Source organism: Equus caballus, chromosome 27, assembly GCF_041296265.1.
Source record: "Equus caballus isolate H_3958 breed thoroughbred chromosome 27, TB-T2T, whole genome shotgun sequence".
Lineage (NCBI taxonomy): Eukaryota > Metazoa > Chordata > Mammalia > Perissodactyla > Equidae > Equus > Equus caballus.
The window spans coordinates 22,623,020-22,695,108 of record NC_091710.1 but is presented as its reverse complement, the minus strand read 5'-3'; the positions used below and the strand labels follow the sequence as shown (position 1 = coordinate 22,695,108).

General features: G+C 39.7%; 1 protein-coding gene and 1 long non-coding RNA gene across 2 annotated transcripts; one reads left to right on the top strand and one right to left on the bottom strand.

Annotated features, from left to right (window-relative positions):
* The first annotated feature begins 29,227 nt into the window (after nt 1-29,227).
* On the top strand, nt 29,228-29,748 carry TCIM (transcriptional and immune response regulator). Its single transcript, XM_005606288.4, has one exon. The coding sequence runs from the start codon at nt 29,289-29,291 to the stop codon at nt 29,607-29,609; it is 321 nt and encodes a 106-aa protein (XP_005606345.1). The 5' UTR covers nt 29,228-29,288; the 3' UTR covers nt 29,610-29,748.
* A 2,050-nt stretch (nt 29,749-31,798) lies between these two features.
* Nucleotides 31,799-49,119, bottom strand: LOC106782662 (uncharacterized). The gene is made up of 4 exons (XR_002804325.2): nt 48,922-49,119; nt 48,400-48,513; nt 37,147-37,392; nt 31,799-34,598 (listed from the first exon to the last, which is right to left on the bottom strand). It is a non-coding gene; the product is annotated as an uncharacterized lncRNA (long non-coding RNA).
* Nucleotides 49,120-72,089: the final 22,970 nt, after the last annotated feature.

Sequence of the window (72,089 nt, the reverse complement as noted above, 5' to 3'; positions counted from 1 at the left end):
GTGTGGAATAGCATGGGGACAGGACCCATGGGCAGTCAGAGCTTCTGCTGCTGCCCGCTTCTGCTGCCCCGCTGGCATGGGGACAGGACCCATGGGCAGGCAGAGCTGGTGCGTGGGGACAAGACCCACGGGCAGTCAGAGCTCCTGCTGCTGCCCCGAGTTGAGGGTTAGGGCTAATTTTATAAGGCATGGGTACGTGACTTATTTTTACTGGAGAAAAGAAAAGATGATGTAAAAAGTCATTAAATGATTTCAGTGCAGATGGGGTCTGGTTATTGTGCAGTCATATAACTTTAGATACAAATCTGGTCATATAGATCGGCATGTAGGTGAGGATGCCCTGGGCTTCTCTCCCTGGGGCGGTCCTAATTCATACCATAAAAAAAGTCCACTGGGTCGTATAGTTTGGCATGTAGGCCAGGTCACCTTGGGCTTCCCTAGCTGGGGCAGCCTTAATCCACATCACTACCAGTTTCATTATTCTGTCATCTGGACATAGCATCTTAATTCTCCATAAATAGATTCTTTAATGTAAGTAAACAGCTTATCCTTTTAAGTAATTTTCAACATCCCTACATTAAATTTTAATATTTATTTTCTTTGTAAGCATTATATTAATAATTAATGAACACTTGCCAAATGTTCTTGAACGTCGTTTCACCATGTTCCTTAGCATCTCTAAAGGCTCTCTGTTTCCTGGTGGATCTAGCTCACTGTCCACATCGTAGGGTCGCCTAAACAATTTAAAATGCTGCTACTTCTCTTTGTAAATCCTCTTCTTTTCAGACAGCATTTTAATTTACTCTTTTCTGACAACATGTATTCAATCTTGATTCCAAATGTTTGTACACTCCGATTCTCACTGGAATTGCTTCCCCCTCCCCTTCTGTTTTGGAACCTACATAAACTTTAACCCCTCAAGTCATATATCACCTTCTTAGCGGATTCCTCCCTGACTACAGCTTCTCCTTGAATCCTTATGGTTTTCAGTTGCACTTGTATGAGGAAGTGGTTTGTTCTAAGCCATACCATTCTCAAGGTGTCTTATTCTTTTTGTCTATTTAAGGCAGACATTGTGTCTTAAACTTTTTTTGTTTCACCCCTGTAAATTGAGGAGAGTACTGTTGGGCTCGTGATATTAGAAATGATTGACAATTTATACAGTATTTCCTTAATATGATAAAATAAATAACTGAAAATTGACATAGAGATTTCCTAATATGATGAAAAAGCTGAGATTAACTCTTCCTGAGAATGACAGGTGAACATGGGAGGGTATTCCCATGAAGATCTAGCTGAATCGTCCCAGGTGAGTGGAAAGATGTACACATGCATGTAAACACAATGCTACCCAGTGTCAAATCAACAGAAGAGGAAAATGTCGCCAAGTTCCAATGACATGATTTATGGAAGTGACCTGAAACTTGGCACAATTGTGTCTGGAATAGTGGCACCAAGGCTCCAGTAGAACAATAAAGCGCCTGCCTCTCTTAAGCAAGATTAAACTGAAAGCCCCAGAGAGGGAAATACAGGATTTCCCTTCGCCATCAGGACAGTGAGTCAGTGTCGCCTGCACTAAACAATAGATGGATACACAGCCACTCGGGGACCTTTCATCTTTACCCTTTTTTAGCAAAGCTTGTGCATATTTTCATAGGTAAGATCACTGACGCCTCACCCTCTGCCCCTCTTCGCTATCATTTGTTAAACAGGAAATCTGCAACATTCTTTTCAGTAGTTGGGAGGAGGCTGCTGTCATCCAAAATTAAGGCAAAGGGGCAAAATGTTTTGACTCAGGCTGGTCTTTCAGAAACCGGGTAGAATTCATGGGGATATGTAAAGCAATTCCTGGAAGAACTGGCGATCAACTCCGGAGAATAACTCATCCTTCTAAGTGAATTAAACTTTATCAGGAGCCCATGCCCTGGATTGCTTAAACATCTGTTTACAAAGGACATGTTAGATAAGATTATCCAGAATCACATATCTGACCCTAAAACCTGGAAACTCATTTTTCTAAAAGATATATGTGTGCCATAGTTTTCAGCAGGAATCGTTCTATGTTCAACCCAAGATACAAAAGAAGAAACTGTTTCTTAAACTCATATTTTCATTGACTCGATGCCGTTATCTATTACCACCCAGCAATGATCATGTAAACGCACATATCAGAGCAGTGGAAAGACCCGCAACCTATTGTTTTTATTTCCTAAGAAGATCAAAAGTCCTGAGTATGTTCCACACAGGGACCTACTAGATACTCCTGGGCTCCAGTCAGGGCTATCATCTTTGGGTCTGTCTGTCAATTAGGAATTGAATTGGCTGCTAGTAACAGAAACCCCAAACTCAATGGCTTAAAGAACTAACGATTTATTTCTTTTTCTCACTGGAGGTAGGAAGTCCAGTGTTGGCATGGAGGCTTGACAATTTCAGCAGGTAGTCAGTCTCCTTTGAGCTTTGGGCTCCTCCATTCTTAGGGTCTCACACTCTCAAGATGTCCTCAAGTGCCATCATATAAGCGAAAAGGGAAGGAAAACAGTATGCCAACCGTGTTAGTTCCCTTTAAAGAGCTTTCCCAGAAGTCCCACTCAGTGACTTCCAGTTATACCTAACTCCCCAGAGCTCAGTCACATGACCACATTTTACCACAAGCAAAGCTTGGAGTGTCCTGTTTTAGTCATACTCTGTTAGAAAGGAAAGGAGGGAGATTAGGTTTTTCACAAGTAACAGTCTCTGCTACAATGGAGAAGTCCACTGCAAGGCGTTTTCTGGGTCAGAAGCCCACATAAATGAAGTAGTCTCAAAAGGTCCTCCATTTCCACATAGATTATTGTTTGGCTCACAACTGGGGTGAAAATATTAGTAATTGCCATATATTAAACATTATCTACCACTTTATGTGTCTTATTCTTAATTTTTGCAATAATCCATTTATACGACACCTTTAACATCCCTTAAAACAGCAAAATCCTTTTAGTATCAAACGGGTATAAAAATATCTCATTATTTTTCTACCTTGCCTTATGTTCATTGTTTTCTACTGCATTGTTTAGCATTTTCAGCAACATTTGGTTACAAACTGCTTGGCCTAGCTAACATGAGCTCTTTCAAATAAAGTTCTGTGCTAAAATTTATTTACTTGGACTCTTCAAGACATTAATTTGGGGACAGTTCTATTTCTTTGGATATTTTTGGCCTTACCTAAAAGCAAGGTCCAGATTCCCTGTAGTTCTGCCCATTTTCTTTTTCAGAAATGGTGTCTGATGGTTCACACCAGCCCAGGGACACTTCAAACATCACTAAAATAGCATTGGGCATAACTTTCCTCAAGAGACATCATTGATGGTTTCACTTGTCAGCTCACCATTTAATACTCTCCAGTCATGCCATTGGGTTTTAATTCATAGGCATTTTTTCAGAATTCTCTTTGCTATGTCAAGTGGGTAAGCCTCTCACTCAGCACACATTTAATGAGAAAATACATCTACTAGGAAATGTGTCCTAGGAACCATTCGGTTCTGCTTACTCTTGAACCCATGTTGATGCATAAGAGGCTTAATTATAAATGTAGAACACTGGTTAGGATTCATTTTAAGGGGTCTCTATATGCCCACTAATGTGTACAGTCATGTGCCATATAATGATGTTTTGGTCAATGATGAACAAGATATACAACAGCAGTCCCATAAGATTAGTACCATATATAGCCTAGGTGTGGAGGAGGCTGCACCATCTAAGTTTGTGTAAGTACACTCTCTGTTCCAATAATGACGAAATCGCCTAACGATGCATTTCTCAGAATGTATCCCCATCGTTAAGAGATGCACGTCTGTGTACAGTTAGTCCTCATTATTCTTGGATTCCCTATTTGTGAATTCACCGACTCACTGAAGTTCATCTGTAATCCCAAAATCAATATTTATGGCACTTTCATGGTCTTTTGTAGACATATGCAAGAGGCAAAAAACGTGTGTGGCCTGACACACGTGTCCCCAGCTGACGTGGAGCAAGAGGACACTGCCTTTTTGTTCCAGCTCTCATACTGTAGACAAGTGTCATTTTTGTTGATGATTTTTCTGCTTTAAACGGGCCCCAGATGTAGCGCTAAGTGCCTCTCAGTGTGGTCTCCCTGAGGGAGACGAGCCTCGTCCAGGCGTGAGTTATAGTGTTGCTGGCTGTGGGGTCAACTTTAGTGAATCAACAATGCGTGTTAAAGAAGATGTCTTTAAGCAGAAAGACACGTAAAACACGGTATGTGTTGATCGATTGATGAAATGTTGTGACCAGAGGCTCTCAGGAACCTACCAGTACATTCCCCACAGAGCGACGCTTCGATATTCACTAATTCAGTGTTCACAGTAACTATGCAGAACATAACTACCACGAACAATGAGAATCAATCATATTCTGTTCCAATCAGCTCTTACAGTGGCTCTTTCTCTCCACAGTCACACCAGAGTGTTTAGACTCTTATTGTTCTTGATTTTCTGCCTCCATGATCTACCTACCTATGCTGTTGAACCCTGAAAGTCATTACTGTTTGCTATCGAAAAAGAGCTGAGGGGAAAAAAAACAAAGATTTTCCAATCTCTCTATTATGAATAAGAAGAAAAAGGAGTGAGAGCGTGTAATTTCGCGCTCTATTGTTGGGTCTATCTTTTTACCACTTCAGTTTTTCAGCCATTATCTATTCGGAGCTGATTTTCAGAGAAAAACCAAGTTGCTCTCTAATAGCAAGCATACATACACTCTGGTGGCCAAGGGCCTCCAGCAGTTCTAGCTGGTGGTATCACTTGAAGCAGACAATACCAAATTTTCTCCTCTCTCCCTTTCTATTAAATACTCACACACACACACAGGAACGCACACACAGAGAGAGAAACACACAAAGGGTTCTGCCCATTTAAGACAATTTATATTCAACTTCATTAATTCATTTAATGAACGTTTATCTATCTGTTGTGAACTATGTAATTCATTGTGGGAGATAAAAAGATGCCTGTGATCCAGATGAGGTCCTCAGGGAACTTCAGGTCTAATGGAGCAGTAACTAAGAGAAATTGGGGAATACTAAAGAAAAGAAATAAATAAAAACAGTGGTTTGTGCTTATGCCTGGCCCCCTTTACATTACTGCTTCTTGGCTAGATGAAACTAGATGCCTGTAAGCAGAAATGCCTGCAAAATGGCAAAGGAGGGGTGGGGGAAGTTTGCGTGTGTCCCTGTGTATATGTATCCTCAGCTCCTCTGTGACCTGAGGGGGACCTGTACAAAAATGTTCTAGGCAAGGAGACGACTTAAAAAGAACATGAAGTAAGACCTGTGTGTAGGCTCCTGGTTGCCATTTTCTTCAGCTTTGATTGGAAGTTCTTTCATATTACCTTGTGAACACTTTTAAAATGTCACACATTTCAGCTTTGCTTCTAAGATCAGTAAAACTCTGTAATTTACTTAAAAGCCGCTGGCAATTTATCTTGTCACGTACTGCACTATTAGGAAATCAAGAGATGGCACTGAATTTATTGGAGATATCAGACTATTAATTCTCAGTAAGAATCTAAAATTCATCATATTCTTTTCTTCCTGATTTTGCATAATGCGGTTAACTTTCACTTGTAGAACATTAGGAAAAGCTGAAGACTGGTTGGCAGAACCGAAGCCTCTGGTTCATGGAATTCGCTGGAAGAGTTATGCTTCTTCTGGGGTTTCTACTGTCTTCCTCCTTGTATGTAAAACTCTGTTAAATGAAATGAGCCCTTAGACCTTGCCCCCTTGAAAAATCATCTGAGCCCATCTGGACTTGATGCAAGATGTCCTTCTCAATTCTAAGAACTCAGATTTGCACACAAGAGAGAACAAAAAATACAGAGACAAAGGAAAACAGAGAAGAGTCCATCAGACAGCGTTAGGGAGAGAGAGAGAGAAAAGCGTGGGTCGCAGCTGTACAACTGCCACAGTAACACATTGTGTGTACACTCAACCTACTTCCAGAAGTCATTTGAGACGACCTACAAAGTTAAACATTAAATAATTAAAATAGCGATCAAAATTTGAAAAAATTAATAATAAAGGGGAAGAAGTTATTAAAGCCGGAAAACACTGACCAAGGATAATTGTGAAAACGGAACGTCACAATTTAACTGAGCTTTCTGCGGCCAAAGCAAAAGTTGGAAATCCATAAAACACAAATCTTTTGTTAGCCTGTTAGTGCAGAAAAAACTATTACATTTGGAGATTTCTCTTCCTCTTAGAGTTTGGTCCCATAATAAGAAGTGCACTGTATGAAGCGTGATTACAGCAGTCATGTTAAATCAAGTGTCCTCCCACTGCCTTCAGCCGTGTGAACAGAGCACAGTCACTGTCCATCGAAGCACTTTTTATTGGACGGTGGAAGTGACACAGTGGGTATTACACTCTGAAGGTGCAGGTGCCAGGTACCACGGCACCTCAGCACTCGTGATCTCTGTCTCCCGACTTACCCTGTGGGCCTGGGGCAGCAGCTGGTCTGCAGCTTCTCCAGCTTCCACTGGATCTTGTTTTTCAGCTTCTTTGCATCCTAAATCAGGCGTGCGTGTGTGTGTAGTTCTATGGCAAAGGACACGAGTTTCGATTGCAGGTCACCAGTGCGGTCAGAGTCAGAGGTGGTGAGAGATATGGGTTGTAATTTATTCTTGTGGATTCCGATTTGTTCCTGTAAGTTTCAGTTTGTCTACATTCTTCCCCACTTTGCTTCTAGTTTTTCTTCCTGACAGTTGGTTTGACCTGGAGGAACTTTATTCCCACCACCAGAGTCAGAGTAAACAGTCTTCTATAAACTTCTTCACCAGCTCCTATAAATGTATAAGGGCTAATTCTTATAATAAATCCCTTACTTAATGTCATTCTTAGTTCTTCTTGCTTGATCAAACCCTACCTGATACCTAAGCTGGTGCCTGGAATTGGGATACTGTCAAAATTAAAACATGTGGCATTCTGTCTCACATTAGCTAATGTGGAGGGGGTTAGCTAATGTATTTACAGATTTACAGATTTAGAGAAAATGTCCTTGAGTTACTGCATAAAGAAGCCACTTCTATACCTGTACTTGATTTGGATGAAGACATCCTGGATTTCATGATGATCCTGTAATGATATGGTCCCTCTCAGAATCATGACATTTTAAAAATAGTTTTAATGAATTGCCATTTAAAATCTTATGGATTTGTGTGTGTGTGTGTGTGTGTGTGTGTGTGTGTTGTGCGTGTAAGAGAGGAGATTTGAGGAAATGTTCCAAAGATCACCTGAAAGAAAAAAAAGAAATAGGATTGGCCAAAAAATTTTTGAAAAAATTAAGCATAATGATGGAGGAATTTATGAGAATTGAAACATATGTTAAAGCTGCAGTAATTAATATGGTGATACTAGCACAGGTCAATAAGGCACAAGAGAGAAACAAACCAAGAGAGAGGAGACTTCATCTTTCACTTGAAGATGGAGTAAAAATTAATCACAATAAATAGATTATTTTCAAATAACTATAAATTTAGCTAACTAAAACCTTAAAAAAAAGTCTATGGCTGCAACCCTAGACTAATCTACCATAGTCTCTCACTTCACATATCTCACATATCTTTCATATCACTTTCAGGCTTAAAACTCTCCACAAGATTCTGTTTTTTATTTTGAAATCCAAACTCCTCGTGATGAGCCATAAAGCACCATGGGATGTGATCCTGTTATCCCTCTGACATCACTTCCTGTATCATCTGACATGTTTGAGTCACACTGGCCTTCCCATCATGGGACACACCAAGCTTGTTCTCATTTCGAAGTCCTTTCATGTGCGGTTATTCTCTCTACCTGCCTCGAGGCTTCCCTAGACGTGCCTGGGGCTGTCTCTGTCTCATCATTTGGCTGCATTTCCAGTATTCTCTCCTCAAGTCTTCCCTTGTCACTGAGTTTAAACATGCACTCCGTCACATGAACAGGCACACAATTTTCAATTGTCCTATTATATTTTCTTCATGAACTTATCACTATCTGAAAACAATTTAGTTAGTTAACTGTTTACGTTGTTTATTGTGAATCTAGCACCACCAGATTGTAAACTCAGTGAGGGTAGGGACTTCGTCTCTATCATTTTTACAACCCCAGGACCTAGAACACGGTCTGCCGCATAGTAGGTGTTCAATAGAAATTTCCTGAATCCTTTCATGATAAGGATAGTCTTTCCAACTTACAAACTGAAGAGAATTTAATCAAAACGATTGAGAAACTTGATTGTAACCTTTTTTTAAATTAAGATTTTACTTTTTTTCGAGTAGTTTTAGATTCACAGCAAAATTGAGGGGAAGGTACAGAGATTTCTTCTATACCATACCCTCACACATGCACAGCCTCCCCCATTATCAACATCCCCCACCAGAGTGGTACATTTTTTACAATTGATGAGCCCACGTTGGCAAATCATAATCACCCAAAGTCCATAGTTTATATTACAGCTCACTCTTGGTGTTATACATTCTATGGGTTTGGACAAATGTATGATGACATGTATCCTTCATTATGATACTGTATCATATAGGGTATTTTCACTATCTGTTTATCCTAGAAATAAAATGTATATGTATATATTGTATATATAGAGACATTAAAAATACTTCTGGAAGGAATGGTAAATTGCTACAAAAGCCTTAAAAGTGTTCATATACTTTGACCCTACAATTCCACCTGTATGAATTCACCTCAAGGAAATAATCAATGATGTACCAAAGGTTTATAGACAAAAATATTTACTGAAACATCATTTATAAATTAGCAATAGATTAAATTTTCAACAATACACTGCTTGTTAATTTATAGTGCATTTAAGTATTTAAATGTTGGGCAGACATTTAAAGTCATATTCACAGAAAATTCACAAAGAATGTAAATAAAAGAAACCAATTTTATATAGCTCCAAAGGAAAGCAGGATACAAAACTGTATATTGTATTTCATATGTTCTTAATTTTGTGAGAAACACATCTGTATTTCCACGCATGTATTTTTCATGAATATGTGCACACAAAACTAACTGGAAGGAAGTAAACTAAAGTGTTGACAGTCATTGTCTGAGGCTGGTAAGACTGTGACTAATTTATATTTTTGGCATTATATTTTTTGTATTTTATAAATTGTTAATAAACCCCTATTACTTTTATGATAATTTTTAAAAGAAAACAAATAATGTGATAAACTATCTGTCCTGCTAAAAACATTAGAGTTATTCACCCATGATTACACGGTGCATCATGACAGAAATCAGAGAGTTTTGATTCTTGAAGCCTGAGCTTTAGCCACTGGAACAAACTTGACTTTTCTGCATTAGGACTCATCTATGATTCCTAACACGTCTGCGAGGCTTTATACTTAGGAAACGGAAAGTGACATCGGTACAAACTTAAGCAGATCACATGATGCGTTAGAGGGCAAACTGCCACACTCGATTTAGCCAAATCTAAACTCAGATTCAAAAATGAACTTATTTGTAGCAAGTCATAGGAAAAATCACAGCTGTATAGAAATCTCCTGTTTCAGTACGTAAGCAATGGGGACAGCTAAAAGTAAATTAATTGTATCTTTTCATCTGATATATTTGATTTAATTTGCCTCCTCAATTCTTTTGAGATTAACTAGTTATTGTTATAGTTTGGAATCCAGACCTTTGCTGTAGGAATCAATCCGAAACCTATATTTTATATCCTTTAACTGATCTAAAATCACTTCATAACTATTCTCATTTCTCTTGGAGTTGGAAAAAATGGAACAGAATTTGAGTTCAGAGCTCACAGAAGTAGATTTATCAAATAGAGTGTTGAAATAATGTTATGCATTTGAGATAACCCGGGCTTCACGGAGGAGAGAGGTCGCAGCGCTTAGGATCGAGGCTGGTTCAGAGGCGGTCTAACCGTCTTCTATTACTGCGCTCACAAAGCTCAGGTGTTCGTTCAGCAGACGCTCATGTAGCCTTGCTGTGCAAAGACGATCCCCTAGGTGCTGGGAGAACTAGATAGATAAATTTCGTGCTTTCAAATATCCCTGTATTGTACATATATATAGATAGATAGAAATACTATAAATATGTAAGTATAAATATTATGAATGTATCTATTAATTACATACATAATAACAATAGTAATTTTTGGAGAGAGATCAATGCTATAGATAAAGTAAAATAGGGTTATGGGATAGAGAGTTAGCTGGGGGGAACTTTCGATCAAATTCTGTATTAATTTCCAGCATTGCTGTATAAATTATCACAAACTGAATTGTGTAAAACAACAGAAACATATTCTCTCATAGCTCTGGAGGCTGGAAGTCTGAAATCAAGATGCTGGCAGGGCCGTGCTGCCCCCACAGGCTCTGGGGGAGGATCCCTCCTGCCTCTTCCAGCTTCTGGTGGTGGCCGGCGGTCCTTGGCTTGTTAGATGCATCACTCCAGTCTCTGCCTTAGTCTTCACATGGCCTTCTTCCTTGTGTCTGTGTCCAAATTTTGCCTTTTCTTGTAAGGACACCATCAATGGGTTAGAGCCAAACCTAATCCAGTATGGCCTCATCTTAGCGTGATTATATGTGCAAAGACTCTGTTTCAAATAAGGTCACGTTCACAAGCTCTGGGAGTTAGGACTTCAACATACCTTTATTGGGGACACAATTCAACCCATAATAAATGCTAAGAGAAGGCCCTTATGGGAAGAGGACATTAGAAATGGAATCTGACTGATGAGAAAAAGGAATGCACATGGTGGTCTGAGAGGAAAAGGATTCTATGCAAAGGGCAGCGTAAAGCAGGAGCTCTGTTAACACAAGAAGGGGCAGAAAGGCCGGTGCGGACAAAGGAGAGAGAAAGAGGAGGAGACAGAAAGAAACAAGGCCATATATATGAGCAGGGACCAAATTACAGTGAGCTTTGAAAGCTCACATAAAAAACTTCAAATTTTATTCTATTCAGTGGAAAGCTGCTGGAAGATTCTATCCAGGGAAAAATTATGATGAGATTTATGCTTTAAAAGAAACATTCTAGGTGTTGTGCATGAGAATAGTAAAGAAACTTTTGTGGTAGAAATGAGGGCTTTGGATTCAGGTAGATCCAAGCAAAAACTGAGACCCTGTGCATTTAATTATTAAGCAGCCTGTTTCCACACATATCCAACTACCCATCTCAAAGGACCCTGAAGACAATTTGTGAAGTGTATGAATGATGCCTGGAAGAGGGGGACTCATGAAATATGACTTTCCTGTCCTCTTTCCTCTACCCGGACTTGGAGCGTTGCTTGCCAGATGCTGATTATGTACGGTAATCCTTTATCTAGTGTTAAATTCCAGACAGTAATTTTTCAGACTTTAACTTTCCCCCAGAATTTTTCTTAAAAAGAAACGAATTCTCCCTCTCCTATCAATATCATCAAAGCAAAAATAAGTGAAAAGTCAAGAGAGAAGCTATGCCCAGGAGTATAGGAACAACGTTAGGAGAACTTCTTATTTGTCTGCTTAAAAAGATGATTGTATGTCTGAGCCAGAGGCCGGAGGCGGACAATGAGGCATTTCACTGTCCCTTGCAGTTCTGGGGGTCTCTGAAAAACCCAAGTCCTGGGTCCACTGCAGCCGCTCAGGCCTCAGAGAAACAATAGCAAACGTGCAGAGAGAGGGCAAATTGAGCCCCATGGCCCAGGACTCTGCTTTATCCCACATCGTTTTTCTAAGAGACCACAGCCCTTCTCAGCTCTAAAATGCAATGATTATGGTATTTGGTTTTAGTGTAAGGGGTCCAATAACAAGGCCATTCTCAAAATACCTGTTAAATAGATGGTATCCTTCGTGATTTTACTGGCTTCTAAGCAAGCAGAAAACTGTGAACTAAGCTTGAGATTTGGGCGGCATTCTATTCTTCTTCTTTTTTTAAGTGTCATCCTTTATCAGTGACTTCCTGCCAGGAGTACAAAGAGGAAGGGAGGTGAGGACCCTAGAGCAGCCAGATCCCATTTTTGCAAAGCCTGAACCTTTCCTGCAGCCCCAGGGACTTGGGACTCAGCGAGAAGCCTCTGGCTGTACTCGCCTACTTCCTTCTGGTTTAGGAACTGGGGCTGAAGACTCGTGCCAAGAACTGCGGTGCCTTTGGGACACAGAGCTGGATTGGACCAGAGGAAAGTCCAGGAACTTGGCGTTCTGAAGTGTCTTTAAGGTTAGACAAACAGAAAGCTGGAAATGAGCTGGGAACTGGAGATAGAAGCCACCGTAGTTCAAGAGAGTGTAGCTCACTACGGGGCGAGGCACATTTCTTTTGAAAGTCAAAAACAAGAAGGTGTCACCCTAGACACTTAGAGACCCACTACATATACTTTGTGACTTATTGATAACTCCTATTGGTCAGGAGAATAATCTTGTAAGGATCAATAGTTAAGCTACAGAGCAGAAATTGTGGCCAGGAAGGAGAGCTGGCTGTGTGCTTTCATCGACTGCAGAAAGCTGAAGGTCTGCATTGTGCTAGGGGAAAAATATGGCTTCAAGACAGATATCCTCTCTACAAGCTACCAGAGAAAATTTGTCTTATTTGCCTTAGAGTGCAAAGTGCCGATTCTTGCTTCTGCTGGACAGTAAGTTTGAATGACAGGGAAGGCATTCCTCACCTGGACAGAAACAGGAGGAGGAGTCTGAGACACTCAGGACAAATTCTGTCCACTACCCCAAAGTGCAGGAGGTCAGCTGTTGGTTTGTTTTAACCCTTGCTGAGCTGCCAGAACACAGCTTGTGCCCCTCAGAAAACTGCCTCGCCTTCCGGAATCTAATCTGTAAACGGGTATGGTGGTGCCAATCTGGTCACAAAATCTATATGATAGGACAGACAGTGTGGCTCTGTCAAAGTTTCAGTTGAATTCATTTTTATTGCTAGAGGAATTATTTAATGCACAGCAAAACTCAGAACATAATTAGCTGGAAACAACATTTAACAAGATTTGAGAGCATGTGTAGAACACTATCTCTTGAAAAGAAAAAGACAAAAGACAACATAGGAAGTTGACATCAGGAACTTTTCAAAAAGAAAAATTATAGGAAAGTTAATACACTCTAATGGCTCAGTAAACATTTGTCAGTATTGTTCAATGACCATGGACCAACTCATCAATGTTCAAAACAAAAACAGGCAAGGTTCAGGGACCACGATCCATTTCCTCTTCATTTGAGCCATAAAATTCATAATGAATTCTTATTGAGTGCTAATCTCTGAATGATCCTGAAACACATGAATATGTTAAAGGCTACTTTTCCTTATTTCCAGGCTATCTTAGGTTTGACATACTTGAGCAGAAAAGTAGGTTTACCTATAGCAACACAAGCTTAGATTTTACAGCAGTTGTGCAATTTTCCAAATATTTTAGGAACTGTCATATTCATGTGTCAACAAATACTAAGTTACCTAAGGGTCAGTTTTTCACCCCAAACTTTTGAAAACAGGTGCCTGCTGAGTGTCTTGGGAGTCTAGATGCACTTTGTCAACTTTCATGACCTCCAAACCATACTCAATATTGCCATCATCTCTATCCTGGCTCCCTTCTTCTTACATTCCTCTTTTCTTCAGTCAGAAGGATGCTCACTGATCTTGGGAGAAGAATGGAAGAGCTCAGTGAGAACTTCAACAAATAATTGGAAATATAAAAGAAGAACCAATCAGAAATGAAGAATGCAATGCAAGAAATGAAAAATTCACAAGAGAAACTCCAAAGCAGATACAGAAGAAAGGATGGGTGAGCTGGATGAAAGACTAGAGGAAATCACCCAAGCTGAACAGATAAAAGAAAAAAGAATTGAAAAGAATGAGGACAATCTAAGGGACCTTTGCGACAACATCAAGCACACTAACATCTGTATTACAGGTGTCACAGAAGGAGAAGAGAGAAACAAAGTGGCAGAGAATCTATTTGAAGAAATAATAGCTGAAAATTTTCCTAACCTAAGAAAGGAAACAGAGGGTCTGGCCTGGTGGCGCAGCAGTTAAGTTTGCACGTTCCACTTCCTGGCAGCCCAGGGTTCACTGGTTCAGATCCTGGGTGCAGACATGGCACCACTTGGCAAAAGCCATGCAGTGGCAGGCATCCCATGTATAAAGTAGAGGAAGATGGGCAAGGATGTTAGCTCATGGCCAGTCTTCCTCAGCAAAAGGAGGAGGATTGGCAGTAGTTAACTCAGGGCTAATCTTCCTCAAAAAGTAAGAAAGGAAACAGACATCCAGGTACAGGAAGCACAGAGAGCATCAAACAAGATAAATCCAAAAGGCCCACACTAAGACACGTTATAATTAAAATGTAAAGAAACAAAGATAGGGCCGGCCCCATGGCCAAGTGGTTAAGTTCTCATGCTCCACTTTGGCAGCCCAGGGTTTTACCAGTTTGGATCCTAGGAGTGGACATGGCACCACTCATTAGGCCATGCTGAGGCGGTGTCCCACATGTCACAACCAGAAGGACCCACAACTAAAATATACAACTATGTACCGGGGGGATTTGGGGAGAAAAAGCAGAAAAAAAGAAAAAAAAAAGAAGATTGGGAACAGTTGTTAGCTCAGGTGCCAATCTTTAAAAATAAAAAAGAAAGAAAGATTAAGAAAGAATCCTAAAAGCCACAAGAGAAAGGCAACAAATTACATACAAAGGAAACACCATAAGGCTATCAGCTGACTTCTCAGCAGAAATCTTACAGGCTAGAAGGGAGTGGCACAATATATTTAAAGTGCTGAAAGGAAAACACCTACAGCCAAGAATACTCTACCCCACAAAGTTATCGTTCAGAATGGAAGAAGAGATAAAGAGTTTCCCAAACAACCATAAACTAAAGGAGTTTATCACCAAGAAACTAGCCTTACAAGATACACTAAAGAGACTTATTTAAGTAGAAAAGAGAAGACCACAAATAGGAATAAGAAAATTACCAAAATAAAAAAAAAAACCAAAATCACTGGTAAAGGAAAATATACAGTAAAGGTAGCAGATCAACCACCTATGAAGCTAATATGAAGGTCAACTGACAAAATGCTAAAATTATCTATTTCCAATATAAGAGAGTAACAGATACACATGCACAAAAAAAGAGGTTAGATACAGTATGATATCAAAAGCATAAATGTGGGAGGAAGGGAGTAAAAGCATAGAGCTTTTAGCAAGAGGTCAAAGTAAAGAAACCATCAACTTAATACAGATTGCTATAAACATAGGTTATTATATAGGAACCTCAAGGTAATCACCAATGAGAAACCTATAATAAATATACAAAAATTAAGAGAAAGGAACCTAGACATAACACTAAAGAAAGCCATCAAACCACCGGAGAGGAGAGCAAGAGAAGAAGAATGGAACAGAGAAGAACTACTAAAGCACCTAGAAAAAAAGTAACAAAATGGTAATAAGTACATTCTTATCAATAGCTACTTTGAATGTCAATGGACTAAATGCTCCAATCAAAAGACATAGGGTAGCTGACTGGATAAAAAAAACAAGACTCATCTATATGCTGCATACAGAGACACACTTCAGACCTAAAGGCACTCACAAACTGAAAGTGAAGGGATAGAAAATGATACTCCATGCAAAAGGCAAAGAAAAGAAAGCTGAGATAGCAATATTTACATCAAACAAAACAGACTTTAACACAAAAACTATAACAAGAGACAAAGGAAGGCACTACATAATGATAAAGGGAACAAGCCAATAAGAGGATATAACAGTTGTAAATGTCTATGCACCCAATAGGAGCACGTAAATATATAAAGCAATTATTAACAAACATGAAAGGAGAAATAGACAGTAACACAATAATAGTAGGGGACTTTAACACTCCACTTACATCAATGAATAGATCATCCCAACAGAAGATCAATAAGGAAATATTGGCCTTAAATGACACATTAGACCAGATGGACCGAGTAGATACATACAGAACGGTCCACCCAAGAACTGCAGAATACCCATTCGTTTCAAAAGCACATGGAACATTCTACAGCATAACCTCACATTAGGCCTCAAAACAAATCTCAATAAATTTAAGAAGATCAAAACAATACCAAGCATCTTTTCTGACCACAACAGTATGAAACTAGAAATCAAGTATTGGAAGAAAATTGGAAAAACCACAAATATGTGGAGACTCAACAGAATGCTACTGAACAACAATTGAGTCAATGAAGAAATCAAAGGAGAAATCAAAAAATACCTGGAGACAAATGAAAATGAAAATACAACATGTCAAAATTTATGGGACACAGGAAAAGCAGTTCTATGAGGAAAGTTTATAACAATACAGGCCTACCTCAACAAAGAAGAAAAATCTCAAATAAACAATCTGACAGTGCACCTAAGGAACTGAGAAAAGAAGAACAAATCCCAAAATCAGTAGAAGGAAGGAAATAATAAAAAATCAGTGCAGAAATAAGTTAAATAGAGACTAAAAAAACCATAGAAAAAATTAATGAAACCAACAGCTGATTCTTTGAAAAGACAAATAAAATTGACAAACCTTTAACTAGGCTCACCAAGAAAAAAATAGAAAAGACCCAAATAAATAGAGTGAGAAATGAAAGAGGAGAAATTACAATGGACACCTCAGAAACACAAAATATTATAGAGAATACTATGAAAAGCTATACTCCAACAAATTAGATAATCTAGAAGAAATGGATTAATTCTTAGGGTCATACAACCTTCCAAAACTGAATCAAGAAGAAATAGAGAATTTGAATAGACCGATCACCAGTAAGGAGATCAAAACAGTAATCAAAAACCTCACAAAAAATAAGACTCCAGGACCAGATGGCTTCCCTAATGAAGTCTACCAAACATCCAAAGAAGACTTCATACCTATCCTTCTCAAACTCTTCCAAAAAAGAGAAGAGGAGGGGAAGTTTCATAACTCATTCCACAAAGTCAACATTGTCCTGATACCAAAACCACACAAGTACAACACACACACAAAAAATTACAGGCCAATATCACTGATGAACATCAATGCAAAAGTCCTCAACAAAATGCTAGCAAATCGAATATAACAATACACTAAAAAAATCATATATCACGATCGAGTGGGATGTATTCCAGGGATGCAGGGATGGTTCAACATTTGCAAATCAATCAAACTGATACAACACATTAACAAAATGAAGAATAAAAATCACATGATCATCTCAATAGATGCAGAGAAAGCATCTGACAAGATACAGCACCCATTTATGATGAAAACTCTGAGTAAAATGGGTATAGAAGGAAAACACCTCAACAAAATAAAGACCATATATGACAAACTCACAGCTAATATCATTCTCAATGGAGAAAAACTGAAAGCTATGCCTCTAATAATAGGAAACAGAAAAGGATATCCACTTTGCCACTCTTATTTAACGTAGTATTGGAAGTCCTAGCCAGAACAATCAGGGAAGAAAAGGAAATAAAAGGGATCCACATTGGAAAGGAAGAAGTGAAACTGTCACTATTTGCAGATGACATGATTTTATACATAGAAAACCCTAAAGAATCCATCCACCAAAAACCTTTTAGACATAATAAATGAACACAGTAAAGTTGCAGGATACAAAATCAACATACAAAAATCAGTTGCATTTCTGTACACTAACCATGAAGTAGCAGAAAGAGAAATTAAGAATACAATCTCATCTACAATTGCAACAAAAAGAATAAAATATCTAGGAATAAACTTAACCAAAGAAGTGAAAGACCTGTATGCTAAAAACTATAAAACATTGTTCAAAGAAATAGAAGACACAAAGAAATGGAAAGATATTCCAAGCTTGTGCATTGGAAGAATTAACATAGTTAAAATGTCCACAATTCCTAAAGCAATCTACAGATTCAATACAATCCCTATCAAAGTTCCAACTTACATTTTTCACAGAAATAGAACAAAGAATCCTAAAATTTATGTGGAACAACCAAAAACTGAAAATAGGCAAAGGAATCCTGAGAAAAAAGAATGAAGATGGAGGTATCACACTCCCTGATTTTAAAATATACTAGAAGGCTAGTGTAACCAAAACAGCATGAGACTGACACAAAAACAGACACACAGATCAATGGAACAGAACTGAGAGCCCAGAAATAAACCTACACATCTATGGACAGGTAATTTTCTTTTTTTTAAAAGATTGGCACCTGAGCTAACAACTCTTGCCAATCTTCTTCCTTTTTTTTCCCCTGCTTTTTCTTCCCCAAACCCCCAGTACATAGTTGTATATATATTTTTAGTTGTGGGTCCTCCTAGCTGTGGCATGTGGACACCACCTCAACGTGGCCTGATGAGCAGTGCCATGTCCGCACCCAGGATCCGAACAGGTGAAACCCTGGGCCGCCGAAGGCGGAGTGCGAGAACTTAAAACCATGGGGCTGGCCCCCTAATTTTCAACAAGGCAACCAAGAACATATAACGGAGAAAGGAAAGCCTCTTCAATAAATGGTGTTGGGAAAACTGGACAGCCACATGCAAAAGAATGAAAGTAGACCATTATCTTTCACCATACACAAAAATTAACTCAAAATAGACAAAAGATTTGAATGTAAGACCTGAAACCACGAAACTTCTATAAGAAAACACAGACAGTACACTCTTCAACATCAGTCTTAGCGGTGTACTTTCAAGTACCTTGTCTGACCAGGCAAGGGAAACAATAGAAAATATAAACAAATAAGACTACATCAAACTAAAAAGCTTCTGCACAGCAAAGGAAACCATTGAAAAAACTAAAAGACAACCTAACAATTGGGAGAAGATATTTGCAAACAGATAAGGGGTTAATATCCAAAATATATGAAGAATGCATGTATCTCAACAACAAAAAGGCTAACAACTCAATTAAAAAAGGGGCAAAAGATCTGAACAGGCATTTCTCCAAAGAAGATATACAGATGGCCAACAGACACATGAATAGATGTTCAACATCACTAATTATCAGGAAAATGCAAATCAAAACTACAATGAGATATCACCTCATGCTCATCAGAATGGCTATTATTAAAAAGATAGGAAATCAGTGCTGGAGAGGATGTGGAGAAAAGAAACTCTCATACATCAGTGTTGTGAGTGCAAACTGGTGCAGCCACTATGCAAAACAGTATGGAGATTCCTCAAAAAATTCAAAATAAAACTACCATATGATCCAGCTATTCCACTGCTGGGTATTTATCCAAAGAACATGAAACACGAGTGCATAAAGATACATGCACCCCTATGTTCATTGCAGCATTATTCACAATAGCCAAGACTTGGAAGCAATCTAGGTATCCATCAAGGAACAAATGGATAAAGAAGATGTGGTACATATACACAAGAGACTACTACTCAGTCATAAAAAAGGGATGAAATCTGGCCATTTGTGACAACATGGATGGAACTTGAGGGTATTATGCTTAGTGAAATAAGTCACAGGGAGAAAGTCAAATACTGCATGATCTTACTCATAAGTAGAAGATAAAAACAACAACAAACAGTTACATAGAGACAGAGACTGGATTGGTGGTTGCCAGAAGGGAAGTGGGGAGGGAGGAGGGAAAAAGGTGTGATTACGCATGTGTGTATGCTGATGGATTGTAATTAGTCTTTGGGTGGTGAACGTGATGTAATCTACACAGAAATCGAAATATAATGGTGTACACCTGAAATCCGGAATCTTACCTCAACAAAAAAAATTAACACTAATAATAAATAAATAAATAAATTACTCCCCTCTCCCAAAAAATGGTCAAATTCATAGAAAGAGTAGAATGCTGGTGACCAGGGGCTGAGGGGTGGGGAAACAGGGAGAGGTTGGTAAAAGGTACAAACTTTCAGTTATAAGATGACTAAGGTGTGAGGATCTAACGTACAACATGGTGACTATAGTTGATAACACTGTATTATGTAACTGAAATTTGCTAAGAGAGTAGAACTTGTGTTCTCACCAAAAAATTCCAAAGGGTAAACATCTGAGGTGATGCAGGTGTTAACTGACTTGGTGTTGAGAACCCTTTCACAATGTATACACATATGAAATCATCATGTTGTACACTTTAAATGTATGACAATTTTATTTGTCAGATATGCCTCAATAAAGCTGAAAAAAATAACAGAAAAAAAGGAAAAAAATTAAAACAAATAAAAAAAAAGTTCCCAAAATAATTATAGTGTTAGCAAAAGTACTGGATTGTCTGTCACTCCAGGGTGACTATGTGGAAGGTTTTTCTTATACACAATTGACAAAAATAACAGCAGCAACAAAGCAACAACTAGTTATGGAAAAGTTTATTGAAGAAAAAGAGGAGGATCTCATCTGCTCAGCATTGGAGGGGCGTTAAAATGGTCCACTCCAATGGTTTTCACACTGCAAGTTGTGACTCGTTCGTGAAGTTCTGGAGTCAGTTTAATGGGTTGTGACCAGCCATTTTTAGAAGACGAGAGGATAGAACACAATAGAATGGAAAACTTAGCGCATAAATCTAGCAAGTTTAACTGTCTTTTTGAAATGAGTGTTTCAGTGATATATATATATATATATATATACATTATTTATATATATATCTCTGACATATGTATGTTTATGTACAATAACTGAAACAAAAATGTGACACACTTTTATGTGTGTGTGTGACTTGGTGACACAGGCTATACAACAAAGGCAAAAATAAAATAAGTAAAAGGGAGCACTGGTCTAGTCCCACTACCTACATGCCTGTACAATGTGCCTCCTAAGTGGTCGTCTCGACTGTCCTTGAACGTTCTCACTACTTATTCTCTCTTTGAATAAATGCCTTTAATTGTGCTGAGTCAAAGTCTGTCTTCCTGGGGCTTACTTATTGTATTGGCCTTACTTTTACCCCTGGGCACTTTTCAGACAAGCCTGACGTCTCTTCCACATAATAACCCTTCAATATTCAAACTGAGATGTGTTGTCCCTGCTAAGAATTTGCTTCACCTTGTGAAGAACTCCAAGGCTCCAACTGTCCCTCATTGGCTTTGGGAACCTTCGCTGGCAGATCACTCTATGCCCCCACAAGTTTCGGCTGCATATGGTTCTTGAAAAGTCATACAGAATTACGTCAGTCTGAAGAGAGAGGAGCCAGAGGCGACTGTACTCTGCTCTGGAAAAGAAAATAGAGGAGGAGCTTTTGGGGTGCCACGTGTATCATTTGCAGCACGACCTCTGGAATCTGGGCAGCACATGCGAGAGTCCTCCTTGCTTCCAGCAGCTCCACTTTGAGAATGACTGAAATATGCCAGTGTCACAACTCTCAGTCAGAAGCACGCACTGAGTGGGTGGGAACCAGGAGTATGAGGAGATGGTTCACAAAGACTTATTTTGGCTTTAGTCATAGATTTTAGAAACACACACGTTACTATAAATGCATACAAATATCTCATGCTCACTTCCTGAGAAAAACATGTTAGTTTATGTTCATAAGTGTTTTCTTTTTAAAGAAGCTATAAATACCAGGGAGTCAGTATCTGAATCTGAACAGCTAACTAAAATTTTAAAAAAGAAAAAGCTTATCTTCAGTTCCTTTTTTAGGAAACATTGCAAATATAGAGCGATGGCTTAAGCAAAGACAGCTGTTTCATCTCACGTGCAAAAGCATGATTTAAAAAGAGGCACTTTTAAAAAATGGTTTTGGCTGTAATGCTTTTCAATAAAGTTGTGAATTTTTCCCCATATTTTGACTGAAAGGCTTTGAAAATGTACTTCTTCACATTTTTTTTGGAAATTTTATTCCTTCAGAATTTATAATTAGTTCCTCTCTACAGTCAAAAATAAATGTCAGAATCAAAGTTTCTAAATAAAACTACCATTCTATCTCATCAGCAACAATTAAAGATTGAAAATACATTTAATAAAATTTACTGAAAGAAAAATATTTGCTGATTAATTTTAAAAAGGGATTAACCACAACTCCAGATAGAGTGGAAATCTAGATTAACTTTTTTATAAAAATATGGAATATAATAAAGACCCCCAAAACAATTAGTGGAGAGAATGTTTGGCATTTCAGTTGCCAAGTTTAAAAAATGGAGATTTTCACATCCACTGAAAAGAAACAAGATGGCCGCTGACCATGTTTCCTCCTTGTGTGTCACTTAGCCTTCTCTAGGCATCAATATTTTCCTTGTGTAAAATTATTCCAAAACTATGTATTTAAAGTTTATTTTGTGCCAGGCATTGTTGTGAGTTCTGGGTTTACGCATAGGTAGGGTAAAGAAATGTTGATTTTTGCAGTCAATGTTGATTTCTTGACAATCATCGCTGAGAAAGGATAAAGAATTAAAACTACATTTTTTACTTCTCTTCTGAGTTCCAGATTCGTATATTCAATTATCTTGTTGGCTGTTTCTAAGGCATTTCAGATTTATTGTGTGTGTAGCTGAACTCTTGACCTTTCTCCCAAATCCTCTCCACTTTCACCTGCCCCGATCAGCCTTCCCCACCAAGGAGCCCAAGACTTCACCTAGAAGCCACCGTTGACCCTTGCCCCTCCTCCATTCAATTCATTGCCAAGTCCCTTTGAGTTTATTTCCAAAATACATTTAGAATAATATGCTTGCTATCTGAAACCGTAATTGTTCTCTTTACTTGATATCTTTGACAACCCAACAGCCAAAATAATTTAAAAATTAAATTAAAAGACTCCAGCAGTTCATGTTCCATGCTTAAACCTTTTAGCGACTGTCCATTGCACTTAAGATAAAATTTTAACATGGCCTTCAACACTCTACATCATTTGGCCCCACCTACCAATCTAACACCATCTTCCTCTCTTCTCCTCATTGGTTTCTGTTTTCCACCTGCATTGTCTTTGTGTCTGTCTTCCTGCCCTTCAAACTCATTCTCACCTCAGGGCCTTTGCACAGGATTTCCTTCTGCATCCAAAGCTCCTTGCCATGCTCCTTTCCTGGTTAATTCCAACATTTACTTCAAGGAAGACTTTTGATGACTTGAACAATTTAAATGAAGCCACACTTTGTTTCCTTCTTATGTAACCTGGTGCTTTTTATTTTCTAACACTTATAAAAATTTTCTTCATATCTTTATATGTTTACTTATCTAAAGTCTCTTTTCTTCTCTAGACCTCATGTTCCACAAATACAGGGACCATGCCCATTTCTCCCAATGTGCTCTCAAGCATATAGCATTGCATCTGATGCATAGTAAGCATTCAACAATTTATTCGAGAGCAGGTCTATAAATCAGTGAATAAATACATGAAAAGTAAAATGAGTTGTGGTAGAATTTTCAAACTATAGGAGATAAGTACATAAATAATGAGCATAATCAGGAAGCTACGCAATGGTAGAAAAAGACACAGAATTTAGTATCAGAAAATGAGAGTTCCAGGGCCAGCTCTGTCACTGAATTAGCTCCAATATTTTGGGGAAACTTAACTTCTGTGATTCTCAGTTTTCTCATCTGTAAAATAAAGACAGTAATACCAGTGATGTTGTGAAAATCAAACGAGATAATATATATGAAAGCACTTTGTAAACTGTAATGCAGTCTAAAATTTTTGTTTTTTTAAAACGAAAATATCCAGGGATAATTCAGTTGAAGTTTAAGGTATAAATTTGCTGTGGCTGGCTTCTGTACTCATATTCAGGAAGTTACCAGGGAGATAAATTGGTACACAAAGGCAGCATTGACGTAAATTCTGTGTGCTTACTTTCTTTCACTTATTCATGTAATAATTGAATAAATATTCATGGGATGCGTTCTATCTATTGGCCACTGTACCTTTATATCTCTTGTGCTTTAAAGATGCAAATTAAAGTGTCATAATTTTTCATCTAAAAAGGTAAAACTGGAGTACTGGTGATGCAAACTAAAGAGGAGGCAACCCAGCAAAGCGTCAGAAAACCTTCCAAGAGGAGATTTGGGGAATAAAGAACTCTGGAAATGAATTCAAGTTCATCCCTTGGGCAGGTTGTTTAGCCTAATTTCTTATTTGTGCTGAAAATGGAGGTCAATAATATCTATCTCGAGTAATTTAGATAATATGTATAGAAAACTAAGTATGCAAGTCACTTAATAAGTTAGTTTTCTTCTTTCCCTTTGTTTTCTTAAATTTCTTCGTCAGACACAAAACTAACCAACCACATTTATTACTGGCAAACAGACATTCAATCTCTTTCTATGATGAAAAAATAACAGAAAACTGGTTCCCAGAAGAAAATACAGTAGTCCAGAAGCTGCCTCTTTAAATAGCCTTCATTATTTCCTGTCTCTACTGCAGAAAGCAAAAATTCTGTAAATTGCCTATATGATATGGTCCTGTGACAAGCAATTTGTGAATCTTGAATCTTTTCAGATCCCATTGTCCACATCATTCATTAAAGTTTTTATACAAAGAAGAGAAAAAACAGGGTGACATCAATAAAAAGTTTTGTAAGCACATATGGAGTTACCTTTGGCAAAGGGCATCAACAAATCATAACCTTAGGGCTTGTGTCACATTTCTGGGAAACAGAAGCTGACATTATTTCCCCATGGATGGTCTTGTTCTCTAAACAATTTTGAAACGCCTTAATCTCTCAAATTCATCTGAATGCTTCCAGGCAGTGCTCAAGGAGAGCTGCTCAAGGTCATGGAGAAACATTCTTCAGGCTTTTTGAAGGCAGAGCTTGTAGCTGATTTCAGAGCAACACAGTATAGTCTAAAAGCATGGGCTTTGGAGTTGAATAGCCCTGGTTTCAAGTTCTTATTGTAGGTGAAGGATTTGCAGGATGAGTTAGTTTCCTATTGCCACTGCAACAAATTACCACAAATGCAGTGGCTTAAAATAACACAAATCCTTCATCTTACAGTTTAGGAGGCCCGAAGTCTAAACGGGTCTGCAGTGATTCATTCCTTCTGAAGGATCTAAGGGACAACCTGTTTCTTTGCCTTTTCCAGTTTCTAGAGGCTGCCTGTATTCCTTGGCTCATGGCCCCTTCCTCCATCTTCAAAGCCACCAGTTTAGCATCTTCTTTCCCCTCTGACTCCTGCTTCTCTCTAATAAGGACTCTTAAGATTACATGGGCCAACCTAGATAATCCAAAATAATCTCCATGTCTCAAGATCTTCAGTTTATTTACACCTAGAAAATTCCTTTTGCCATGTAAGCCCCTTTTGCAATATCAGGTTCCTTTTTGTCTATATTCAGAGGTGCAAGGGATCAGAACATGACACTTTAAGGGACCATTATTTAGCCTTCAACAGGGAGTAAACTGTCATTGGCTCGGTTCTCTTATCTGTAACAAGAGGATTGCAATAGTTCCCACTGCATAGGGTCATTATGGGAAGTAAATAGAATTGAACACACTGTTATTTAACACTTTATGAAAACACATTAAGTGAACCAGAAGCTGTAGATGCATTAACGAGAAGGGTAGATTTGATCCCTGCTTTTGATGGAGACAGACTTTAAATGAGTAATCACAAAAATAAATGTATGTTTGAAAACTGTAGTTAAGTGCCGCTAAGAAACAGTAAAGGGTACCCTGGCAAGGAGACTTGATCTAATCTAGAAGGATCAGAGAAGCCCTCACTAGGCAAGTAGCTTTATTTGAAATTTTATGAATAAGTAGGAGTTACCTATCTGAGGTAAAATTAGAGAAGAACATTCCAGAAAGAGGAAAAGTCTGTGCAAAGACCCATGGCCAGAATGAGCATGTGCCCTCGAGGAACTGAAGGCCCAAAGGCATGGGTGGAGAGTGGCGGATTACGATGCTGCAGAAGCAATCAGGGACCAGAGCAAGTCGTGCTTAAAAAGTTATGTTAGGATTGGGGCGCTTATCCTAAGAGCAGGACCAAGAGCTGTCTGATCAGACTGCTTATTAGGAAGCACTGCTCTGGGTGCTGTGTAGAGAATGGGGGGCGAGAGGAGAACAGGGAATGCCAGGAAAGAGCCTTGGTCACAGGCTTGGTGAGAGAAGATGGAGTGTCACAATGTGGGCTCCCAAGGAAGCAAACTCCAAGAAGGAGGTCAGCAGGCGGGTGATTGATCATGGAGTGCTCTTGGCATCAATGCCTGCAGATGGGAGATGGACAGGATTGGGCAGAGGGAAGTCTCAGCTGACAGTAAAGGATGCTCTGAAGTGTCCATGGCCCTTCAGATTTGGGAGGAGAAGAGTGGGGTTTTACACCCTTGTGTCCATCAGTCACTAGATACCGCTGCAGCAGGAAGTGGGGCCAGCTTCTTCAGTAGTGGCAGTCCCTGAAGGGGGCTGACAGCTGAGCATCTGGGGAAATCTTAAACAGAGTTCCAGGTTGTGCATCGCAGCATCCACCACATGGAGGCTTGCCTAAACAGTGTCAGTAAGAATGGAGAGAGAGCGGATAGAGCCGAGAAACATTTTGTAGACAGACTTGACAAAAGTCAGTGGTAGATATACGGAGGGGATAAACTCAGATGGAGGAGGAAGAGAAGGAGATATCAAGGATATCAAAGATTGTAGCTGGGTTTCTGGCTTTTATAACTGAGCAAATATTTATATCATATTTATATATAGTATAAATACATATATCATATTTATATATGTATTGATTAGTTAAATAAATGAATATATACCTCACAGCACAAGGATAGACTGGGAATCAAAACTTAGGAGTAATTAATGAATAGGGGATAAAAAGCATGAGTTATATAGGAATCGTCTCAAGAAAGAACCATAGCATGAGAAAGTTGACAAAGCTTTGAGGAATGACAGCAACTAAGATGGATTATGCCAATTTCTTGGCACTTGATAAAAACTCAGTAAAAATACTTATTGATATGATAACTATTTTTTAATTTTTTTGTGTGAGGAAGATTGACCCTGAGCTAACACCTGTTGCCAATCTTCCTCTTTTTGCTTGAGGAAGATCACTGCTGAGCTAAATGTGCCAATCTTCCTCTATTTTGTATATGGGACACTGCCACAGAATGGCTTGATGAGCATGTATAGGTCCGTGCCCGGGATCCAAACCCACAAATCCTGGGCCACTGAAGCAGAGTGCGCGAACTTAACCAATATGCCACTGGGCTGGCCCCTAATAGTTTTTCCTAGTAGTGAGGGAGATGGGCTGCCGCAAGACATGCCATACATGCCAGTAAATCCATAGTCATAGTCACAGGACATAGGGTCTTCCATGGAAAAACTGGAACAAGCATCAGCTGCCATGTTTGGTGAGTTGAACACCAGCTCACCTAGAAATGCCTTTCAAGGCAGCATCCTTCAGGAAGGAGAGCATGCTGGGCTCCCGTCTGTCCTTCATTCCTCACATGGGAGCCTTCAGCAATCCTTTTGACGTAACCTTCTCAACATGCCCAGAATCCGCCCAGTTCTTCCCACCTGTGCGACGACTTCCTTCCCGGCCCTCATCATCTCTTGCCCGGACTCCTCTAAAAGTCTCCTACCCAGTCTTTTTGCTCCCCATGCCCTGCTTGCCTCCCCAAAGTCTATTCTCTACTAAGAAATGACAGCTATTTTTTAAAATTATAAATAAAATCTTGCCATTTCTCTGCTCCAAATTCCCCAAAGACTACCTATCTTCTACAGAGTAAAAGCTGAATCCATGACAAAGCCTACAGGTGTGCTCAACCTGGCCCCGCCCTCTTCCCACTGCCCTCTCACCCTGGCCTCACTTCCTCCCACTCTCCCTGGCTCTGCTCCAAGCACACTGACCTCCTGGCTCTTCTTCACACACTCCATGCATACTCTTAGCTTCAGGCCTCTACACTTGCTGTTCCCTTCGCCTATGGCACCCTTCCTCTAAACATTGACACAGCTTACTGCCTCACCTCCTTCAGGTCTTTGCACAATGTCACATTAAAAGAAGTGGCTCTTGAATATCCTAGGTTAATTTCAACCCTCCCCTTCTCCTCCTGTACAACTCTGCTTCATTTTCATCCATCATAGGTATTACTTTCTGACACGATCTGTATTATAAATGCCCATTGTTCTGTTGCCGATTTCCCGGTGGAACGTAAGCTACATTAAGGTAAGGCAGGGATTTCTTTTGCTGTTTGGTTTGGGTCTGGTTTACTGTTATATTTCCAATACCTAAAAATGTCCTAGCTAAAAGTAGACCTTTAACAAAAACTGATCGAATAAATGAGTGACTAAATCAATGAATATACAAGAAGAGTCTCCACCTCAATTTCCTAGTGAGGTACCTTCCCCACTCTCTCTCCTTTTGTGCGTTTTCTAGATCTGGCTTGACTAGATGAAGGAAAATGAAGACCAGCCTTTGGAGCACTGGAGACATCCCTGTTCTTAGCGTACTAGAAAGTGGACCAGGTGGAAGGGCCATAAAGAGAAATCTCTGGGGCCCTGTGAAGTTGACATACATCATTTGGTTGAATGTAAGTGCTCTATACATCAGTAGGGACACTGGCTGGCTGAATATTGTGGAAGTTGGGAAGAACAAATTTAAATCCTTCCAATGAAGATATTGATTGCTCTATGTCTGCGTGATGCCAAAATCAATGTTAAACAAAAAAGTCAACTCATTCCTTTTGAATACTATGTACATAAAGCAGCTGATTAACTTTTTCTCCCCACTTTTTTGATAGTATTGTTGTTGATAAATACGGAAGCCTAAGGAGATATTGTCTATTATTATTATTATTAAATTATAATTTTATTCAATGATTATAGATTAGCACTATACACTATACACAGTCTCTGAAAGGTGACAGTTTCCGGCAGTGTCATGTCAGCGTTTTGTAGGTAAACTCCCTTTCCACAATCAGGTTTCCTCGAAATTGACATCCGTGATTGTTAAGCTTTCCCTTAACAGCTCTGGAGTTTTCCTGGATAGGGACGTCCAAAGGGCACTGGTGTGGGCTGCCAAACATCTGGAGTACACTGTAATGACTTCTCTGGAAATTAAAACTCTCCCGCAGTTAGCAGAACGCTTTGTTTTGCTGTTTGGAAAGATTTCAAGAGTTTAGGCTACCTTGTTTGTGTCTTATCTTTGTACTTTCCTGGTTTCAGCTGTTTTTTAAAGAGGGTCCCAAGTCTCTGTAATGTTTTGGCCACAAATGAGGTAAAAAGAAATCCCCACATCCCTGCCGCCTTACCAAACACAGCTTTCCGTCACATTTTGCACAAGAACAGGATATTGGCAATTCAACTGTTAAACTTTTCTGGGATTATTCTTCCTTGAGATCACTCTGATGTCACCAGTGTAATTTGAGCCAGGAGCCTTTGTTCACGCTTTAAATAGCAGTCCCGGAATGAGTTTGCTACAGACTCTGGAGATCCAGAGCTGAATTCCTGAAGATCTCCCATCGATGAAAGCCAAGCCCAGCCGCCAAGCCGTCACCATGTCCACCTCGCTGCGAGTGAGTCCATCCATCCATGGCTATCATTTCGACACAGCCTCGAGGAAGAAAGCCGTGGGCAACATCTTTGAAAATATAGACCAGGAATCCCTACAGAGGCTCTTCAAAAACTCTGGGGACAAGAAAGCAGAGGAGAGAGCAAAGATCATTTTTGCCATAGATCAAGATTTGGAGGAGAAAACACGAGCCCTGATGGCCCTGAAGAAGAGGACGAAAGACAAGCTTTTCCAGTTCCTCAAACTGCGGAAATATTCCATCAAAGTTCACTGAGGCCAAGAGAGTGGATAAGGACGTTATCCAAGAGTGGACATTTAAAGACCAAGTGAGTCTGTGAGACCCAAACACATGCAGCATTTTGTTGCTGCCTTGCGAGCTTCTGTTCCGTCGGGACTCTGGAGGCTGGAAAGGAACAGAAGAAACTAGTTCCCAGGTCTCCAGCTAATTTCATGCCTGTGCTGTTACAGTGGAGAAGAAAATGCTTTCAGCAAGGATTTGAAAGCTCTTCCTGTGGGAAAGGACTGATGCTGGTGTCAGGAGAAGAGTCTGGACAGATGTAATGAGAACTGAAACCGAAGATAACAGACGGCTGGGGAAGATTGTAGCCAGGGTCTTTGTCTGGCCCTGGGACTTAAATTCAACCTGAACTTCTTTTCCTTAATCAAACTCAGTAGAGGGAGGGAGGAGGGAGAGGGGGACACCGAGAGAGAATACTATGCTCCAACTGTTTACGGAACTCTTATTTGAATGTGGCCAAGCTTCAATGTTGTCTATTGGTATAGATTTTTAGAAATAAGTAATTGATTATTTATTTGCATTTATTACAATGCCTGAAAAAGTGCACCACATGAGTGTAAGAACAAATTCAAGAAACTGCAATACTTTCAGCAGCTCAGTAAAACCGTACGCCACCTTCTGGTTTGTAAAGGGTTTTTATACATTTCAAACTGGTTACACAAAATTTGAAATAATGGGGTCCTTTATAAATCTGAAGTACTGTGAAAAAATTTTATAAATTTTTTATCTTCTAACTAATGATAAAATATAACCTAATTAAATTTCTTACAGTTACTGCAGTAAGCATTAGGAAATGAATATGATACACTAAATGGTTTATGAAGATGTTATGGTTTCTATAATTTATTATACATAACAAATGATATGCAACCGTAATAAATTATTATAAACTTAGCTGCTCTTGGTCTGTGATGATTGGTCTCAAAGGAAAAAAATAGGATGGTAAATTCTTCTTATTATAAAATATTATAAACTTTCCTAAGGATTTTACTCTAAGAGTGAAAGGTGCCTTTAGAGTAGCTTTACATAATTGCCAGACTTTTCAAAACAAATTCTTATGTAAAATATCTAGGCAATTTCTCTTTCCCAACTTTGAAATATAAGATATAGACATAGAAATTCATGAATTGACTCATCAACATTATTGTTTCTGTATCCATTGAGGGTGAGTTTTAAAAAAGTATTTTCTCTCCATATTTTTGAAATTTTTCCTCTGTGGCTACAGTAGCTGTGTATATTTGTACATTTATTTTTTCCCAAAACAATATATTTTGGGGTTAGAGTCTGAATTATGATCAAGATTCTGTGGGTTACCAATGTTTATTGAATATAAACCAATATGGGAATAACATGACAGTCTTTTGGCTTATTTCCTCATAAAACTATAATAAAATATTTTTAAGAAGGCGTGCATCAATGCCTGCTGCACTTTCCTAGCAGAAAGAAATAAAAAATTGCCTAGAAATCAAGCATTTCAGAACCTTCTACCAAGATTTCTGAAGCTGCTGATCATAGTAAAACAAAAGAAGTGAGCGATCTAAAATCTTTTGGGAGAGTTAGAAGTCAGGATTTTAAACAGTAAATTTTTAAAAAGAAAATTAAGTGGTCAAATCTGTTTTCAAATATTCATTTACTGAAGATAATATAAAATCACTCCATTAAGAAGGAATTTTTACATCAGAGCATCCACGGAAACCACAAGTGAATGTGCATAATTTTGCAGTATGTGTGTGTGTGTGTGTGCATTTTTCTGGGAGGAGCATTTATAATTTCCATCAAATTTGCAAAGTCATCTATGACACCAAAATAAATTAAGAGCAAAAGAGGCAGAGTTTTGACAGTGGGAGGCTCAGCTGGTGATGGTGTTTTGAGATTATCAAAGTGAAGCTTGTAAAGAGGGCTTCTGCTCCGTGACCCCATTTCTCCATCCTTGCAACCTGAGCTTGCTTAAAGATCTAAAGTCTTCTTTGCAGGTGCTAGGAATGAGCCTCCTACCTCTGATAGGGCCTGTCAGTGACACATTTTCTCTGTCTGGAATCCCCAAAGGACATTGATAAATGGTTTGGGAAGAAAGCAACTTATTTCTCCAGAATAGCTATCATACTTCATGCGTCCAATGAAAATGCTTAACTTATTTTCTATTCAAAGACTTTAAACACATCTTGGACGTTGAACATAGTTCAATGCTTGAATTTATTAAACATACTCAATAGCTATATACTCTGCCTCTATTTTCAATAGAGTACAATGCGTATCTTTTCCGCTTGTCACATTAGCACATATTACCTTAGTTGTCTTGCTAAGAAAACTGATTGCAAGATCATAACACGGGAAGCAAATTAAAAAGCAATTGGGATATGGTCCTCAACAGTGTGGAGAGTAATAACTCCCAATAGACTGTTACACAAACATGCTGTCTTTCCCCTTCATGGAAAACAAAAGTTGCAATCAATGTGATTGCACAAGGATGATTTTTAACTTCATAATGCTCTTATTATTTAATATGAGGTGAAAGTAAACATCATTAGAACAGGTAGGATCAGTTGAGTTCAGAAATCCTTCTCCAGCACAGGGGTGGCCAAATGTATCTCAAGACCTTTCATTGTAATGGGAGAAATACAAACAGCAAAGGTGACATAGCTCATTAATAATATTTGTTTCATTAGGATCATAATAATAACTAACTTTCATTGAGTGTTTCCTATTCATCAGACAATGTTCCAGGTGTTTCTTGTGTATTAAATCATTTAACTAGTACTGTGACATAAGAGCATGTATATGTATGCATGTGCCTATGTATCTATAGCAATGAAACTGAAGCACAGAGAGATGAAGCAAATTGCCCAATAACACCCAGCTGATGAAGCCAGGAATCAACTCCAGAAAGGCTTGCTCCAAAACCTTCATTCCTACCCGCTAGGTTAGACAGCTTCTCTGCGAGAAACTAAACTTCTCTTTTTCCTTTAAAATAACAATTACTAACATGCTAGTAAGTCAAAAAGACAGGAAGCCATGTCCTCTGAGAAATCACTTTTATCTGATCTGTGCCTGTTTGTCTATTGATTTTGCACTGGTACGACATGAGGAAAGCTTCTAAGTTTCATCATTTTAATTGTATCAAAGTTTTCTCAGATGTGGACTCTCAAGTCTGCAGTTAAAGTAACACCTGGCTTAACACCTTGGAAGAAAAGACCACATCTAAGGTCTCTGCCAAGTTGTCAGTTAAGGCTTTCGGACTTGGTTTGCTCATTGCGGGAAATCAGAAACTATGGATTCATTATTCTATTCCCTCAGCCCAGTTCGTTGCCCTGACCCACATTAAAAGAAGGTTTGTAGTTGTAGGAGTCTCCAACAGATGGGATTTGCTGAGAAAGGGCCCAGGCTGGATGACTGCTGATATTTTTTCCCATTGTCAGAGAGTAGTCAGAAGAGGCAACTCATGTTCCCTTGGAAAGCCCTCCTAATAAACAAATGATTAAGCCATGGTCTAGGAATTGCGTGGCCTTTCAGAGGACCTCATCTACCCTTCCAAACTTCACATAAGGGTTCCCTGGAATGGTGTATACCTCAGTTAACTCCCTTTCTCACTCCTGAGGAGTTGTAGAGTGCAAGCTATTCATTCACGTAACGTAAATACAGTAAGCACCGTTATGTGTGGGCCAGCTTGGCCAGAATGGATCCCTATTCTCCTTGTCAGAGGAGCCAGAAAGTATTTTAAAATGAACAGAATTCAGTGACATGTATGATTAGAGTTTAAACAAGACGATATGGGAGCACAGGTCTGTGTGTGTGTGCGTGTTTGGAGAGTACCAGGAGGATTGGAGGAAGTCTAACCCAACCTGGAGAGATCCTAGAATATTCCACAAAGAAGTTTCAAAGTAGAGTCAGGAGAGTGGAGAGGAAAAATTTCACTCCAGTGTTTGGTTGTAGCATTTGCAAAGGCAAAGAGGTAAGAAAGAATGTCACTTGTTTGAGAATCTCCAAGCAGTTCAATACGGCTCAGGGCCTAAGCATTCGGGGGCAATAATTAGAAAGGCAAGCAGTTCTTAAATGGAGAGGTTGTGTATTAGTCTTACTCTGAACGTAAAAGAGAATTATTAAGGACTTCAAATAGAGGAGGAACATTTACTTCTCAACTACTATGTATCAGGCTCTAGGAAAAGATATGATTAATATCTTGAAAAGTAAGGCACTGTCTCACACCTGGACACACGGTTAGATTCTATAGGGATTTCTCGTGGAACTCCATTGCCCCACAATTGGTCTCCTGAGGTGAAAAGTCAAACAGGAACTTTGCAACTTAGTAATAAATGAGTAACCACATGGAAGCTGAAGACGAAACACAGGTTAGAGATGACGTTTCAAGAAAAGTGTTGGGAGGCCAGATTGGGGGAACTACAAACTAATATATTCCCTCATTAAATTTTTAAGAAATTGTGACTATGCTTGAAACTTATGAGTCACTATTTAACAAAAATTATAATTAAATGACTACTAAGCTCTCTCTTCATTTAAATAACTGTTCTGCAAAGTTTCCAGATACTTTAAGCGGTTATCACAGACACACACAAATGTGTTTTATTTTAATGTATGTACATATTGACAGTGGATTTGGTTCAGTTACGTATTGGCAAAACTAACTTTCCGAATTTTGAGAATAAATATCCTGTCCCAATAAGGTTTAACAGTGGTTTAAAAAAAGAAGACAAGTAGTCGGAAGAGTTTTGTTGTAGCCACTTTCTTCCACCCTCCCCTTTATACACACACACACACACACACACACAACACACATACACTAAAGACATTGTCCTACAAGGGGCACAGCAGTTTGTTTTCCTGAACCTTCATTTCTTCATCTGTGGGCAGAAGCATAGTGTTGAGCGAATACCACCAGACTGAGTCTGAAGTTCTGGGTTTTTCCCAACTCTGCCTTAAGCGAATTCCTCTTTTATCTCTGGATTGCATCTGTAAGGAAGAAGAAAAACAGATCTGACTGGACAATGTCTTCGACCTTTTCTGGATCTCATATTCTACATAAATGGGAAATAATAACTGTACCACTTACATAACAGAATTTCTTTCTGGATCAATAGGATCAGTTGGTATTCCATTTTAAGAATTTCTCTTAAATAAAACAAAAGCCTAATTAAAAAGTTGGGTCACTGGAGGCTGGCCCAGCAGTATACTGGTTAAGTTTATGCTCTCCACTTTGGCAGCCTAGGGTTCAGGAGTTCAGATCCTGGGCATGGACCTGCACACCACTCATAAAGCCACACTGTGGTGGCATCCCACATACAAAACAGAGGAAGATTGGCACAGATGTTACCTCAGGATGAATCTTCCTCAAGCAAAAAAAGGAAGATTGGCAATAGATGTTAGCTGAGGATCAATCTTGTCGCACACACAAAAAAGTTTGGCCATTAATAATCGTTGGTGAAGGCAGAATGTGAGGGAAATAACTTTCTGTATATCCATCTATGTTTTTTAACAGCCTGCCTTTTTTCTGGTTGGTGAGTGCCCATGCCAGGGCCAGCTGTTAATATTATGACTATTTCTTCCACATCTAAGCAATGGCAGAGTCACTGAGACAATCTCCACTATGGGTGAGAATCACAGTCACCTGTGGAGTTTTAAAAATATAGATTCCTCGTCCCAACCTCTCTGGGCATTGGGCCCAGTAGTGCGTATTTTTGCAAAGCTCCGCAGTTAACTGTGAAGGACACTGGGTGAGGGAGCCATTCCCTATGTGACAGTTACATCTTCTTTTGGTGGTACTTCTTAATATAAGACTAAAAAGGATTTGATTTGATGGCATTAGCTAGAGTTTTTCTTACCATATTAATTGTCATTAATTAAAATCATACCCTAGGAGCTGACCACGTTGCCTAGTGGTTAAATTCAGCACACTCAGGTTCAGCATCCCGGGTTCGGTTCCTGGGCACAGACCTATGCCACTCGTCGGTGGCCACGCTATGGTGGTGACCCACGTACAACACAGAGGAAGACTGGCACAGATGTGAGCTCAGGGAAAAACTGCATCAGCCAAAAGAACAATATCATACCCCCAAAATGACATATTTTGAGGAGAGTATAATTTCTCTTGAATTTTAATAACTGCAGTGTGTATAGATTCTGTCACTTTTCTGGAATTTCTTTTCCTTGAGTTTCAGTCTGATATTTGTCTTCTTTGATACGTATATGTTTTACCATGAGAAAAGCTTCTGTTTCCCACCACTACCTTTTCTCCTTGCTCCTGCAATTTGTCATGTTTCTCATCTGTGTCCAGGTTTGATTATCTGAAAGACGTTGGAGAATCCTGCTGATGCCAGAGTCATAGGAGCCACGATACCTGAGGCGCTATTTATAAGAGCATCTGCGCCGCCAGAGACGGCAGAACACATCCAGCTGGGCGATTGGTTTCCAAATCTCCTGTTATCAGAATCTCCTGGGGGACGTTTTAAAATCCAAGCTCCTGGATTTACTGAGTCAGAATTTCCGGGGCTGGTCACCTGCTATCTCTGTTCTGAAACCATTCCCTAGGTGATTTTGCTGCAAAGTCAGATTGAGAAACACTGACCTAGATTGAAGTCATCCCCTGTGCTCAGTGTGGTGACGTGGCCCATTGTCATTCATCCGTGTCTCTGCAGGCACATTGCAGACCTCTATACACTTTTGAGTAAACAAACTGTGAACCCAAGGTATAACTAGTATCTCATCCTGAAATATGTTGTTCCTGTTATCTCTCATTCAATCATTGCCATTATTTTGATTTTGCTCATAAATTCCATCTGTTCCAAAAAATCTTACCTCATCACCATTAGCTAAACTCCCATGAGGCATGTAGTTTTAGCAATTAAAATACATTTTTCAAATGGATGGAAGGCCTTTCTCCCGGCTAAATATACTTACCACTTGCCTGCTCTCCTGGAGAAATCATTTCCTAGTCCAGACAAGCTCTTCTTTTAAAGTTAGGCTTTTAAAAGGGAAAGTTTGGCCCTAATCACTAACAATCACTTACACAAATTAGTGAATTAGCACCTAAGAAAACGCTTTCTTCCTAACAGCAAGTCCCCTCCACTGAGATAACCTGATTTTAATGATAAGGGGAGAGTGGGCAGAAGAGGAAAATTGAAACTGAGGATAAGGGGGCACCTGAAATTGATGAAGGAGGAAACATTTGCAGGTGGCACGGCCCTGAGGAAAAACATCTGCTCCCCGATTTCTCCAAGCACTGGCCTTGGCTGATAGGTAGCTAGACAGTTGGATGTGCCCTGCAGTAGACAGTGGAAAGAAACAGAGCAGTGTGCAGGGTGTGCAAAGAACTGGATTCTAATCCTGCCTCATCCATTTACTAATTATGTGTAAATTTTGAGTAAATTATTTCATCTCTCTCAGCCTTACTTTATCAGCTGTAAAATAAGAACGATGATACCTCCCATATTACTTTGCTAGGACAACCATAACCAAACACCATAGACTGAGGGGCTTAAACAGCAGAAATTTACTTCCTTACAGTTCTGGAGGCTGGAGTTCAAGCTCAAGGTGTGGGCAGCACTGGTTTCTTCCGAGGCTTCTCTCCTGCCTCGTGGATGGCCATCTTCCCTCTGTGTCCTCACATGGTCTTCCCTCTCTGTGTCTTAATCTCTTCTTCTTATAAGGACACCAGTCATCGTGGATTAGGACCCATCCTAATGACCTTATTTTCACTCGGTTACCTCTTTGAAGGCTCTATCTTCAAATACAGTCACATTCTGAGGTCCTTGGGGTTAGTACATCAAAATATGAATGCAGAGGGGGCACAGTTCAGCTCACAACACCTGCATACTTATTTCTCTTGATTGTTACAAGCGTGAGGTAAGGTAATGTGTGTGAAAATAGCCAGAATTTAAGTGCCTTGGGGACAGGGATGGTGCTTTGCTCATGGTTGAACATTACAAAGCTCTGGCACAGAGCCTAACATGGGGTGGGTACTTAGCAAGTGTTGAGTATGAACATACCCACTTCACGTAAGCAAAGGTATTTGTTTGACGTACCAACTTACTAATCTCTGAAATCAACATGCCACCATCCGTATCCTTTTTGTCTCCTCAGCATCTCAAAGGAGGGCTCAGTCAACAGCAACCCATTAGTGCTGAATAACTGAAGCCTGGCGTGGGCCATTGCTCACGTGGAAGGCATCGGGGGCAGAAGGCGTTCTGCCAGGGTGCGTCTCTGCCACTAAGCACCCTGTTTGCGTTTCATCTCGCATGAATGGCTTCAAAATGTTCTGTGGAAGTGAACATGTTCTCTGGACATCTATGAACTGAGTTTGCTGGCAGTGTCTACTTTTGTTGTTCTTGACATGATGTTTGTATCTCTGGTTATGGATCTAAGACTGAAAAGTATTGTTTTCTCCTATTGTCCTTCCAGCTTCAGAGTCATAATATAACCAGTCACTGCCGCAACTCTGGCATTTCATTCGGGTGAGTGGGAAGAAGGAAAAGGACAATACTGGCAAAGTTTAAAAGCTTCAAGTGGTATACAAGCTAAAATAAGACTGTGTTGATCACAAAAGTAATTCTATATATCTTACCTTATATAGCAAGAATGTCAGGGTGAATGGAACAGGTTTAGAGAGTTCCATAATCTGTGCTTGAGAAGTGTGGGAACATTTGTCATATAAAGCCTTGCAACACGTTTTTAGCAACCAAATGCCATTGGCTATTATCTCATTTCAATTGGAAAAAAAAACCCAACCTAAATGTATATCAAACCAACAATTAAGGTCATATTAAAATGACATCGAACAATCATTTAATGAAATAAATTGACTAAAATAAGTCAGCCAAGCAAGAGTGGGATAATATGTAGGCAAATTGACAATCTGAGTGTCTGGTTTTTAACTTAAGATTGACCATGGTCACATGGAGGAGGCATGAACTAGCATTATCCTTCTATTCCACATGCATTTGGATGTTAACGACATCTACACCTTCACCATTCTTATGGGATCAGAAGATCATGTGAGTCTTCCATGATTACATAGCCCGGCACATGGATTCTCCATCATCATTGAAAGATGTTAAAACTGGGATCCTGTATCCCATTGATTAGATTTCACATCTATTTCAGTGAATCTTTATTCTTTTCTAGTTTTTTCTTATTTTGAATCTGATAGAGGAAACTGATTAGTTTTTCTCTTTCAACTTTAAAAGCCAAATGTTGCCGTCAGGTTTGTAAAAGTTCTAGACAAATGAGACAGAGCTGGTTGCTTGGGCAAGACAAGGACATGCTGGATGCATTACTGCCTAAAATTCTGTTCCTCAACTAAGAAAGACTGGGAATTCAAGATTGTGGGCTCTAAGGTTGAGAAACTTAGAAAGACTTGCTCACCTTCACAAAATCACAGTCTGCAATATAAACAAGGACCACTAATTTATTCATTTATGGAGAAATTTACCTGCCAAGCAGGAGGACAAATTATAAGTGAAAGCAAAGGGGGAGGCAGTGGCTTGAGGATAATTTTACCCTGGCTTACTTAGGTAAGGTTTGAAGAACTAGTCCCACGGCAGACACCTCTTCCTGACAGACCACAGCAACCTTTAGCTTTTGCTGCGTAACAAACGGTGAGGAATCAGAATTGGCCACCCCAAAATGTGTCTCTTTGGCTTGATCATTTTTAAAGACAAGAGACTCTGAAGGAAACTCTGACCTTCCCCCTAACTGCCTAAAGGAATTTAAGATAGAAGGCCTGTCCCAGAAAGGAGCTCTCACCATAACTATAGTATAATATAAACTAAGTGAGATAGGGAGGAACCCAACCAGGGCTTTTTAATCAAAGTCCTCTTCATCTCTGATTGTCTTTGCAAGGCATAGTCAACATTTGCTTTTCCATCTCCATGTCAATTGCCTGCCTCCCCTTTGAAGTCTCAAACCACTACCCTCAACATCCTTCTTTGTCTTTGGCTGAAGATGGTATTTAAGGTGGTGGCTTTGGCCATTTCAGCGAGTTACTCAGTTTTCCTGTGTTTCTCCCATGTACATGTGTTATTACACTTTGTTTGATTTTCTCTTATTATTCTGTCTCATGTCAGTTTAATTCTTAGGCCAGCCAGAAGCACCAAGAGGATAGAGGAACGGTTCTTCCTCCCCTGCAAAACCTTCCCAAAATTTAGTGACTTAAAATGACAACTACTCCATTTGGCTCATGATTCTCTGGGGCAGTTTGGGGATTCTTCTGGTCTGGGCCAACTCAGCTGTCCTCTGTTGGGTTCTCTCATACATCTGTGGTCATCTGGCAGGTCACCTGAGGGCTACATGATGTAGGATGGCCTCACTCACATGCCTGGTGATTGGCAGGCTGTTGATCAGGGCATCTTGATTATTCCCTACTATTTTTTATAATCTACCATATTCGCACTTAGAGGCTCTGATTATGAAAGAGCTAGATAACTATTTGTCAAATTCCACCATTCTTTCTGTCTCCCATATTTGTACACACCACGCTCACCATCTACCTTCTTTGTAACGTTATCCTTTCCAGAACAGGGGTGTGTATCAGAAACTACACTTTACCTTATTAATGATAGTCCTACTCCAGGACTGCTTCTCTGAGATCACACCCGGACTAGTTCACAAAACTCAGCCACTCATTTGGAAATACTCTTTTAGTTCTCCCATGGCTGGTTAATTTGGTTCACAAAACTCAGATATTCATTTAGAAATACTTTTTCACTGACTTTCATGGTTAGCTAACTTCCTCCATAAGGTGTGAATTTTACCAATGTGAGACTCAGAGACTGTTCATTGCTGTTTTTCTGTAATTCCTTGAAGGTCTGGAATAAGCAGAAACTTCACTGTTCTCTCCTTTACCAATCACGGGGCCAAAGTGGTTGATGGGTATAAGCAGAATTCAGAAAAATCATAACTGCCCTAGCCACACTCTTTCATTCCTCATGAAATATAGGAGTACATATCACCAAACATCTGAGCTAGTTCCTCTCGTTAAAAACCACACTGTTTGGAAAGAGTATAAAATTAACTGCTAAAAATGCCTGTCCTGTTCTCTGGGATAGTGGACGCTGAGAGATGTTAGCCTGAGGGAGACAGACCGACTCAGGGAAAAGAATTAATGGAAGCACATGGCTCCCACGGGCAGGAAATGCTTTGATAGCCCTTTTCCTCTTTTTGTCTACCGGGAGAGCCTGACAATGGACTCCACCTTGGAGCAGCTGCTCTCTCCCGGTGTGATGACCACAGCACATTTTCCTTGTCAGACTTGGAGTCTGCACCAGGAGTGCTCAGGAAGGGACACGCATGATGTTGGGGATCTGCCCTTGAGCCTCTGAGCTGCGCGATGGGTGGAGACCCTCATCCCTCAGACACACGTTGAATCCCTTTGGCACACGTTTCAGGAAGGCCATCTGCTTCTGTGGTTCCTCTGTCCTTTTGTTAGGACCCACCTGAATTTATAAAGAAATTACCAGAAGAACACTAAGCCTAAGGCAGTGCTCTTTTAAACCCTGTTGCTCAGTGCCATGGTCACCCTACCTGGACCTCTGTCACCGTCCACTTGAGGATTGTTGCTGTTGATGGAGTTCAGGGCCTTTGCCTCTTGCCCTTCAATGTGTCATTTACATTAAAGCTAGATTTAGCTTCCTAAAATGCCAGTCCACACACACAACTTCCCCAGTCAAAGCTTTCAAAGCCTACCCACTGCCTCCAGTATCTAGTCCAACTTCCTCAGCCTGGCATACAAAACACTTTACGATTCGGTCTCTCTTAACATCATACCCATAACGTGGACTCAATCAAAAAACATTTATGTAGCATCCATTATGGGCCAGATTAATTCCTACCAGCAAAGTGCTCTAAAGCATGCCCCTCACTCCCCTTTGACACACTGTCTTCATGGAATGCCCTCACCCTTACTGCTGCTTATATAGGTGCTACTCGTCCTTGTCCTGGATCAGAACTCATGTCTTAGGAAGCTTTTTGAGGCTTTAACTCATACCAGGCACAGCTAGACATTGTCTTCACCACCCATGAGTAGTGGCATGTTCTGCCTTTAATCGTCAGTGACCTCTTTATAAGTCAGTGGAAGTGGAAGTCTTATTTTCTATTGAGAAGGTGCTTAAACTGCAGTTTGTTGCTGATGATGTAATCAATAATCCCATGTTTTGTTCAGAGCAGAGAAACGGACTTAGGGACTGGGGATGCTAAGAGCCAGTGGAAGGGAAAAATGCTCAGGCACAAGAAAGGGAAGGTAGAAATGCCTGGCATTCAGTAAATAATTATTGAATAAATGAACAAATAGATAAATGATTGACGACTTTGTCTAGCTACAATATTGAGCTATAAGTAACTTAGGAATAAGCTATGGCTTCACTCTTAATGATTGCATAGCTACGACTTAGTTCAGTTCAATGATTTCTTGGTTCAGGAGATGCAAAGATGAATAGGTTCTGTTTTAAAATATTAGTGGTTGGGTTGAGGGAGGGAGGAGGGGAGGAGGGCAGACACATAAACAAATTATTATAACATAGGGCAGCAAGCACAGCAACAAAAAAATACACAGGATCACACGATAGCAGTAACTCAGAAGAGAAAGCCGTTAATTCTGCCTGGGGAAGTATTGATTGGCTGGAATTTGTTCATGCCCCAGTTTGATTGAAGATTACTGACTTCACTACAACCTTTTCTCACTCTCTGACCAGCCAGTCTGCCATCCATACCCTGCTCTGTGCTCCAATCACATTGCCCCAGGTTGCTGTCTTCCTACAGGCCCACACTCTGCTCCTGTGTTCTAGCCCAGTGCTTCTCAAACTTTGATATGCATACAAACCACCTGGGAATCTCGTTAAAATGCAGGACACTGCAGGGGTCTCAGCATGGCCTGAGACTGTGCATTACCAACAAGCTCCCAGATAATAATGCCAATGCTTCTGGTCTGCTAAGCCAGCATAGAACAGCAAGAGTACTGTTGCCTCCCTGGAACACCCTTTCCCCAACTTATTCAAATCTGCATCATCTTTTATGGCCTAAGTCAATTGTCTGCCCTATGAAGGTAGTTCCTAAGCTTCCGGCTTGCTCATCAGTGCTTTCTTTTCTGCACTCCCTGGTGGTATTTCCCTCCAAGTCTTTTCCTCCAATTTTCCCTAATTGTTAGCTTCTTGAGGAAAGGACTTGATCTAATTGCTCCAAACTCCAGAATCGTGTCTGTTACAGAATTGAGCCTTAATAAATAGTTGCACAGTTGAATTGGAGTTGAACTTGAAATATGATTGCATATGCAATAAATGTGTGTATGTCTGTGTGTATCCCCTATTCGATGTAAGCAGACCAGATCAGTTTAGTACTGTGTCTCCAGAAATTATAATAAAACATGGATTATAGTTATAAGGTTGGGGATAGTCACCTGCAATATAAACATAATGACAGTAAGACTTTTTTTTTAATTGAGGTCATAATAGTTTACAACATTGTGAAATTTCAGTTGTACATTATTATTTGTCTGTCACCATATAAGTGCTTACCTTTATCTTTTGTGCCCACCCCCAGTCCCCTTCCCCCTGGTAACCACTGAACTGTTCTCTTTGTCTGTGTGTTTGTTTATCTTCCACAAATGAGTGAGATCACATGATGTTTGCCTTTCTCTGTCTGGCTTATTTCACTTAATGTAATACCCTCAAGGTCCATCCATGTCGTTGCAAATAGGACGATTTTGTCCTTTTTTATGGCTGAGTAGTATACCATTGTGTGTGTGTATATATCTTCTTTACCAACTCATCAGTCGATGGGCACTTAGGTTGCTTCCATGTCTTGGTTGTTGTGAATAACGCTGCAATGAACATAAGGGTGCATAGGTCTCTTTGAATTGCTGATTTCAAGTTCTTTGGATAAATACATAGTAATGGGATAGCTATTTTTGATTTTTTGAGGAATCTCCATACTATTTTTCACAGTGGTTGCACCAGCTTGCATTCCCACCAGCAGTGTATAAGGGTTCCCTTTTCTCCACACCCTCTACAACATTTGTTATTTTTTGTCTTGGGGATTATAGCCATTTTATTGGGTGTTAGGTGGTATCTTAGTGTAGTTTTGATTTGCATTTCCCTGATGATTAGTGATGTTGAGCATCTTTTCATGTGCCTATTGACCATCTATATATCTTCTTTGGAGAAATGTCTGTTCATATCCTCTGCTCACTTTTTGATCAGATTATTTTTTTGTTGTTCAGTTGTGTGAGTTCTTTATATATTATGGAGGTTAACCCCTTGGGCAAGACATTTTCTTTCTTGTAGGACACCGAGTCCACAAAGCCCAGGCTTCTGCCTTGCACATAGTAAAAAATCAATAAATATTTGTTGAGTGCTAAATGAACAGAGACAGAAGGTACTGAATTTCAGCTCTGTGAATAATCACAATGTTAACCCCTAGAAAATCAAGTAATTAAAGCCATATTAAGATCTTCATTTCTCTGGCCTAAAGTAAAAACAAACAAACAAACAATATTCCAGGCATTTCCATTCAAGAAAAGAAGGGCCAAAATAATCTGAAAATCTTCCCCCATAGTGAATACACATTAAATATATTTTTTCTCTGAATGTATCTTCAGATATAGCAAGAAAACAAAATCTAAGACATTTTTCCATGTGAATTCTCTTTTCCCCTAAAATATCAGATTGTTTTAGATCAACAAAAGGCTTTGTTTTTTTTCCATTAAATATCAAAAAAGTCACTTAATTGCAAACATAAAAGCTTTTTGCTTGCCTCGCCCTTCAATTTTGCTGATGAGGAAGATTTTGCAGCCTTACTTGGTACCAAAATAGCTCTGTTTTGCTGACCATTATCATCTTCACAGGGCGGAGCAATGATAATGAACTTAGAACACAGGAAGTTTACCATTCCACAGGATTAAAATAGAATTTCTTATTACAAAGATACCTCTCCCACAAAGAAAGCAAGTAGAATTTCTATTTTCTTGAATTTCTTGACATTACTATGCTGTATTAGTATATTAAGATATTCATACAATTCACACTTGAGAAACATTGCTTCCCTGTATATTTTTACTTGAATTATTCCTTGAAAATAACTCAAAAGTTTCCATTGCCTATTAATCATTTTGGTCACTAAGGCTTAGCTGAAGCCACTGTTATAAATAATAAGCTTTTAGGACTCCACGTTTTTCTCTAAAGAATTCAGTGGTAAAATTATTTTTAAACGGTGATTTCAGATAGGAGATGAGCCAGGAATAACATTTGCTGAGTGCCTACTGTAAAATTGGCTCAGTAGAAATGGAATCTTATTCCATCCTCAGAATAATCCTTGTAGGTATCTATTGTCATTCCCATTTTACAAATGAGGAAACTTGGGACCACAGAGGAGCAACTTGCCCAAGGTCTCACCTAGCAAGCATGGGAAGCAAACATCGACTTGTCTTCGTGACTCCAAAGCACACATACTTTCCTCTGCACCAAAATGCCTTTAGAAAGCTACTATCTAGTTTATTAAAATGTTATGTCTCTGGGTAAAAAGTGCAACATGCAAGGATGTCTGCATCTTGGATAATACAACTTTACTTTTTTCATCCTTCAATAAATATTTACTGGATTTCTACTATGTAATTGGCTTTGTGCTAAGTGCTAAAAATAGAGATAGAACATAGTGGTGTCAGGAGAGAGAGACAATCCAAAGACAAATGCAATTCGAAATTGCCAACATTCAACCACTTTTGAGTTACAAAAATGTCAATTTCATAAGATATATACTAAAGCCTGTCATCCATTAAAAAGAATTGCACACTTTATTCCAACTATTCTAACTTAATATTTTAGAAAGGAAAACATTTCCATGTTATTTCTCAACATTTTGATTATATTGGATATGTAAATAAACTGTTTCTTTTGGTTAAATGGAAGCCTATATCCCCCTGAGAACATGGCACTCAGAGCAGAACAGGACTCTGCATGAGCCCACACTCTGAATTTCCATCCTGGCTCTGTCACTCACTAGTTCTGTGACATTGGACAAGTCATTTAACCTCTCGGCTTCACTTTCCTTATTTAAATAATAGAGAGACTTTCACCTGTTTCGGAGGCTCGTTCTCCAATAAATGAGTGAATGAGCACTTGTTCAACAATTTCCACCCTTCCTGCTCCCAATCCCTTGTCCTGATTTAAATTTGAAGACATTGGAACAGAAACAACCAACTTCTCAAGTTCCAAATACTTCAATTTTCTTCTTTTACTATTATTAAAATTTCTTCTAAACTTTTTTTGTAATATTACCATTGCTCTAGGGGGGAGAAAAAGGCAGTTTGATACCATGCAAAATATTTTTCAAAGATCCTTTCTTTGGCACTGTTGGAGTCAGTCTCAAACTGACTCACCCATTGCCAGTCCCAGGGCTTCCCTGAGAAATGCACTGGGATCGTGGAGGTCCTCTCTGCAATGCAGGACTGACATCACAGAGCCACACCAAGCTGCTCATGGCTGAGATCCCTCCCAAGTAAGTCTGATACTGCACTCAAGGCGTCTCCGAAGCTAGCAGGAAATGATTCAAAACCAGGGCTAGCCAGAACAAGTGTGGCCGTTTCCTGTGTGCATAAGATGATAAAGGGCTTGCATCATGGACCTTCCCTGAATAGCCTCTCCGTGATTCAACAGGTTCCAGATATTGTGAGATAACGGATATCTTTTGCGTGGTGTGCTTTTGTAGTCTCCATCTGAGGACAAGCGGTACCCAGGAGTATAAATACTCCACTTTCCTACACCTCCCCCTTAATGTTTAAATGAGATGAAGCAAACTCAGTTTAACTAATATACATGCAGTTCTTACATATTAGTACATATGTAGTCAGATACTGTCTTAGGCTATGGGTATAAAGCTGGGTTTGTAGGAACAAACATTAGTCACAAATATAAAGAAACATGTCATTTCAGAATGTGGTAATGGGTCTGAAGTACAGGGTGCTATGACAGAGAATATCAAGGGAGATCTAAATTACATCGGTCCTTAGTGAGAAAGATATTTGTTAAGTGAGATCAAAATGATGTCTCAGGCAAGTGAAGAGTGGGAGGAAGAGGCAGAAGGGCTTGGGTGTGCAAAGAGCCTGGGTGTGTGCAGGGTCTGGATGTGCAAAGGCCCTGAGACAAGAGAGGTGACTTGGTCGCTTAGAGGAGTAGAGAGCAAGCCCGGTGCCTTAGGTCACGCTCATGCTGTTTGGATTTTATTCTTATAGCAAACAAAAGTCAGTGTTTCAAAGAGAAGGATGGCAAAATGGATCCATATTTTAAAAATCTCACTGTGGTTGCTGAGTGGAAAGTAGGTAAGATAAGGGGCAAGAGCAGACGTGGAGAGAATAAGAGAAAATGCTGGCAATGAGCATAAAGGGAAGCCTTAATCAATCATGTGGAAGAAGTGGCTAGAAGGGCAGAATGGGAAAAGAATATGTCAAAGAGAGAGTAGCTGTGCAAAGACCTTGGGATATAGCAAAAAAGGTCAGCAGGGCATGAAGCCAGAGAGGTGGCCTCAGCAATGACTTGTGGCAGTTAGAGGATAGGAGTGGTGGGGAGGTGACATGCAGACTGATGGTGAGCCTCATACTTTCTTGTAAGCTCTAGAACAGATACCCTCATTGTCTTCCTTACACCCAATGCCACACTGATCAAATAGAAGCAAATCTGGCTCATGGTGCAGCTCTGACTCCCACCCAAAAATTCACCATCCAATTCGCTGTGGCCCTGACCCCCATCAGCCGCCATGTACCCTATGGTCAAGCAGTAACACTTGGACGTTCAATGCCCAAAAGTATACCCTTTGACAGTTGGGTCTTCGGAGGGAGCAACCATATGTGAATAGCAGGGACTCTTCATTGTTCTCTACAGATCAATGAATATGCCTCCTTGGTCACTCATGGAAAGAGCTGATCTTACTGAGGAACACTTGGCCCTTTGAATGTGATTTGTAAGACAGAGATGACTCTATTCGTCAAAGGTCTCCCTATGACCAAATTTGGCCTCTGAGAACCGGTCAGAAACATTTCATATGAGTCATGCCTGTTTGCCTCATTTTCTGTCATTAGTTGTTATGGAAACCACACAACACAGCTTAAGGGTTCAGAATTCCTGCAGTTAGCCTCAAACTTACCGGTGGTTTACACAGCAAACAAGTTTGCTTACTTTGTTAATCTTTAGCTACTTCCTGCCCTGTTCAAATGGGAAGCTGAAGAACTCAATAGTGCCTAGAGCCCATGCTGCTCTTTTCTCTTGAATCAAAATAATAGACAGGCCCTGTGTGCTGCCCTGAGGATGGTACGGATCTTTAGAAGAGTTCCCAGCTACTTCCTGGGTTATCTGATCATTAGATCAAAGCTGCTCCCTTGCTAACACAGAAACTGCGCATGTGAAAGGAATTAAAGAATTCTTCACACTGTCTTTTTTTGGGTTCCTCCCAATCTCTTGGCAAAATCTCCAGTCAAATCTTACTAGCCATCGGGTTTACTTTGGGAAGTATGCACGTCAGAGAGACGCTTGACAGATTTTTGCTACTTAGACTTCTTTGATGATATCTACGCATCTCTGAAACTCAGACACAAGAAGGATTTATGTTCATAGTGCCTCCTGATTATTCAAAGACCCATGGTATGCTTTGTGGCTTCTTCAGCAAGGAATTTTAATCAGACAGATCTGGATTCATAAAATAGTGATATTAACATCTATACCACAGTTGTTATAAAGAGTAAGCAAGTTAAATGGGCAAATTACTTAGAATAGTTTCTTACCCGTAGTAGGTAATCGATGTGAATTACCTTTCCTTTTCCATTAGACTAGCTGCTTTGTGGCCATTTTGCTGCTTACTAGCACTTCAGTTCCACGTGGACAGGACAAATAGTGAACTAAGAGAACGCAGAATAATGAAAAAGAAAGATCCAACAGTTAGGAGAGCCTGAATGCCATTACAGTGGCCAGCTAACTTTAGCTATACGATTTAACTCAGGCAAGAAACTTAGCTTCTGTGAACTGTGACCATAAACTGAAGGTTGGAGTAAACAATCCTGAAGCCAGGCATTTTGAGCAACATGTATGACTACTAGCCCCAATGAATTTATGTTTACCTTTAAAAAATTGCACAAAAGAAAGAGAAAAGGTGAAGAAGAGATGAACATGGAGGACCGTGACAGATAAATTTGGTGGAGTGGACAAGTCAAATTATAATTCAATTTTCCCGTCATCTATAGCCCATGCATGCTGATGAGTCACAGTGACGATAATAAATTCAGTTTGACTGACTTATGCCCTCTCACCTTGTGGGAACTCGGTCTCTTTCGACGTCACACGTTTCTGTGAACCTGCCGTGTTTCACCTGTGCTCCCTGTAGTCTCTCACGTCCATCGTTTCATATTTCTCGCTAATGTTGGCCACCTGTGAGGTCACATAGGGGAGGTCATTCCTCCCTTATAGTGGCATTCTGTGTGAGAACACTTGTGTCCACATTCTTGGGCGAGGCAGCGGGCAGGGGCGGGTGTTTCCTCCTGGTGTTTCAAACGCAGCCACTGCAGGTGAAAGCTGAAACAGTGTTGCTGAGTTCCAGCAGGCCTTGTTGGGGCCAGGCCCATGCTGCACTCTGCATAGTTAGGGGAAGAACAGCCTCTACCTTATCCCTTTTAACAATGTAGCACTTGGACATCCAGGTGAACTCTTGGGCCCTGTGGCCTGTGGTTTCTCAAGAAAAGCGCTGTTTATTGCTTCTGTCTACAGACCTCTCTTGTAGAGCTCAATACCAGTCCATGGGGCCAGAAGGGGGACAAATACTATCTTCGACCCACCTGTTCTGGTTCTTCCTCTCTTCTAGACCCAAATGTTCAGGAAAATTAATCCTTGAGGGTCTTGCCCATCATTTAGCAACCATGTTCAGATAGGTCAGGATATCAACTTGACTTCAAGCTAGGACCTTCCACTAAGGAAAGATAGAACTTATTTAGGTGAAAAGGAAATTCTAGCTGATGAACAGTAAGAAAATATCATAATGGGTTTGAGAACTTAGGACTGAAATCCTGAAAGATAATAAGAAATAGGGCCAGATTAGCAGAGATACCAACTGCTAGGCCGGGGAGTTTATAATAAATCTGATGCGCTATGTATGGAGTCATTGTAGAAATGAAGACAGAAATAGTTGAAACTCAAGTCAATTTCTACATTCTATTTTCTTAAAGTTTAATGACTTAGAATTAAATCCAAATCTACTGCGTACTATTGTGTACCTTTGTGCAAATAATGTACCCATTTTAAGCATCAGTTTACTCCTCTGGGTTACTGGGATAATCTACCTTTGTTAAGAGTTGCTGTAAGGAATAAATCCGATGGTATCTGTAAACTCGGTTGGTACAGAGTCTAGCGCACAGCAGGAGTTCAATACGAGTCCTTTTTTTTTCTCCTTAGTAGAAGATTAAGGTAACATTGTTTTCACCTTAAAAAAACAAAAAACCACTTTTAAAAACCAAATTTAAGAATTGCCTATATATTTTAATTGTTCATTTATCCATGATGTACAGCATCAATCATGAGAACAATTTTACTGTTAGAACTTGAGTTAAAAGGAGAAATGGCAAAATTAATCTTCTGACCCAAAGAGCTTTTTTTCTTTCATTCTCTGATGCATTATACCTAAATCCAGATTGGGTATATTACTGAAATGCAACAAATAAAAATGTTAACAAAGATATCTTCCCTTTTAATGGATGTTGTTAGGGATGTTGTTAGAAAATGAGTTTATCACATTCACTTCTTCTGAGCTGTTACTATATTACTTAATTCAATGTGTTCTCTGAGTTTTTCCCTCTAATTTATACACAAAAATCATAGATAAAAAACAGCATTATTGAAATCTAATTCACATAACATACAATTCTCTGATTTAAGGTATAAATTCCATGATCTTTAGTATATTCACAGAGTTGTACAACCATCACCACAATGAATTTTAGGAGATTTTCATCGCCTCTCAAAAAACTTTCACACCCTTTATCAGTCACTCTCCTTTCCCTCCCCACTCGGCTCTCCTAGCCCTTGGCAACCATGAATCCACTTTCTGTGTCTATGGGTTTCCTTACTTTGGATTGTCGTAGAAATGGAAATATACCACATGCGGTCTTTTGTGTCTGGCTTCTTTCACTTCGCATAATGTTTTCGAGGTTCATCCATGTTATAGTATGCATCAGTACTTTATTCCCTTTTATTGCCAATAATATTCCATTGTATGGATATACTACATTTTATTTATCCATTCATCATTTAATGGACATTTGGGTTGTTTCCAGCTTTTGGTTACTATGAATAATGCTGCTGTAGAATTGTAGAATTTTAAACTTAGAAAGTATCACATGGTTTATCCGGTGCGTTCCCTCTCAACTTACAGATATGCTAAAGAAGCATCAGGAAAGGTAGGTAAATAGGCCATGTCTCACTGCTCTTCAGCACAAAACTTTAGCTAGAATTCAGATCTTCTAATTATTTTATGACTGCGTTTCCTCCCTCCATCAATAGTTTGCAAAGTTTTGGAAAGAGAGCCTTGTGCTAACTGTTATAATGAATGCAATGATAGATAAGAGCCATCCTCTGCACCCCCGGCAATATATAATTCACTGAGACGGTGATTGTGTCTGATTTTACTCATCTCTGAAACACTTATCTTACTGTGGAGCACATAATGAGTCTATAACAGGGAACAGTGTAATTGGTGCATTGAAAGAGCTGAATTCACCAGGTATAAACATACAAGCAACTTCGCGTTTGATTTTTATTTTCCCCTTAAGCTTGTTCATTGTGGTAGTGTTTTTTGTTCCATACTCCTAGATAAAAACTTGGATAGGCCCCCCAAAGTTAAAAGCCCTAGAGTTTCTTTATGCCACAAAACAGTCTCAACTCAGTCCTTTGAATGCTGAAGCCTTGCAATGGTGACAGGTTCCATCTTCACTGGAAGCAGAGTTTTCTCTCCCACCTAAGGCTGCAATAGGCCAGCAGCACACAAGGGTTAGGGAGAGACAGTCCCGGGGAAGTGGAGTATTCCCACGTGCTGTTATAGGGTGGCCCTGTGCTCTCTGGGGCTGGCAGGGGACTCCACACCTCTTCCTTTCGTGGTTGCCATTGCAGGCTCTTTAGATAACCTCTCTGCCACATCACTGGGGGGCCACAGTTCCCTTGACACGGACAATTTGCATTTTTGTGACTTGTCACTTTCTTCTTCCTTAGCCACTTAGGTGGTTTCGGCTTCTCTCTGTTGAAGCCAGATCGCTCCTCCTGGTGGCCCAATTGGAAAGTTACAGATATTTTTTTTTTTTTAATAGCTAGACCACTCTGGTTCATTGGAAATACTCATGTGTTCTTCTCCCCAAAGAAGGTCAAACCCAGCTCATCTCTCAGCATCAGGCAGCCATTTCCTATTTTACCCTTTTTATTTCTCAGACCAGTTGATTCTGTCCCTCTCCCCCGGGCTACATCCTGTAGGCCACACGTATTTAGCACGCTAACTAGTTTCCTTAAAGTTCTTCTCTTGATTTGAGACCGTAGAAGAATGCTCCTCCCACCCGGGTGTTTATATGTCTGAGGTTACAGCTCTCTCCATGGAAATACTCCTGAATATCCTTTCTCAAGCCTTTTACTTTAAGTACAGGCAAGTGGTTCAAGAGGCATGGATCTGCTTTAAAAGAAACAAAATTAAAATATTTGAAATTTTGCATCTTGGTTTGTTACTTTACCTTGAACTATCATAGCTACTGTGTTTTGGTGCCTCAAATGTAATTTCCAATTTAACATCTGGTTACACTTCTAAATTGTCTAGAAGGCAGGGTGATGCAATAAAAGAAACACCAGTCTAGGGTGATACTAGCATCATGTTTGGAACTCAACTCCACACTAAATGCCCTGCTAAATAATTTGTAAACATCATCTCATTAACTTCTTGTAACAATTCAATGATATAGCTATTTTGATCTTCATTTAATATAGAAAGGAATTAAATCTTCATAGGTTATCATTTAGAATGACATGCTGAATGTACCATATAGTTAGAAGGAAGAAACAGAACACCACCACACCACCCCGCCGAATGCCTTAGATAACAGAAGCAAATACTATCTTACATAGTGGTTACTCCAGAGGTAGGGCAACTCCAGTGTTAGTCAACTTAATGGCTCAAAGATGTGCCAAGAATCTGGGTTCTTTCCATATTTCCATTCTGCATCCTTGGTACTTGAGCCCATCCTAGGCTCATTCCCTTTCATGATCAAATGTTTGCCACATTTTATGAATCACATCCAATAAGACAATGCTTAGCAAAAGAAGAGCCATTTTTTCCCTTTAGGAAAAACTTTTCTTAAATCCTCGCTCCGGCAACTAAGCAAAATGGTGTTCTGCAGCAAGGAAGACAGTGGAAGATGCAATCCAGGTGTAGCGTGGACACCATGAACCACAAGGGCTTAAGTAACCCGCCTCAGGTGAAAGAGTGGGACGTGAACCCAGGTTTGTTTTGCTCCAAAGTGTATGCTCTCGTGCAGTGCTCTACAGTATGCTGTGTAGCCTATACATCCAGAAGGATAGGTAATTTGGGTTACAGTTCTTGCTGTTATGACACTTTAAGTGAGTATTAACTTCTCAGATCCTCAGTTCTCTCACCTGTAAAATCGGAGTCATGTTCGTGTGATGGTCCATTTGCTTTTTAATTACAGTGGGACTAATAGCACTTTTCGCCATCCTTTAAAATAAGAAGTATCTAAGAGTACATGACTTTAGGTCTTCAAGAAGACGCCATTGTCTTGTAAGTAAAAATGCCTATGTTTCAATTATTATTATTTTATGTGTACTTTCTGTGACAAATTACTACATAATGTTGCCAAATAGCTACTCAGAAGATTTAAATATTTACTTCTAGAGACAGCAGTTTTGTGGTGGATGAAACGAATCTCCAAAGTGGATGGATGTATCAATCAATCAAAATGGACATACGGAGAGTGAGGAGAAATTTGGCTTCAGCAGGCTCACACTGTGCTGACTACCATCACCTAGGCCTGTTGCCAAACTTAAGCTGCACTCTTGAGAAAATGCTCGAAGGAGTGCCAAGCGTGTAGCCAGTGAACCACTGAGTCAGACCATCTGAGAATACTACTTTTTAGTTACATTTCTGCTAATGACCTGATCATATTCACTGGTTTGGCTGAACTTTTAGTGTATAGAGGTGTTTGCCCAATTATGGGTGAGGACATGGTTGAAACAACCTCTTATTTCTAGCCAGATCTTTCTTTTAAGCTGCTAATTTCTATATCAAGCTGAAGAGTTCATAGTGTAATTCTCAAATTCATAAATCAAGAAAAGAACACTCAAACATCCAAAATAAAGCTTTTAGTTGTAACTAGAAGTATAGAACCCCTACTTATCATTCACATCTCATCCATTTTCTCAGAAAAGTCTCTCTCACTGTCCTAGTCTTCATGAAGTCTGTCTGTTGCACACTTTCTCTCTCACCATACTCATCATACTGTGTAATTGTATGTGCATTTGTGCCACTCTTTGTCTACTGCCTGACACTTCACATCTTTGTACATATCAGTAGGGCAATGACTGTGTGTCTCTTTTGTCCACCATTAGATGGGCAGGCACGGCACATGGTGGGCACTCAATGAGTATTTGTTGAATTAATGAAGGACAATGCACTGCATTTCTGGAGTTTGGAGATGCAACCTTTGTTATTTCTCAAGAAACCCACAATCTTTTGCAAAAAGAAATTGCTGAGATGTTTTACAACTTCTCTGCTAAAAGAGAGTTGCCTGTCTAATGAATTTAGAAAGAGTTTAAAACAGTTGAGAGTGAAGAAATATACTATACTATTAAAATAGTATATTTTTAGTATATTTTATATAAATAGTATACCATTTTTAATTCCTGAATATAAAGTTAATATTTTAAGATAAGATCAGAATGACAATGAACAAAAATTTCTAGACAATTCAAAGAAATTATTTGATATTTATTTGTCATGAGCTATAGGTTTGTGAACTAGAATCCTAGCATACTGGGGACACTAAGCATCTTTAAACCCCTTATTTTACGAATTAAAAATTTCAGTATAAGTAAGTGAGTTGATCTGATCCCTACTAAGTGTCAGATTGAGCAGGGAATACTAATCCTAGGTCTCATAATTCTTAGTCCAATACTTATTTTCCTTTTGCTACACTTTTAAGAGAAATTGCTCTGAGGACATAAACCTATATTATTTTGTCATCCAATTACATCAAAGGGTCAGAAACAAGATACTTTATTGATCTTATTGTAAATAGTTAGAATTTTAAAAATGACATTTTTAGTAAAATTAATTTCTCTACTTCAAAGGAAAACTTATATTTTAACTTCAGAATTTAAAAAATGTTGCTATAAACTGTGGTATAGCTATTAAGTGGAATATTATCTAGCTTTGAAAGAAATGAGCTTTCAAGCCACAAAAGACATGGAGGAAATTTAAATGCATATTTTCAAGTGAAAGAAGCCAATTTGAAAAGACTGCATACTATATGGTTCCAGCTATATGACGTTCTAGAAAAGGCAAAACCATGGATTTGATAGTGGCTGCCAGGGGTTGGCGGGGAGGAAGAGATGAACAGGTGGAACACAGGGGAGTTTTAGGACCCTGAAAATATTCTGTGTGATGGTGTAATGGTGGATACATATCATAATACACTTGTCAAAATCCATAGAATGTACAGCACCAAGAGTGAACCCTAACGTAAACTATGAACTTGAGATAACAATGATGCATCGTTGCAGGTTCATTGATTGTAAGAAATGTACTACACTGGTGCAGGATGTTGATGTTGGGAACGGCTGTGCATAAGTGGAGGGAGAGGGCATGTGGCAATGCTCAGTACTTTCTACTCAATTTTACTTTGAACCTAAAACTGCTCTAAAAATTAGAGACTATTAATTATAAATAAAAAAGATAAATATTGCTCATTCTTTTTGTTTTCATTAGTGGTCATCCCCATATTGCAGATCAGTTTATGGAGTGCACTGCTTTAAGATAGCATGAAGCAGCATCAGACGGAAGAGCCTCAGAGTCAAATCATGGCCAGCACTTAGCTACGCAGGCTGTACACTGCCCCACTCCATGGGCACCATTAACTCAGAGCATGATGTGATTGGTCTCCTCTAGAGTTTTGCAACATGGCAGCCCTTGTTCAAATACATCCTCTGTTAGACAACAGACTGTATGACTCTGGTCAATATAGTTACCTTTAAATACTTGCTGTCTCATTTCCTGTAAAATTGGGATAATATATACTTCACAGAGCATATGAAGAGATGTCCCTAAATGAATTGTTTCTATGTGGGGCAGAGACCTATTAAGACAAGCAATGTCCACTCGAAAGTTTGTCAGGTATGTGATTTACCCATTAGGGTAAATCCTTCAGGTTTCCTCCTTAGGCTTGAATTGGAAACTTCTTGGAAGAAGAGACTCAAATTATCTGTAAAACAAACAAAAAAAGGCTATGTTTGATAAGCTGTATCATCAAGAATAAGGACAGAAAGCAATATTCGAAGTGGGATTCCAGTTGCCAGTGTAGAAGTCTGAACTACAGACCAGGGACCAAGAGTTCTAAGCCATGCTCTAACTTCTCTGTTGTTTGTTACTTCTGATGTTTTCTGTTGCTTTTTCTTGTAGAGAGTAGCAGTATTTATCTCAGTGCCTGCTTTAGGAGAGTTGAGCACATGATCAGCCCATCTTGGAGAGAACAGACCCACAAAGATTAGGTCCTGGTAGCCTGGAAAGAGAAGGGAAGCAAGCTCAGTAAGAGGCAGTCGTGTCTGCAGCTGAGAAGAAAGAAGCGCGTTGGTAGCCATCCTGGTTCTAAGAAAGGAAGGGCCACGGCAGCTCAAGCCACAAGCATATGGAAGTGCCCGACACTCAGTGAGGTCTCAGTAAAGACAATTTCCTTCCCTTGGAAGACAATATTATCAAGTTTCTTAGAAAACGCTTTTATTTCTTCCTAAAAATTATTTGTAAATATAAGATAAAGCTCCTTGGTTTTGGTAATGTCCCAAATACAGTTTTATATAGTGTTTTCTCTGACTCTTCAGAATAATGGAGCAGAGTTGTGTTATCTACAATCCAGTGGCAAATATTGTTTAAAAATTAATCCAATTGGAGGATAGATTTAGTGACTGTTTGGAGTTGAATTCTTTTAGTGTAATCAGCTCACACTGGAGAGAGAAGCAAATCCGCAGCGTGAGAAAGATAGTGTCTTTCTTGGTTGGCTCAAAAGCTCAGAATCCTCCCTAATTATCAGCTAAGGAAGTGTCGAAAGGCAGCCTCTCTTCTCATCCCGGTCTCAAGGAACTTTATTTATTATGCAGATATTTCTTTCCTAGGAGAGATGATTATTTGTTTAAAAAGACGTCCTGCTAGGATGAATTCTGCTTGGACTAACTGAGCAAGTAAAAAGTAAATCCATACAATTTTATCAAAGACTTAAAGCAAGATTTGCCAAAACTAATTTACCCACAGATAACCAAGAGTTAACTATAATAGAAACACTATGTTGAGTAACCTCCAAATTATTGCAAAAATCATTGAATAATATTGGTATGGGTGCCATTCAGTCCTTACCACTGGGTGAAATCTCAACTTCTTTTATAAACAAAAAAGGAAAACTAAGACTAGAGAATTTCAGAATCTATCAAATCTGTATTGATTCTCAGGAACCTGGAGCAGGCATGGATTTTAATATGAGCCAAACCATGACCCTCAATATGAATCCTGTCCTCCTTCAATCCACAAACACTTTTTGACGATAAATACATTCTTAAGGACATTTGTCCAATTAACAAATATTTACTGAACTCTACTGCACACCAAACACTGTGTTGGAAACTAGGATAGATACAGTTGTCGGTTAAGACCAACTCCATCTCTTCTTGTGGAACACTTATCTTTCTTGGAGAGACAAACAAAAAACAAGTAAACGGACTAAAAACAATAAAGCACGTATACATTGTGATTTATGAAGTTAATAAACAAGGAACTAACATTAAAAGCGAGTCCAGGGGAGGTCGTTCTGATGATTTGGCCTTTCAGAGATCTAAATTATCAGAGGAAGCTGAGATTCAAAGGAATTTCTTAGGTAAGTAAAAGGATAATTTTAACGATAAATCATAAGTTAATTTACACAATTCTAAAAAGTCTCTTAAGAGTGTGCTATCGGGTGACAATTCTTAAACTTTAGCGTGTGTCTGGTCATCTCCTACAGGTATTGTTGCAACACAGATTCCCGGGGTCCACCTTCAGAGGTTCTGATTTAGTAAGTCTCAGGTAGAGTCTATAAATTTGGGTTTTTAACAAATACCCCGATGCTGCCGTTGCTGTTGGCGTTTGGACCACACTTTGAGTAGCACTGTTGTAAGCCAAATGCTTTTTGTCAACAATTGCACAGAAATATGGGTTAACAAAATTGGCATATTTTACACTTACATTAACATAGCTTATGAAACATTTGCATATATGTTATCTCATTTTATCTGTATAAGTACCATATGAGCAAGAAAGAGGAGTTGATTTTATCTCTGTATCACTCATTCAGTCATTCATTCATTCAACGCATATGCTTTGAGATTGCACTAGGGGATCAGCACTATACAAGGTGTGCTGGGGACATGGTGGTGAGCAAAATGGACATACAGCTCAGAGTTTAGAAGAACAGGAGGACATTAAGCCATTATCACATAACATATATGATAGTTCTAAAATATATATAACAATCACATTATATAGATGACAAGTGGCATGAAGAAAAGGTTTTAAGAGAAAATAAACCAGAAGGAAACTATTTTACATTACAAGGTCCAGAGATGCCTCTCTGAAACTTCCAGGGTTATGCAGTCAGTAGGTGAGAAAGCCATGGCGGTCTCAAATCCCAGTGCTGTTTCCCCTCCACCACGCTGCTTCTCAAGATGCACAAGGTCAAGGAATCACAAAGTCAGGAAAAGGATAAGGCCCTCTGATCAGGAAGTGCCCCTGTCTGGGACTGAATCTAAGGAAGACCCACACCCGCTGGATGGGCCTCACTATGTACAGAGATCTACCCAGAGCAAGGCATCACACAGAGCAGCAGACACATTGTCAGTGAGTTCATGGTCTCCTACCTCCTCAGGAAGCACTCATCCAAAATGCCATCAAAAGAGGGAGGAAACTAGAATTCTTTTTGAGATTCTACCACATATTAGGCACATTTTCTGCTACATTGGTGCTTATCGTTCCCTTTATACAGTTCTCAGGTTCACAGAGGTTTAATAACTTCGCCAATATCACACATCTTGGTAGAAATAAGGTGAAAACCCATCGTTGTCTGACAATAAAGTCAGTCTGACTGGTAGCTCTAAGTCAAGTAGATTCAGAGTTCTAGGGGCAAGACAAGGACTGCCAAGGGAACTGGCTTTGCGGTAAACTCTCGCAGCTGATGCAAGCATTAGATGCAGACAAGTTTGAGCATTTATTTTAGGGCTTTTCAAGAATATTTGAACCAAATCACAAGGATGTTCTTAAAAGTGATGTTGAGACCAATGGATAAAGAATTTGATCCAGCAAATCTGGAGTTTGGCCCTGATATATACACATACGTACGTACACACGTGTACACACATGCACATATATATGCGTATATGTATATATATACGTATTTTTTTTTAAGATTGGGACCTGAGCTAACAATTGTTGCCAGTCTTCTTTTTTTTTTCACTTCTTTTTCTCCCCAAAGCCCCCCAGTACATAGTTGTATATTTTAGTTGTGGGTCCTTCTAGTTGCAGCATGTGGGACGCTGCCTCAGCGTGGCTTGATGAGTGGGCCCATGTCCATGCCCAGGATCCGAACCAGTGAAACCCTGGGCCTCCGAAGCAGAGCGGGCAAACTTAACCACTCGGCCATGGGGCTGGCCTTCATATATGTATTTTTCTAACTAGTTTCCTAGGTCATCCAAAGGTCAGTTAGGTTCTGTTCCACCAATTTGGCTGTTATTAAGCCTGAGGGCAGAGCAAGAAAGCAGGTCAATATGGCTAGAACAAGTATAGGAATAGAAAATAAGGAAATGTTTTAACATTTTCATGATAAACTTATTATTTCAATAATAAACTTATTTCAGTAAACATTATGTCATATCATACAACTCATTTGTTCAAAAATTTCATGCTTATCAAACTTAGAGATAACATTTTTGAGAATGCTTGAGACTGGGAAAGACTGCCCTAGCTACTATCTCTCAATTCTCTTGTCATCCTGACGAATCTGTCTCTATAAATTGATTTTTTAATGCATTTTGTCCCTGGGACTTTATCTCTTACAACCTTGTTACCCTTGAACGTAGCGGCTGAGGCCTGGCTGCAGCGCTGTGGTCTCCATGATCTGAGGCATGGTGGATAGATAGGCTTGAGGAAAACCTCAACGAACCCTCCTTGTTCACTCCTACGGCCGTGGAATAAGAAGAGGATGCTAAGGAAAAAGCAAGCTATCAGAGAATGTGTCAAAGTTCTCGCAAATAAAATAGCTGATTGCAAAAATGAGAGAATCTTATGGAAGAATTAGAACATTAAAATTGAGGAAATTTCTCAGAAAACAATAAAAAAATGCACTAAAAACTTAGACAGAAAAAATTTTAAAAATTAGAAAATCAATCTAGGGTGTCCATTATCTAACTAATAGGGGTTCCATAAAGAGAATGGAGGAAACGGATGGGAGGAAATTTACTGAAAGGAACAATTTAAGAAAATTTTTCCGGAACTGAAGAACACGAGTTTCTAAATTTACATGACTCACTGTGTCAAGCTCAGTGCACTAAAAAACAAACAAAACCTGCCACATTATTACGACAAGTCACTGAGGATAGAGATCCTCCAAATTCAGAACAATAAAGATAATTTAAAAACAAATACCATTGACAGAAGAGTTGCAAACTCCTCAAAAACTAGAAAATACTATCCTGAACATTCCGAAGGTAATAATGTTCAGCCCAGAATTCCACACATAGCCCATGCTGTCAACCAAGTGTTATGATGGAAGAAAGGCAGTTCCATACAGGCAAGGTGTGAAAAATGTATATTCCATGAACACTTTCTATCGAAAGTACTGGAAAATATGCTCCTAAAATGAGAAAGTAAAGAAAAAAGAGGAAGACATGGAATTCACAAAACAGAATCCTGCAAGACTAGAGCATAACCAATCCAGATGGAACATTTTGCCAAACTTTTATTTTTTATGTAAAGGGTCATTGGTTAGGAAAAACTCCCTTGGAAATACAGTTTTTCTGTAGGCATCACTCAAATGATAATATCATGACAAGAAAGAAAATGAAAAAGAAATGAAGGTATTATTAATTTCTGGAAAGTAACAAATAGCTGGTCAAGAAAGGAAACATTGGAGGAGTCATGTATATGTAGCTCAGTGTTCATAAACGGTTTGGGATCATAATTATGTATGACGACTAGAGATTTACTTATAAATGTAGAACTGGGTGAATGAGGAGAAAGGAGAAAGGCAGGAAATGCCACACCCTCATCTAAAAATATCTTCTATTTATTGAGCACTCACTGTGCGAGGGAGACTGTTCTAGATGCTATCGGTGTCCTCACCCGTTTAACTCTCACAACTGCTCAATGAGAAAGGCACAGTCCTTATGTCCATTACAAAGCACCTGAGCTACAGCGATAAAGCGAGTTCAAGGTCATACAGCTGAGAAGTGGTGGCCCCAAGATTTAAGCCCGGGGCATCTGGTCGCACTCTTCTTGCTTTTAACTTCTACCCCGTGTTGCCCCTCAAGTCAGTTAGCATAACCAGCAAGCAGTGGATTCTGTCCAAAAACGGAAATCAGAAAATTATTACGTAAGCATCTCATTTAGAATTCTGGAGGCAAATACCGAAAGAAACAGCAGTTCAGCTAAAGTGTTTGCTTCTGAGGAGCATGACTAGACGGTTGGGAGGGTTAAGTCAGGGGAAGATGTTTTATGTTAAAAGCCTTTTAATATCTTTTTAAATTTATATGCTTGTATTACTTTGATGAAAATTAAAATTAATTATTGAAAAAAGTTTTCAACCTGGATTTAGGAATCTTGTTTCCAATGCTTAATTTCATTTATAAATAGGCGTCACTTAAAATATCTGCACTTTAGTTTATCCACATAGAAAACTGTCAGGTGCTTTCCAGTCATACCTACTCACGATTCTTCCAAAATTTCACGATGGGTTGGGAAAGGGGGGGAATGGGTGATAGTCGTAGGGATGTTGGTAGATAAATTCATCCTATGTAGTGAAATCTAAAGTTTGGAAACATCATGAACATGGCAGCTGATGGTGATGACGGTTGTTATCACTGCCCCTGCCTTCTCCTCCCTTCCCATCTCCCATCAGTGCCATATCTTCTCCACTTCAAGTTCCTTGGTGCCATGTTTGAGGCAGTAGTTTGGGAAGGAGGACATGGGCAGGTGCCATGTCTGAGGTGGCACTTGGCCAAGCTCAAAGTGACAATTCTTTAGTTCTTGACCTGAACATACAAACTAAAATTAGACTGACTTAAAGTTGTGCACTAGAGAACTATTTTGGGTGACGAAATCCAGTTGAGAGAATTATTCATGTTTGAAACATGAAAAATAGAGTTAATAATCTGCTGATAATTTGGAAAAAACTAGGCAAGATTTGTAGCCACAAATCTTTGTTTAAAGATTTGTTTAAAAAATCTTCAGAAAAAAAGGAATTTCTCTTAGATTCCTATACCTGAATTATTTGTGCCTCTTTCACGGAATTGTTCAAGCATATTTTTAAGCATGAAAAACAAGCAACAAAGTAGAAAACACACATTATGATGAAGCAGCCTTAGTTGAACAAATTCTAAGAGAGGAACCCTAAGGAATAGAAATGATTCATAGGCAGACAATTCAGAACTATTAAAATGTCTAGGACTAGAATAGAGCTGAAACTGATTAAAAATATTGGTCTTAAGACACCAATTTTCTTTTAACTAGGGGAAAAATGGCAATATAACAGATAATAAAAACTTTCTAAGACAAATCCAAGAGCATCCAAATTTTTAAAATCAAAGAAAATTGAGCAAGAGCTTGTAGAGACTAGGCTCTTAAAGAGACAGCCTACACTCTAACTATTTAAGGAAATGAGACACAGAGAGATGAACTCACTTGCCCAAGGTCACAGTTAATGAGTGGTAAAGCCAGAATTAAAGCCCAGCTCTTCTGATGCTCACGGGGCTGGACACATTTGTGAAGAGTTGAAGATGCAGAGGATGCTAATTAGGGCCTCAAAGCCCTGGCCTGTACCAGCCCCTCCTGGAGCTGGGAACTGCTGAGATGTAGAGTATTCTGGGAGAGGGCAAGCTAGAATGCAATCAGGAAGCTTTTTTATGCAAGCATTTCTGGAAACTTGACTACATTGATATTAGAAGAAAGAGACTTGAATTTGCAAGACTCTAATACTTTGTTGAGATTATTTTCTTCTTGTAAATAAATAATTTTATGCCAATTTTTTATTGTATATAATTGTATACATTATAAATTGTATAATATTGTATACAATTTATAATATTGTATATATTATAAATTGTATAATATTGCATACAATTGTATAATTATTGTATACAATTCAGGCCCCACAGAACCTACAGGTGATCCTGCACATGGGCCCTCAGTGAATGCTACTGTTATTTTTGTTATTAACTCCTTGAATGCTACTGTTTTTGTTATCACCTAGTTATGACCTAAATTTATCTGAAAAAATGAAAATGAAAGTGGTTATTTACATTAAAAAAATGCTGTTTCACTCTCTTTAAAGATCCAAATCATAAACCTTGTAGGCTTTGTGGGTCACACAAACCATGCCACAGCTACTCAACCATATCTTTGTAGCATGAAAGCAGCCATAGACAAGACATAAATGAGCAAGCTGTGTACTAATAAGACTTTATTTACAAAAACTGGCAGAGGGCCAGCCTTAGCCCATAGGCTGTAGCGTGCAACTCTTGATCTAAAGTTACTTTAAATAAGATTTCTCTCTCAACCTTGCCAAACCAGAGGTAAGTCTTTGTAATGGATAGCTGCCCCAAGCATGTATTTAGCAGCATCCCTGATGTCTATCCACTAAATGCCAGCAGCACCCCGACCCTGCTCCACAGTCACGACAACCAAAAATGTCTCTAGACGTTGCCAGATGCCCCCGGGGAGACAAAATCACCCTCGGTTGAGAACCACCGCTTTCAATCAATAGAGTTTCAAAATTTGTGCGTGGATGGGTGGAGGGGTGAGGTGAAGACATTCATATCTGAACAACCGTGGGACTTTCTCTCCGTACTTCCTATAACCCAACCTCTCCCCTTGAAGATTCTAGAACACCTAGTGGGGGAGAGTGGGCAGCAATGAGGAAGTCTGCCTGGAGATTCAGAAACATAATCCTACCTTCACCTATCAATTATAACTTCAGTTTTATTCTACAAATATAAGATGTGTAGCAACTGTTTAACACTTGTATTGTGTAAACTGAGGCTCCCCTGTTTGTAGCTAAGATGTGACTGCTCACTTTGATATATTACATAATCTCCTCTAAAACTCTAAGGAGTAGCTGAGGTAAATTTCCTGTCGATGAATATTTTATATGGTCTCACTTTTGAATTGAAGATGTTATAGTAATAAAATTTGTGATGGAGTGTGTGTGGAATATCTCAGATTCTATAATTATTTGATGCTCTGCAAGATCCAAGGCAATGTTCTCGGTAATTCTGCATCTTTAAAGAAACAGGAGGAGGCAAATAAAGGGCTGTCACAGTTGTCCCTTTTATTGGGAGGATGCAAAACATGGACAGTGAGAAAGCCCTCTCTGGGATAATTTCTATGCTCCTTTCACGAGGGAAGAGCAGCAGGGCAAACAAATGCTACGGTAGTCTCCGACCACCTTCGTTCGCTGTCTGCTTGTGAGGGCAAAGGTCTTAGGTTTGCACGTCATCGCCAACTGGCAGCCAGGGCGCGCGGGGCAGGAGCGGCTGGAGGTGGTGGCGCCGCCGCGGGCGCGGGGCCTGCGCAAGGCCACCTGCCCCGACTGCCTGAAGCAGGTTTAGCTTTTTAACGACCCTGCTCTTCACAGGCGTTTCCACCACAGAAAAACTAAAAGCTTTGTTCCTCCTGCTCTTAAAAATGTCCTTTCGTAATAAATCTTTACACAGTTGATTGCAGAACTCTGGGCTCTCCATTTCCTAAGTAAATAAATTAGAGATAATTCAATATTTGATTATCAGATTTACGGTTCCGCTCCTTACAGTTTCTCAGGTGAGTGCTCTATAATTGAGCCCGAGTGAACAGCTCCATTAATTCTGATCCCGGTGTAAAATGGGTCCTAACAGCACGGAGGCGAAAGCCGACGCAGGAGAGCAGAGCAAAGAAAGCACAGCCCCCTTCTTCAGTCCTGAGCCCCGGGCTGCACAGCTGCGCGTCCCCCGCAGACTTTCATCTCTAGAGAAAGCGTGCTTTCCACAAATTTAAATTAAGCACAGCATTTGTGTCTAAGCCAGCCCAGCTCAATCAGATAAACGAACTGTTTTTGAGCTGCAATTCTGCTGAAGAGAGGACGGGAGGCTGTTTCTCCTCGGCACGCCTCCCGAAGAATCCATTTCTCTCTGCAGCGTGCCCGAGATACGAACCCTCTACACGACCCGGGGCTCACCAGCCGGGTCAAACAGGAGGCCAGAGACGTCTGTGTCAGCTATTACGTGGCACTGTTGAGACATCTGGGAAACTCTTGAGGAGCTTATTTGTTTTTCCAGAAAATTCTATTCCTTGACTTGTGTGGTTACAGCTTTGGCTAACGCTCAGTGCCAGAACCCTATGACTAATTGCCCTTCGAGGGGCAGAACTTCAGATAAGTTTAAAGCAAACTCATTGTATGAGTGCTACATGAAAAAAGTTTCCTTGTTTTGTGCCTGAAGACCTGGTAACAGAGATTAGGTTATTTTTAGCTGTGAAAATTATGCCTGGTTACATAACTTGCCTCTTTATAGCCATTAATAAGAAAAAACTCACAATTGGAGCCAGGTGCTAACACAAGCATAGGTGTTTCTTGTTGGGCAGATTTTGTATGAAAAAATGCTAAAAAGAATCCTCATGGAGAAATATATCCTTAAGAAACGTATTCTCTTTGGGTAATAGGATTGCTGATTGGATGTTTCATAAGCCAGCAGCAGAGAAACTCCTGGTTGGCGTTACGGCTCTTGTTCAAAGATGCTCATTTGAAAGGTGCCTACAGAAAACCCTGTTTCCAAGGGACCAGATGCCTCTGAACTTGTGGTACAGTTTTTTCCTAACCCATGTACATAGCAGACCAAGAACAGAGTTTGATCACGTGCACCCGAATTCATCTGTATCAGAAAGTGCACAACCTATATGCAACTTGGCATATGTATGTATTTATGTATAGACACATACACACACATACATATTTACAAACATACGTGTGTGTGTACAACGTGTGTTTGGCAACTGAATTTGTCACCCAGTAAAATACATTCCATTGATTATTGTTTGGTTTTTCAGCAGCCATATTGACTGCATTGTGGGCTCGCCCCAGCTCTACATAATGTCTTTCTTTAGCAACTTAGGAGAGAGCCTTTCTGTAATTGAAGAAGAGTGAAAGAGAGAGAGAGAAAGATATGGGAGTACAAGTTCTATTCCCAACTTCACCATGGACTCTCTGCTTAGTTTCCCTACGTGTAAAATGAGGTTGGTGATGTCATTTTGCCATATGTATTGGAGAAGAGGATAAGATGAGGTGAGAGAAAGGGCGTTTAAAACTACAAAGTGTAGGGGCCCGCTTGGTGGCGCAGCAGTTAAGTTTGCATGATTCGCTTCTCGGCTGCCTGGGGTTCACCGGTTTGGATCCTGGGTAAAGACACGGCACTGCTTGGCAAGCCATGCTGTGGTAGGCGTCCGACATATAAAGTAGAGGAAGATGGACATGGGTGTTAGCTCACGGCCAGTCTTCCTCAGTAAAAAGAGGAGGACTGGCAGTAGTTAGCTCAAGGCTAATCTTCCTCAAAAAAAAAAAAAACCTACAAAGTGTAAGTATAACTCTCAAACTCAAAGTATAAGTATAGCCCACTGTAAAGAATGGTGTACTTGTACCAAATGTCATAAAACCAAAAGTCATGAAAGGTAGGTAAAGTAAAGCTTGCTCTTGTGTAAACCTTATTCTCAATCAATTCTCATCAACTCTGTCCTAGAGCCTCCATTCTTATACCACTCAAATGGCTCTTTCAGAACTTCTGTGATGGTCTCTCTAAAGTGTTCATCTTACCACCCTTTTCCCCATAAATACATCACTTTTAACAGAAACTGGCAAGCGTTTTTTATTTGTGAGGAAGTTTGGCCCTAAGCTAACATCTGTTGCCAAAAAGAGGAAGCTCCTTTTGCCTGAGGAAGGTTGTCACTGAGCTAACATCTGTGCCAGTCTTCCTCCATTTTGTATGTGGAATGCTGCCACAGCACGGCTTGATGAGAGGTGTGTAGGTGCACACCCAGGATCCAAACCACTGAACCCTGGGCCACTGAAGTGGAGCCCGTGAACCTAACCACTACACCACTGGGCTGGCTCCAACGAGCAAGCATTTTTAATGTGGCTCACAAGGCTACTTAGAGTTTGACTCATACCTGATTCTGCAGTTTCACCTCCTTCCACCCTCCCTTGAACATTGGTCTCCAACAATACCAATCAACTTTTAGTTCCCTGAACACACTGCCATTGTTATCCCTGTACAGTTGCAAAACTTTTCTTTCTGCGTGCAGTGCCCTTTCTCCCTAAACTTGCCTGGAAGATTAGTAATCACCCTACATGTAACGTCACCACTTCCTCCTCTGTGAGCTTCTAGGCTCTAGACAAGCGGAAGCATTCCTCCTCCCTCTGCCACCGCTCTATTCGGCATATGCTTGTTCTTTTCCATTTGTATTTGTTTACCTGTTTACTTTCCTGTCCAGACTCCAATAGTCCTGAGACCATAGGACATCTAATTGAACCGCAGTGCCAAGTGCCCAGCACAGTGCCTGACACATAGAGGATGTTCAACATCTACCAAGAGAACGGATACATGAAAGGAGGAAGGAAGCTCCTTCTTTTATATTATGGCTATGTATATTTTCCATTATTTTTCATATGCCTCTTCTTCCCTTTATCCCCCAAACCACTAGGCCACTGCATTTTTGTCACTTTCCCCCAGAAAATAATCTCTTGATTTCTCATCCTTTCATATTCTTTCACAGTCTCTAATTTCCTCCACAGGGTTAGTGAGGCCATTTTACTTAGAAAAGATTTCTACTGCTTGATAGAGAAATGCAAGATTCCCAGAGCCCAAGAAAGAAAGAGGACAATGTGAGGAAGGTGGTAGGAGAAAGAAGAAGGTCCCACATAAAATGGGTTGGAGAATGAACATCGAGAGCTGGCCTGATGACTACATCCATGGACTGGGGACAGGACAGAAGTCATTTAGCTCAACATTATAATCATAATGCTGTCTACCCCTCAATTAAGATACTTATTATGTAAGACCTTTAAACAGTATTTTCAATCTTGTGAAATTTTGTTTACTCCTCTAAATACAGACACTTAAAAAACACTACTTAGGAAAAAAGAAAACTAGCCATCACAACCCCAGACCCTACTGCCAACAAATGAAACCATTTCCTTGGATCAGTTAAACCAATACACTAATTGAAAAGATCAAGTCATGTCTTTGCGTATTTATAGAACTAACCAAGTCACCGAAACTGAGTCACCTCACGACCGGATGAGTAATACACTTCTGCAGAAAATTCACAAAAAATATTTTGACTTCGAGTTTAAGTAGCCCCTCCTGGTTTACTAAAACATTGTGCCTTCAATATGTTCAATTTATACTGGTTCTTTAATGAGGGACCTGGAAGTTCGATATCTATGGCTTATATCCATTTGATATCCATATCCCAAATATTTATCAGACTTAATAAAACCATCATAGTTCCTAGACCCAGAAAACTAACCTGGAAACAACCTTAGAAACCGTCCAATCCAAACTTCTGATTCTACAGACTGAAAACTGGAAGGAAACAGTGGTGAATTATCTTATCTAAAGCCATACAACGGGAGAAATGGGATTAACTTCCCATCTCCTGAATCCTAGCCCAGAATATTTTCCCTTAAATCACAGGGCACACAGCCAAAGCACGAAATGCTAACCAACATGCACAGTTTACACACCTACATATAAGAAAGGATAAATATTTCCTACTAAATAAGAGTAATTCAGTTGTTGCTCCTAGCAGAAAATGGAAGAATAAAACTTTAGTGGAATATTTTTGTTACATACAGTCTAAACAAACTTCTTGATAACTCAGTATGTTTTGTCTTATATATATTTTTATTTTGCATGTTTTTCAATTTCAAAAAGGCAAAACGTTAACACAAGTGTTTGTGATGCGTCGTGAGGGGTGAGGGCACTGACGTGTCTAAGACCAATGGCAGCGGGCTTCTTTCTGCCTGCATGGGACAGGGCGCCCTCCTGTGTTCCCCCATGTGATAGATTCTTCTGCCTTACAAACTGCCCCCCTGCTTAAAATATTCCCTCTGTTCCTCTCCAGAAAGGAAATTGGATTCTGAAACATAAAATAGCCCTCCTGTCACTCACCTCTTTGCATGCTGCATGTACCAAAGATACATCGAAGGATAAGTATGAAGAGTGAGTCTTCATATTTATTCTTTTTTTTCACATGATTAGTTGTGCATACACACCTATATTTATTATCTTAACATTTTTACCATTTATTTGTTTAGAGAAATAAAATATTCCTGATTGAGTGGAGGTCTCCTCCCAGACGTCATATTCCTGCCTTCCCCCATCCCCTCAGGGAACCACTCCCTTACAGTTAATATTGGAGATCCCTTTTTATTCTTTTCGACATATTTGTGCATCCACACACTTATTTGGGAAAGTACTCTTCGCAGGTTTAAAAACTTTATACATAGGGCAGCACACGGCGTACACATCTTTCTGCAACCGGCCTTTTTCCTCCAGTTTTGAGATTTTTTCATATCTGTACATGTGGCTCTGGTTCATTTGTTCTGACTCCTGGGAGGTGTTTCATGGCTTGTTGGCTGTGTTCAGCACGGTGGCCAGCCCTGGTGGTCTAGTGGTTAAGATTCATGCTCTAGCTGCCACAGTCTGGGTTTGTTCCCTGGTGAGGTCACCACACCACCCGTCTGTGCTGTGTGTTGCTGTGATGCTGAAAGCTCTGCCACTGCAATTTCAAATACCAGCAGGGTCACCCATGGTGGACAGGTTTCAGTGGAGCTTCCAGACTAAGACAGACTGGGAAGAAGGACCTGGCCACCCACTTCCAAAAATATTGGCCATGAGAATCCTATGGATAGCAAGAGAGCATTGTCTGATAGAGCACCGGAAGGTGAGAGGATGGTGCAAAAGACCAGGCAGGATTCCACTCTGCTGTACATTGGGTTGCTAGGAGTCAGAATCTACTCCACAGCACTAACGACAAAAATGCAGCATGGTAATTCATTACCTCCCAATCCAGAGTACACAGTACAACTGTAATTTAAGGAAAAAGGAAGAGTACTTTCTTGTATACACAGACATTGCTCCTCGAATGTGTTCTTTAGTTGGTTTTTCAGGAGGAGTACCGGACCAAGCTTGCTCTATTCCTTACTGCACCATTATCAATTAATTTGGTAACTTAGTTAATGCATAACCCAGTCAACAAGTCCTGTTGGAGCCTCTAATTTTCACAAAGCAACATGTTAGTAGTGTGGGGAATATATAAAAGAAGAAACTATTCCTGTCCTTAAGGAACTTACCATAATATGAGAAGATGAAAGATACAACCACAAGTGAAATAAGACAACTTTCCAGAAGTGACACACAGAATGTCACAGAGTACGGAGGAGTAAAATTCTTCCTCGGGCTGTGGAGACAGGGAAGGCTTTCTACAGAATGTGGCATGTCGCCTGGACCTGGAATAATGAATAGGTTTTTAGCAGTTAGATATGAGGTTTGGGAAAGAATCCCACAGACAAGAAAAAGGTGGAACTGACAGTGGGATCAATTCTGGACTGTTGGAATAAAAATTGTACTACAGAGAAGCCACTGATGGGCTGGGGGCGGGGCTGGACTCTTTGCAAGGAGGTTGTAAGAATGCAACCTAAGGCCTTATCAGTCTCAGCATCTGAGTGTATAGGAATCAAACACATGACCTTGGTTTTATTTTTAGCATCATACTCTTCTAATCAGCTGCACTAATAGGCTCAGAACAACGAACTGACGGTGAAAAGGACGGTGATTCACAAACACATGGACTGTAACACTCCACAGTGACATTTTGAATAGAGAGCCTAATGGCCTGATCTATTGATCTATTTGCTCTTCACTTGGCCGTTACTTTTTTTCAGTGACATTTCCAAATTACATTCAAATATCAGTTGTCTGCATTAGGGAAACAGCACTGTGGAACAGATAATCCAACTGTTATTTCTTTTAGTCTTTGGAATGCATTATATTGGGAATTTGAAGAAGAGAATTCATTCTTCCCAATTCATTTCTTTCAGACTCATATTAAAACTGATGTGTTCTTCCTTATAAATACATCAGACTATGTGATCTATTAAAGTTTTTCACGAACAATCTGCAGAGGGAATGACCCACTAATGCTAATGGACATCACTTGCTTACTGTCATCTTCATCTAATTACATTATTTTACATTAACAAAGTGGAACTTTTCTCTATGAGTGCCAGGACAAGAAATGTCACCTCCAAATCTCCAGCCTGGTTCCACCCAGATCCCACTGGGATGAAACTCAAGTTTCACGTTTGAGTTCACTACATCCTTGAGATGGTGTCCCTTGACAATCTGTTCAACAGATTTATATCTTTCTTCCACTATGACTGTATTTTAGTTTCCTCGTTATAAATACTTAATATGTTTCCTTTGAATTTGAGATACCCTTATACCCTCCTTCACCTTCCGTTAGGTGACTCCGGCATACCTTGTCACCCCATGGTGGGGAACCTTCAAGAACAGTCCTTATAAATAAAAGCTGAAGGGTGGTTTTTGGATTAAAATCATTGATGAGCAAAGGGGGAAATTTTTAAAGAGATGAGCCAAGTTGACTATTTATTTACCTTAAATAGGCTACGTTCTTCTACATAAAACAACAGAGTCATCTACCAATGATCATCGCCTGCCAACATCAAAAGCAACCTGTTTTCTGTCTGAAAACTACTGACAAAAATTGCCTGGTGACAAGGACTCCAGCTGCCCGGAAACAATAGACAGAGAGCATTCTGCAGTACTGGTGCCCTCTAGTGGCTGGAACTGCACAACGCCTCAGGGTGGAGGATTTGTGTATTTGGATAGG

What these genes read in the sequence shown, in the direction of transcription:
- TCIM (XM_005606288.4), top strand. Translation starts at nt 29,289, where the DNA reads ATGAAAGCCAAGCCCAGCCGCCAAGCCGTCACCATGTCCACCTCGCTG.